Source organism: Lynx rufus, unplaced genomic scaffold (assembly GCF_022079265.1).
Source record: "Lynx rufus isolate CCGP_SWC_20201006 ecotype Redwood Valley unplaced genomic scaffold, mLynRuf1.p SCAF_20, whole genome shotgun sequence".
Taxonomy (NCBI): domain Eukaryota; kingdom Metazoa; phylum Chordata; class Mammalia; order Carnivora; family Felidae; genus Lynx; species Lynx rufus.
Genome location: NW_025814835.1, coordinates 12,680,246 through 12,752,334, shown reverse-complemented (window position 1 = coordinate 12,752,334; position 72,089 = coordinate 12,680,246). Strand labels below are relative to the sequence as shown.

Sequence of the window (72,089 nt, the reverse complement as noted above, 5' to 3'; positions counted from 1 at the left end):
TGGTAGAAAAATAGCACGCACAAGCTTCCACTTTTTTATTTTGTACAGAACAAGTCCTGCTTCTGCACTTACTCGAAGTCCTATCTTCTTAAGTGATACATCACATTATAGAGCCAGAAGTCTTAGTCTGCAGGCATTGCTGCAAGAAATTACCATAGACTAACAGAAATCTATTTCTACAATTCTGGAGGCTAGGAAGTCCAAGATCAGGGTGCCATCATACTCAGGTTCTGGTGAAGTCCCTCTCCCTGGTTTGCACATGTCTGACTTCTTGTTTCCTCACCTAGCAACACGGCGGAGTGGGGAGAAGAGAGATAGGGAAAGACAGCAGTTTCTTTTCTTGTAAGTAAGACAATAATTCCAATATTCAGGTTTCGCCCACATGTCTTAGTTACCTCCCCAAAGGCCCTATGCCCAAATCCTTTCACACTGGGGATCAGAATTTCACTATATGAATTTGGGGGGGGGGACATAAACATTCAGTTAAGAGCGGAGTTATTTTAAAAGAAAAAACTATGCAACTTGATTTTCTCCCTCGTATGGCCTTTAAGACCAGAGTTCTTCTTTAAGAAAAAAACTATGCAACTCGATTTTCTCCTAGTATGGCCTGGCAAGTTCCATCATACACTGGGGTCTGTTAAAAATCTCTTTGTACACAGCCATTCTGAGAGGGGCTACCAGTAAATTAGTTTTCACTTTCAAACACTAATAAACATCATTGTATCTAACTGCAGAGTAGGAGAAACATCCAGTAATTTTCTTCAGCAGTATTGTGTTAGATAGCCAACCTGGAACCAATCAATTGTATTATTCTAAGTTGTATTTATATGAATTGACATCCACTGCAAGCCTACAAGTGTTATATTTTTCCATCTGTCTTTGCTTGTTAAACTACATAGCTGAAGTCTGAATTTTGATAACCTAAGTACATATATTTAAAATGACAGTAATTTCATTTGGGAGGTTAAATCTTAATATTCCAGGAATCTTAATATTTTTATGATTTAAACATGTCTTTACAAAATGGTAATTGGGAATGAATATATTGGCTCTTATTTTTGCTGATGAGCTGAATTCTGTGCTACCTAGATACAAAGATCTGATTTGCTTTACATTACAGATGAGGTGGGTTGCACAATTAAGTTAAAATAAAAGGGTGTTGGGGCGCCTGGGTGGCTCAGTCGGTTAAGTGTCCGACTTCGGCTCAGGTCATGATCTCGCGGTCTATGAGTTCAAGCCCTGCATCAGGCTCTGTGCTGACATCTCAGAGCCTGGAGGCTGTTTCAGATTCTGTGTCTCTCTCTCTCTCTCTCTCTGACCCTCCCCCATTCATACTCTGTCTCTCTCCATCTCAAAAATAAACGTTAAAAAAAAGTTTTAAAAAATGTCTTAAAATAAAAGGATGTACAATCAGTGTTTTGGTAGATGTATAAAAAAAATCAACTCACTGGCTAATATAAGTACAGTGATTATGGAATTAGTATTTATCTTTAAGAAAGATTCTTTCATAATGCTATGGTTTGACTGTGTTCTTCAATTCATGTGGAAATCCCAATCCCCAGAGAGGATGGTTTTAGGAGGTGGTTAAGTCACAAATGGGATTAGTGCCTTATGAAAACAGGTCCACTGATCACTAGCCCCTTTCACCATGTGAACATGCTGTGAGAAGGCCCGAGGTGCTGGTAATGAGCCAAGGAGAGGCCTTTACTAGAGCCTTTACCACAGGGCGCCTCGGTCTTGGAATTTCCAGTTTCCAGAACTGTGAGAAATAAATTACTACTGTATACAATATCTGTGGTTGCCCAGTCTGTGATATTTGGTTATAGTAACCCAAATGGATTGAGACATATGCAAAATTAGCTCAACTTCTATCCATTAATTTTCAACAGTAAGACAATTAATGTGATGAATGTTCAATGTGTGGCTGCTTTGATTCCTATTTTCTTCTATCTGTTCCTTACCTGCCTTGGAAACAAAGAATCAGGCTGACGTAACTGTAAAATGTCAGCTTTCCTTTCTACTTTGTAACTAATTACCACAAATTTAGCTTTATTAAGATATTATTTAAGTTTACTGTTTTACTTAATAAAAGACACTATTTTAATTTAAACATCTCATGACCTCCAATTTACCATAGTGGAAAGAACATAAAACTAATCTTTTTTTTTTTTTTTTAATTCTCATCTTTCCAAATTACCAATATCTGTAGTTTCTAACTGCAGCATCTTATTGAGCTACCCTTTATGGTCTATGTGTGTATATCTGTGTACACACAGAAAGAGATAATCTTACCCTGTTTTTTGTATTTCTAATTGACAACAGGGTGAGTCTGTGAAGTTTTCTCCATTCTTCCGAAACCCTCATGAGAGCAAAAAGAATAGTGTAGTGGTACGGAAGATACCAGTGCAGAAGAGATTTTGACTTACCTTTAAAGTATAGAAAGTGGACACGTGCCAAAGGATAAGAGAAAATAGAGGCTACAACTCAGAATAAATAGAGTGAGAAGAACCTCTCAGAGACTCTAAGACCAGAGTCAATTGATTCCCAAGGGCAGAAGAACCAGAAATCAAAGAGGAGGGACAATTGAAATAGTCTTTATAGAACAACTGTGTTGGTTGGCTTTCCACACCTTGTTACCTCTAGATTACCCCCCCACCTTGATCCCTATATACATTAACTCATAGCATTGTAAAAAAAAAAAAAAATTACTACTGGGGGGACTGATTTCTAAATACTATTCCGCTCCAAACACAAGTAGGGCTCTTTGGTGATATGATTGATTCCAGTGACAGGAAGGAGAATAACAACAAGCTGTTCTGGAAAGAAAGTGCTCAAAAGAAACCAAATAGACATGAAGGTATTTCCAAAGACATAGACACCAGCCAACATGAAGAACTTCTTACTGGCCAAATTTGTGGAAAAAAACCAATAATAACGTATCATAACTCCCTTAATGAAAGAAAATCCCATAATTCCAGACTGATAACAGAACAAAGAATCAAGTAAGCAAGCAAACAAACCAATAAATGGATGCAAGAGACATGACGGATTTATTATTTTTTTATTTTTATTTTTTTTAAATTTTTTTTTCAACGTTTATTTATTTTTGGGACAGAGAGAGACAGAGCATGAACGGGGGAGGGGCAGAGAGAGAGGGAGACACAGAATCGGAAACAGGCTCCAGGCTCCGAGCCATCAGCCCAGAGCCTGACGCAGGGCTCGAACTCACGGACTGCGAGATCGTGACCTGGCTGAAGTCGGAGGCCTAACTGACTGCGCGACCCAGACGCCCCGAGACATGACAGATTTAGACACTTGCCATTTTATAACCAGTATGGAAAGAATTACTTCAGGCAAAAGTCATCAATGGATGCTAAAATTATTGAATATAATTTTATGAGGAACAAAATATTTCTATATTCCACAGTGTCTCTCAAATACTATTTAATACTTGCAAGTCAAAGACAATTTCTGGACAAAATTTCGTCCAAAGGATTGAAGGTAACGTCCTCAATAATGGAACTAAGTCCTGCCTTCTGATGTGATGCACTAAGAACGAAATGATGCCACCTATATGTATTTCTACGGATTATGCATGAACTGAATGTCCTCATGAGGGTACACCAGACAAATTCAACGTGAGAGACATTCTAAAGAACATCTGCCATGTAGTCTTCAAAACTGGTAACAAAAGGCAAAGAAAGGTAAAGGGACTCATCCAAATTAAAAGAGAGTTAGATCTTGAAATAGGCAGACGGCAGGATATCTTCTTAGACATTATTGGAAAAATTGTCAAAAATATTAAAAAAATAGTATGTCAATGTTAAATTTCCTAAATTTAACTATTTTATAGCAAGAATGTTTCTTTCTAGAAAATAAAATGGGATAGTGAATTATTTAGGAGGTAAAAGGGCAAAATATCTGCCACCTACTCTTAATGGTATTAAATATGTATATATTTATGATTTATTATATATATTTATCATATATAGAAAACATATTAAGATTTCTTATTTATAATTTAGTATATATACTCATATATATGTGAAAGAGCATGAGAGCAAGAAAGAGAAAGCAATTGTGTCAAATTTGCTTAACTGATGAACTGGGGTAAAAGATATCTGGTGATTTTTAAAAATATTTTTGAAAATATGTATTTCTTTTGACAGAAAGAGAAAAAGAGAGAGAGAGTAAGGAAGGGGCAGAGAGAGAGGAGGGGGACAGAGAATACCAAGCAGGCTCCACCCTATCAGCACAAAGCCCTACTCTGGGCTGGACCCCATGAACCAGGAGAGCATGACCTGAGCCAAAATCAAGAGTTGCAGGCTGAAATGACTGAGCCATCCAGGTTCCCCTGGTGATTTCTTCTGTAGTATTCTTGCAACTCTTCCATACATTTCCTTAAAAGTCTGAAAACATCAGATGAAGGAATTACATTAAACATAACCAAAAAAAGGGGGGGGGGAAGGGAAGGTGGCATTGGATCAGATGTACTGAATTATCTTCTGTGGCATCAGCATTTCCGATTGATAACCTGCACAGAGAGGTATAATCGGTAACTAGTGGAATAACTCCACACAGAAGCCTCTGAGAAATGATACTATAAGCGAGGAAGTTTGGAGCAGGAATTGTGGCTTTTCTTTTTAAGTTCCTTTGTACTTGTACTGTATTTTGTTCAGTAGTATTTTTAAAAACTTGTTTTAATATCATGTACTCATAAAATATTTTATGACTAATAGCTATGTTTTGCAAAACAAAAGAATTTAGTGAAGAGTGGCATTATTCTACATTTTGCAAATGGCTCCTTGTGTTTTGTTTTTGTTTCAAGTTTTTATTTAAATTCTAGTTAGTTAACATATAGTATACTATTAGTTTGGTTAGTAGTATTAAAATACGTGCATGTAGTATTTGAATAAAAACAAAAGAGCCCTAAATTCCTCCTACTGGCACTGGTGGCACTGGTAATATAAGGTGACATCTTATCCACATATTTGGATTTTGAATATTTTGATATATACTTTAAGGATCATTTTCTTTTCTCTTCATTCAGTTTCCATATGTTGAGAAGTGAATAATTTAGTTCTAAGGTCCGTAATTATTGAGAAGAGTTATAGAATAATCTCTGATATTCAAATCAGTAATTTGGATGTCTTGATATTTCCTTAAGTTATATAATGGACGTTATATAACTTATTTTAAGTTATATATTATATACTTATATATTATATATTTATATACGCTATATATTTTTATATACTAACTATATATTATATTATAATATTAAGTTGTATTACATAACTAAAGTTATATAATGGAAAATTTGGAAATCTTTGGGGATTTGTAATGAGTAGGTAATATCTTGGTATCAGAAGAGTACCATTGAGGCATTTCTTATTTTTCCACATAAAGTTACTGTAGCAATAATAAAGAATTACATTTCTTCATCCCTGCCTATAAAATGTTCTGCTTTCATGCAGACAAGAGCGACCTGAGTGCTCTTCTATTTTACAATAATGTAGTGGATGGAACAGGGATCTCTCCGCAATCTCCTCAGCCTCCCATCACTGAGAAGGGGGTGATAAATTTTAATGCCAAGACAAGTTGGTCCCATCAGAAAATTGGCCGGGGGGGGGGGCGCGGAATTCAAATGGTCCATTTGATGTCGTTGGGTCTTAGTGCTTTGGAGATCTTGTTGATCAGTCAGAGATAATCCTGGGCAGAACTGTGAAGTCAGCAAGATTCATTCTTCTACCTTGTCATTATTCTTTTCCCTCCTTTTTAAAACGTCTTCCCCAAGCAAAGCTTCTCGCTCTCTGTCTCTCTGTCTCCCTCTTCGTTCGTCTGAGTCACCTGCCATTGCTCAACCCTCTTATTCTTTTTGTGTGTTTGTTCAATACAACCACCATTTATTTGCTCGCAATTCTGCAATTTGGGCTGCAGTCAGTTGGGTGGTACTTCTGTTGGATTTGTCTGGAGTCACTCCTGTGACTACAGGCATCAGGGGCCTTGCTAGCAGGATGGTAGAAGGTGGTCTCACTCATTTGTTGGTTAGCTGGGGCTCTTGGCTGGGGAACTCAGTTTTCCTCCATGTGGCCCCACAGACAGCACAGATTGAATTGTTACCATGGTGGTAGGAATCCCCCAGCGGGTAAGCTATAATAACAAAGCATTTATCAACCCTCGTATTTCCTAACTTCCCACTGGCCAAAGAAAGTCACATACTCAGCCCAGAGTTAGTATGCAAGGGACTGCACAATGTGGAAGGCATGGTCACCCAGGGACATCAATTTCACAATCTCCCATGCTGCCCAGTACAAATAGAACAGCAGCCTGCATTTCACATTTGTGCTGTGGTTTCCATATACTTTTGACATCTCATGTAAGTTCCTGACTATTAAAACAGACAGACAAACAAGTCCTTGAAAGTCAAATGTTGAGAAGATGTATGTATCCATGCCCGCCCCTCCTGCAGTACAAATGCGTCACCAGTTATTCTCAATAGCTTTATCTTACAAAAACATCTCCCTCCCTGCTTATTCCTACCTCTGTCGCCTCATGCTTTGATTTACATAACAAATGTTTTACAAGTGAGGCCCTGGAGATCTGTCTCTAAACAAGAAAGGCGGAGTTCTGCCTTCAGGAAGAGAGTGCCTGGGGTAAAGATCTTGCACCCAACAATGAATCCGAAGGTGATGTTTCCTAGGAAAGGGTAAATGCAAGGAAGAGAGCCAGCGCAGGGGTATCTGCTTGGAGCACGAGCGGGAGTCGGCCCAGCCCTAGAAGAGTTAGGGTGGCCGGTACAAGGAAAACTATGTAGTAAGGGAAAAAGGAGGGCCCAGGTGTGCCTGTGATACACACGGGAAGCATAGTTGAAGATGCTGCAGAGAGGGAAGCAGGAGCAAAGCTGTGGACAGCCTTGAGGACCCTGTGAAGGGACTGACGTTTATTCTGACAGAAGAGCCCTCTGCCTCTGAGCTCTCCTGCCCTTCTTCCAGCCAGAGCTCTTTGTCTCAGCTTCGTTTCTTCTCCGACCCCCCTCCAAATGTTTCAAGACTGTGCTTACATCTCATACGCTTCCTTCCAATGCAGTTCTGCAGGTTTTTTTTAATATAAATTATATATTCTTCACTGTCCCCTCCACTGCCCCCCGCCATCCCTGCTGCCAGGAGACAAAAAAAACAAAAAAACTGAAAAGCAAGAAAACAGGAAGCAGTTGCATTTGTTACTCATGGATGCGAAGGGAGAGAGACAGATGGAATGCCAGAGGACAGGAAGCCCAAGAAAAGTCTTGATTCAAGGTTATGTACTTGTTCACAGCACAGACCTACAGCCTGGAGGGGTCCTGGTTTTGGGTTATTTTAACTGTGTGTGCACAGTGTGAGGAACATGTGGGAGGAGCACGGGCTCAACTCTAGACAGTGCTAAGGAAAATGATCCATCATGAACTTTGATTAGAGGTAATAAGGACATACTTAGCAAATGTGTACAAATTTCCTCAAACTGTATAAAAATGATCATTAGCAGGCATGCATGCAAATGCTTCTACAATCTTAATTTTTGGTATGATAAAAGTATAAAACATGGAAACAGGTCATCTTTTTGGACGTAAATTAGTAAAATCTACACCCAAGTGAAGAGTTGAGTTGATGACAGAAATAAATAATGATATTGTGAACATGTGATTGAACTAAAATATCAACCAAGTACTACAGACAATTTGGGTTTCATCCCAAGGATTTATGATTGAAGTCTGTTATAACAAAAAATATGTCAGGGGCACCTGGGTGCCTCAGTCAGTTAAGCATATGACTCTTGGCTTCAGCTCAGGTCATGATATCGCGGTTCGTGAGTTCGAGCCCCACATTAGGCTCTGTGCTGACAGTGTGAGCTTGGTTGGGATTCTCTCTCTCTCCCTCTCTCTCTGCCCCTCCCCCCCTCGCACTATGTCTCTGTCTCTGTCAAAATAAATGAATAAACTTAAAAAAAAGAACTCAGACATTGTATATCTGACAGAAAGACTATTGAAAGAGGAAGCTGCCTAGGATAGCAAAGGGGCCAAGAGAGAGAATGTGTCAATATACATACATAATACCTAACAAAAAAAAACCACCTAATTTGGTAAATATGAGTATTTTGGTTCCCAAAGAGGGGTTGGTTATTGTTTAAAATGGAGGTGGCTCAGTCGATTAAGCATGCAATTCTTGATTTAGGCTCAGGTCATGATCTCACAGTTTGTGGGTTCAAGCCCTGCATTGGGCTCTACGTTGACAGAACGGAGCCTGGTTCTCTCTCTCCCCCCTCTCTTCCCCTCCCCTGGTTCTCTCTCACTCTCTAAATAAATAGAAATATTAAAGAAAATTAAAACGGGTGAAATACTGCTTGTTCTTTCTCTTTCTCTCAGCTATTGAAAGACTATTTGTATTGAAAGTCTGATTTGTGGGGCACCTGGGTGGCTCAGTCGGTTAAGTGTCCGACTTCGGCTCAGGTCACGATCTCGCGGTTTGTGAGTTCGAGCCCCGCATCAGGCTCTGTGCTGACAGCTTGGAGCCTGCTTCTGATTCTGCGTCTCCCTCTCTCTGACCCTCCCCTGTTCATGCTCTGTCTCTCCCTGTCTCAAAAATAAATAAAACATTAAAAAAAAAAAAAAAGAAAGTCTGATTTGCTGAAGTTATTATGAGTGTTTATATATTGCTTCTTAATGTTTATTTTCTGGTCTGAATTTCAAAAATTAAGAGGACCCATTAGTTCTGAAGTAATCTTCAGATATTTAAAGTGTCCTCTTTGGCGATAATAAACCAAAATCCATTTTAACATAAAAGCACTGAATAAATAGTTTAAAACTAGTTCAGCAATGGTTACTTGGATGCTACTATTCTTTAGCTTGGAATTAATTTTTAACATAAACACTGTTGGCCTCAACAGCGTTCCCCTCCCTGCTATTTTAGGTGGGTTCATAAGACAACATTTTAATGTTTCAAAAGCATAAAATAAGTGGTAAGATGCTATCTTGTAATAGTTTAAGGAGTCACAAATTTTTTTTCTTAATGGTACACAGTCGTATAAGAATGTGCCTTAAGGCTGATGACATCATAGATTCGATGAAATCTGACATAATAAAATATACTTCTGCCTAAAATAACTCCTAAGGAGATATGCATACAAAGGGAAAATATGACAAAATTTGATATATACGTATATGCATGTGCTCATATAAGGAAACAGTAACTTCTTATTTTGAAAAATTACAGCGTCACATTCATTTATCACTAAGTAAATAGTTTATTATTAAAAAAAATAAGAACCACATGAAAAATCTTGGATTGGTCTTATTTTAGACATCAAGTATTCGGATATGCTACATTCAAAAAAATCCTTTTGTTGTCAAATTGTTTTTGATACATATTAGAAGAGAATCTTATCTGGAGAAAAATAAATCTTGTAACTGCCATTTTATGTAAACTGTTAAATATTTTATTCTGTTTTGTATCTGCTGGCAACAGATATGAATTATATTAACACAAGGAGATTTTAATAAATCTTTCTATCATTAGGTTAAGCCCCACAAAACTCTGAAAGAAAACATCTCCACGTTTTTCATGTTTTTTATGACCTCTGTGGTGCGATCAGACGCCTGTTTCTAAGCAGCAGTGTTAAACAGAATAAGAGAAATTATTATTGACACATAATGTAATTACCAATAATGTATTGGGTTCAAATGAAGAGGAGAGTTTTAATCTTCACATGAAGCGATTGATGTGTTTAGCTCCCATTTGTGTTAATGGCAAGTATTGCCATGAATCTCAGTGTCAGCAGAAGACAAATACACGCTCAAGAATCCTCATCAGAAATTCAAGCTGTTTGATTCAGCAGAAAGAAGAACAGAGCTCCCCGAGAAAAATCTATTTGTTAAACGAAAAGAGATTTCTACTCCATAGAGCATAACCAAAGACTTCCTGCCCTTCTAAACGTGCCCAGTGTACTGCTTTCTCCTAAAGAGGATCCTTTCAGGCTTCCTGTTATATGAAGTAAAACTCCCCTCTGAAAAAATAAATCATTTGAGCAGCACTGTTGCCAAATATGTGCTTTTTGAAGGGTTCCACAAAAATGGAATCTTCTGTGTATAAAACTGGAGATAGGAATGGAGAATTAGCTCTAGATCCAAGAAAACAGTCTTTTTCCCTCTATGTTTGTTTTCTGCTGGAAATGAAAGAATAATTATTTTTCTAATATTGATATAAGGACATGAGGGCATGGGCACTAGAATAAAAGTATAGCTTTCCAGATGTCCTCCTTGGTGTAATTTTTATGAAATCAAAATTTCACTCAAACCATCTTCTATCCTAAGAGCAATAAAACCTCAATAAGTTTATTTATTTTTTATTATTTATTTATTTATTTTTATTTATTTATTTATTTATTATTTTTTTTTTTTAATTTTTTTTCAATGTTTTTTATTTATTTTTGGGACAGAGAGAGACAGAGCATGAACGGGGGAGGGGCAGAGAGAGAGGGAGACACAGAACCGGAAACAGGCTCCAGGCTCTGAGCCATCAGCCCAGAGCCCGACGCGGGGCTCGAACTCACGGACCGCGAGATCGTGACCTGGCTGAAGTCGGACGCTTAACCGACTGCGCCACCCAGGTGCCCCTATTTTTATTTATTTTTGAGACAGAGAGAGACAGAGCATGAACGGGGGAGGGTCACAGAGAGAGGGAGACACAGAATCTGAAACAGGCTCCAGGCTCTGAGCTGTCAGCACAGAGCCCGACGCGGGGCTCAAACTCACGGACTGTGAGATCATGACCTGAGCTGAAGTCGGACACTCAACCGACCGAGCCACCCAGGCGCCCCTCAATAAGTTTATTTTTAAAAAAAAATTTGTTTATTTTTGAGAGAGAGACAGAGAGAGAGAGAGAGAGAGAGAGAGAGAGAGAGAGAACAAGCAGGGGAGGGGCAGAGAGAGAGGAAGACAGAATCCAAAACAGTCTCTAGGCTCTGAGCTGTTGGCACAGAACCCAACGTGGGGCTCAAACTCACAAACTGAGAGATCAAGACCTGAGCTGAAGTCAGATGCTCAACTGACTGAGCCACCCAGGCGCCCCAATAAGTTTCTTAAGTGACACCCAAACTGCCTTAATGACTAATTCAAGCAAATATTTAAAATAAAAGAGCTTGGGGCGCCTGGGTGGCTCAGTTGGTTGGGCGTCCGACTTTGGCTCAGGTCATGATCTCACAGTCCCTGGGTTCGAGCCCCGTGTCGGGCTCTGTGCTGACAGCTCAGAGCCTGGAGCCTGTTTCAGATTCTGTGTCTCCCTCTTTCTCTGACCCTCCCCTGTTCATGCTCTCTCTCTCTCTCTCTGTCTCAAAAACAAATAAACGTTAAAAAAATTTTAAATAAAAGAGCTTGATTCATTTTAATTATTTATTACAGTTTAAATGATCTTCAAAATAAAAACAACACCAAAAAAATAAAAAAATAAAAAAGTCCACAAAAACAACCCTTCCTGCTTTGAGATCCTTCAGGGAAACATTTATGAATACATTAAAATTATGTGTAATGAGCAGGCTATTTCCTGCTATTTCCCTGTGAGTAAAACAATGCTTCTAAAGTATCCCCAAAGATTGGCGAAATAAATTGTGGCATATTTAAACAACAAAATACTGAAGAGCGTGTTATAAAAGAATATGTAAATATCTTGGGAAAACATTTATGCCCTTTATTAAAGACAAGAGGAGTACAAATTAACATGTAAAATGGGGTTTTAAATGTGTAGCATCAAGGAGACTAGTTTAGATAATTATCTCTAACTTTGGAAAAATAGGGGAGGAATTTGAAATACATGAAACTATTAAAAGAGCCTATGGTGGATGGTGGATGGATTATTGGTGACTTCTGTTTTTGTCTGTGTGGCTTTCCATGTAGTACAAACCTCATACACTCAATATGGGCTGCTACTGCAATAACCAAGAGAATGCCTTAAAACAATCTAATGCAGGTGAAATATGTCTTTACGGTACATATTTACATATGTAATACAGTTTATTAGTATAATTTTGTCAGATAAAGTACAAAAATGAATTTTATACATAGTCATCCCCATCTAAATGATCACATTTCTTATTTTATTTTTTTCATTTTTTAATGATTATTTTTGAGAGAGAGAGAGAGAGAGAGAGAGAGAGAGCGAGCATGCCCATGAATGAATGGGGGAAGGACAGAGAGAAGGAGACAGAGGATCTGAAACAAGCTCTACGTTGAAGCAGAGAGCCTGATGTGGGGCTTGAACTCACAGAACTGAGAGATCACGACCAGAGCCAAAGTCAGACACTTAACCACCTGAGCCCCCCAGGCACCCCTAAATGATCACATTCCAACTAACCAACCTCAATGTTGCAGTATTTTTGCTTCCCTTTTTAATGAAAAATTTCCCAGGAAATGTCAGATAATGTAATTATCTTATATAACACTAGATACACGAATCCCTAAATATTTTGAGAGAAGTAGAAATATAACACTTCAAACTATAGCAAACAGGCAGTATGGCTCACTTGTTTATTAAGCAGTGTGAATGGAAGGACAGAGAATTAACTGATTTCCTCCAAGATTAGATAGTGAATTTTATTTGCAAGCATATCTTGTTTTCCTTCCATTTGAGAGATGTTTCAAGCTGATTAGTGAAAGTATAATATCGATATAACAGCTTCTGTTGCAAAGTTTCCTGAATCCTATTTCTAAAGACTTAAGCTATACATCTTTATTAACTTGACCGGTCTGTTCTGAGAGCATGATATTAGAGTCTACATAAAGATATAATAATTAGAAAATACTTTCTGACCTTGAGCTGGCCAGAAAATTTCCTTATTTAAAATAGTGGATGTTCTATGTCCGCAATAATTTGTTAAACATTTCTTTGGAAGACATGGGGAAGCAAAGCTGTCAAAGTACACTTGCCGTGCCCACCAGTCAGGGGCACATCTTCTCACCTAAGGAAAAAGAAAGATTGAGACTTGAGAGGGTAAAATTATATCTCAATGTAATTACAAGGGTATCAAGAAGAAACGTGGGAGCATAAACTTTTTACTCTAATGGCTCTAATAATGCTATCTGAACAACATGTAACTGAAATCAGTAATTTTTCCAAAGAAACAACTGTGATTCTGGGTCATGTGAAGGTGTGATGGGAAGAAAAACTTTATACAAAGCCGAGTTCATTAATCACGATGCCAGGACAAGGGCAGAGTTGTGCAGGAAACTTCATAACACTGGGGAGCAACTTATCTAAAAGACCTTCAGATGAATTTTGGTATAATGTGAAAAACACTGGACCAAAATTGGGAGATGGAATCTTTCAGCTACTAATTAGCTAGGTAGATCTGCAATGTCTTTGGATCTCATTGTTTTCTTACCTGTGAAACAGGGTTTAGAAATACTATTTTCTGGGGGCCTGGGTGGCTCAGTTGGGTAAGTGTCCAACTCTTCTGTTCCACTCAGGTCATGATCCTAGGACACTGAGATTGAGCCCCACATTGGGCTCCGAGCTGACAGCACCAGGAGCATGCTTGGGATTCTCTCTCTCCCTCTCTCTCTGCCCCTCCCCTGTACAGGCCCATGTTCTCTCTCTCTCTCTCTCTCTCTCTCTCTCTCTCTCTCTCTCTCTCAATAAAAATTAAAAAATAATAAGAATATAAAAAAGAAATACTATTTGCCACTCAAAAATAATGTCACTGTGTGAAATAATTATTGCCCTTTGTTTTCCTCCATATAACTGGGATGCATTTATGCTCGTATTGATAACTCTATTAGGGATATATTTTAGATTTTTCTTCTCTTAAAGACCCATTGTGACATGTAATGTAAGGTAAAACTGATTTTCAGTTCAATACAAAAGTATAATATAAAACTGTTTTCTATTCTTAGTGCTGAGGGATAGGGGGAGACCATGCAGTGAAACAGGGAATTGCCCGTAAGATAGATACGGTGTCATATCACTTCCTGAAAACAATTATTCTTTAGTGTCACAAAAGGCCAGGAAATTATTGAACAATTAAAATAGGAGGAGGGCACAGTTATAATATTCATGGAAATGGGGGGTAATATTTTTAATAAAAGAAATTATTAAAAAAAAAGAAAATACCCATTAATTTTATCAAAACCACCATGAGTTCTATTCATTTCAGGTCAGGTACTGGTTGCCTTTTATAAACCACATGCCATGCTAGGCTTTGGAAACACAATGGTGATTTTAAAGTCAAATAAAGAGGAAGACATCAAGTTACACAAAGTGCATTGAGTTTGTGTATTTATCCTTTCTCTCCATCAAAGCACCTCTAAAATGGGCAAAGAAAATGTGACTGAAGGCAAGGACGGATGACACATTTGACACGTTTTACAAGCAGACGTCAGATCAAGGAGATGTAACTGACTACATACAGAAAACACACCAGAAGTACCTGCACAGGGCACACTAGTGAGAAAGTTCCAGATTGAGGACCCTGGGCATAGTGGAAGTCAGGGATGAACTCCAAGGATAAAAACAGGAAGATTCAGATAAAGTCCACCCAATAGCAAGCCAAACTTCTATAAGCCCTGAACCTGCTGAAATCCAGGGATAAATACTATGCACATGTACACTTATACCACAGGGAGTGAAAGTATTACCCTTGACTCCCCAAAAGAAGGCTTCCTGTCCTGTGAACACACTTCTGATTACCTACTGGTGAAGTGAACAGCCTATAAGGCTGATCCCCATTCTGAGTTTCAATCAGCTTTCTAGGAGTCTTGTTGTTATATATGCAATACACAGTCAAAAATCATCAGGCTTTTGAAGAACCTTCTATAATAAAGGAGAGAAGGGAGACCAAAGAAACAAAAAACCAAGCAAGGTTTGTGGGGGGAAAAAAAGATAGTTCAGGAAACAGACCAAAATCTTTAAAAATATTTAATTAGTAACTTCAGATACATAAAGATATTATATCCCTGAGATCAGAGTAAAAAGGAATAATGAGAGAACAAAGAGGAATATTAGAAATTTTAAAGGATGAAACATTAAAAAAAGAATTCAAGAAGCTCAAAATATTGGAAAGACAGAACTCAGGGAAGTGTTTGGGAGTAATATTTAACAGAGATAAATCCTCAACTACAAGAAAAGAAATTCAGGAGATACTATCTCAAATTTGGAAACAAAGAAATGTCAGCATATGCACATTATTTAGAACAAGCAAAAGAGTTGAACACCTGACTCTTGGTGTCAGACGTGAGGATTAGGAAGGATGGAGAAGGAAACTACTATTTTTTTTATATGAAACATTTATTATTTAAAAAATATACTTGCAATATTTAACAAAAGTGAACTTCCAAGAAAATAAGCAAACTTTTAAAACATGGGTTAGTATGTTCAGCATAAATTGATGATTCAAGAATTGCAGAAGTTACATTGGGAAAAAAAAAAAAAGAACAGAAGAGCATTCTAAGAAGGTAGAAATTTCTGTAGTGGTAGAAGAGAAATTTTGAAAAAGAGTGACAGTACAATTTATGTTTTAGTTCCTATACTCCTGTTACGATAGAAGCAGACATTCCTTTGACCTGTGCCAACATTTCACTCTGATGGCATTCTCCACCCAAATTTTAACATTGAAGTCTCCAACAAATAAAATGGCATACCCGTTCAGATGTCTTCTAGCTTCTGCACTTTTACAGCCAACTGTCCACTGGACATCTTTGCTCGGATGTCGCCAAGGTACTTCAGAATCATCATGTCCCAAACTGAACTCAGGATATTCACCCCTGACCACACCTTCCTCAAACATCTCTCAAGCAGCTCCAACCACACAGCAGAGCCAGCTGGAAACTTGGGGACCCTTTTTGTCAACTCATTCTCCCTTTCTCCCCATAACCTGTCACCACTGCAAGTTGATTTTCTCTTTACATATCTCCTTAATGGATTTATCTTCTCTATGAATGTTAACCTGACCTTATTCCAAGCATGGCCAAATACAAAAACTAAGTATTTTATTTAATGTAAAAACACTGAATAGAACAAGGGTAACGGAGAAGGAGGCTGATTAGTTCATCTAGAAGACAGAGGAAAGTGTACAGGCCTTGGACTCACCATTGAGAAGACACCAAATGTTCTACTAAGTCTGAAGCAATTATGTGTTTTGGAAGCATTTCTTACATATATAGTCTTCAAATTGTTTGCAGGACCTTCTCCAATGTGTTTCCTCAACTATCATTTCCCGTTATTGAAATGTTTATAATTTACTGAAAATTACTGTAACAAAACAAGGGGTCATATAATCAGATATGTAGTGATGATGATAGTGATGACAGAAAATAGAATACCAATTTCTGAAACATTAAAATATATGTATTTAGCTCATGACTCTAGAAAGAAATTAGCTCTCAGAAGTAAATCTTGGCATTCCCCAAATTCTTTAAGGGGGGAGACTCTGCAATAGAGAAACTCAATAGAGAAAGGTTTCCAACATAGTCCAATCAGTATACTCTCAACGAGTTCTACTTGCCTGAAATTAAAATATGGCAGCACAGAAGAACAAAAGTTCTTGGGAAGCTTGTCACTTTCACCATCTTCTCTTGAGTGCAAACTACTCAAGAACCGAAAAGCAGAATTCATACTAGTAGCAGGATGAAGACAGCTCAAAGGAGGGGGGAAAAATCAATGGGAAAAAAATCAATGTGAAAGTTGTAAAAGCTATACCAATTAGCTCTCTAATATATGGCCTTTTGAAGTGCCAAAGAGCATTTTTAAGTGCTACTTTTTATTTTTATTTGAATAGACTCACTGCTAATGGTACGGAAGCAATCATGTGAAACCGAAAAGACTAAACCCTAAAAAGAGCCTTCAGGAGCTGAAGGAGTATTTATAGACTGTACCATGGGTCCTTTATATTCACACCCAGTTTTTCCTGCTTCCTGTGAACTACCTTTCAATATAGGTTGACATATGATTCTCAGAATGTGTTTTAATCTCTTGAATAGGGCAAAAGAACAAAATAGATGCCATAATTTGTAACTTTTCCTGATATGTTGGAATATATTCATATTCTCTTAGTCAAACATCACCATTAAGGTGTTTAAATTCTCAAAAAGAGTACTTTGGGTACATAGAAATAATAAGAATGGATACTAAATGATTATTATTTAATACTATTGTGTTCTCTGATTTCTGAGGAAGACTATAATGAAAATATCGACGGAGACAGCCTTCCTTATTCAGTGTAAGCCATTTATTTCCTCAATTAAACCCTTACAAAGATGAGAAAGATGAAAAAATAAAAAAAATTATCCTTGGGATAATAAATCATGCTCAGTTTTTAAGTAATAATAGCATTTATTTATATGGCTCTTATCATAACCCAGCACTGTTCTAAATGTTTGTTACCTTATCAGTTCTGCTAATTCTCACAACTACCCTACGACACAAGAGTATCGTTACTATTCCCACTTATAGATGAGAAAACAGAGTCACAGGGAGAGCCAATAATTTGCCCAGAGTCACATGGTAAGTGATAGAGCGGTGTTTCCTCTCAGGCTGTTTGGTGCTGTGCTTTTAAACACTCAGTTGCTTTTCAGCAAAACATCCTTTGGTTGCTAAAAGTTGTAGGACTTATTTAGGGTAAGCATTAAAGCGGTATGCTAACAGCAACTTGGTTCAAAAGTCTTTGGATTCTAGATCACTAAACTGGAAATAATAGAAATGATCAAAATCCAGAAACCCTCTCTGCACTATTTATACCTGAATCACAAAAGGGACAGGCAGAGAGCAGGCATTAAGTAACCATCTGTTGAAGAATTAATTACATAGAAAAGCCCTGCTAGTCTCTTGCAAATACAACAAGGATTTCTTATTCCTCCCCAACTCTCTTCCACTGTGTCTGAAACCGAGTAGTACAGCTTCCCTAGAAAGAATATACTTATAGATACAGATTTTATAAAGACCTAGAGAAGACTGTTAGCTAACAGCCATGGTTACAGATGGTAGTCTTGTCTTTTATGTTCCTTAAAAGGGAATATTTGCTCTTTGTTTTAATCAACTCTTTTTAGTGTTAAGAAGGAAGATATCTTTTTCTTATTTATCAAAGACTTTTTTAATTAAAGGATGATTAATTGTATCAAATGCTCTCTTGGTATCTATTGAAATAAATAATTTGACTCTAAATTCATCCTTGTTACAATCATCACCATCATCACGTATTTCTGAATGTTAAATAATCTTTGCATTCTTAATAAACTCTCCTGTGTAAGGCTATCTTAGTCTGATGGATTCCATTTGCTAATATTTTATTTAGGATATCTGCATCTATGGTAATATCTTTCTTTGCTCGATAACAATATGAATGGCACCAGAATAATTTTTCTTTGAGGACAGAATTTTATCTAAGACAACCCTTGATTAGTGTGTTTTGGGAGTAGTTGTTTGATCGTCAGTCACAGTTATGGCTCTATTTCATTTTCTTAATGTCTTTGAAAAATAGTAGTAATTCATATTTTCATAGAAATTTTTCTATTTTTTCCTGCATTTTGAAATAAATTGGTGTTTTACAGCAGTGTTCCTTTCATTAAAAAAAGGAATCCTCCTATTCCTTGAATATAATGGGTTTTTTTTTTGTTTTTTTACTTTACTTTGGCATTTCCTCTCATGTATTTCCGTTTTTTAGACTTGCTAGGGTTTTGGATATCTTAATGACAATTTGAGAGCACCAGCTCCTGCTTCATTTATTAATGAAATTTCTTTTTCCTTTCTAATTTCTGCCCATCATTATCCATATCTTCTGCTCTTCTTTTTATTTAATTTTCTTAATTCTTACATTAAATCAATTATTTAGCTTCATAAAAAGTTTCAATAATAGAAGCTTTTAAAGATTTAAATTTTCCTTTGAGGACTTCTGACATATTATATTACATTTCACATTTTCTTAGCCTATGGTTTATTTAGACGTACTAATTTTTAAAAGAGTATATTAATTTTGGGGTTCCTGGGTTGCTCAGTCAGTTAGCTGAGTGTCAGAGTTTTAATCTTGGCCCAGGTCATGATCTCATGTTTCTTGAGTTTGAGCCCCCCATTTGGCTCCATGCTGACAGTGCACAGCCTGCTTGCCACTTTCTCTCATTCCGTCTCTCTCTGCCCCTCTCTCTCTCTCTCAAAATAAAAATAAATTAACTTTAAAAATTTTTTTAAAAAGAACATATTAATTTTCTTAAGTGTTTAGATTTTAGAAATTATTCTTTTGTTTTTAAGTTCTATTGTTGAGTCATGGTTAGAGAATGTGGCCTTTTAAATGTGTTAGAGAAGGAGTTCAAGTCATACTCTGCATATGTATCTATATGTGCAGATGTATATAGTGCATCGTCATAGATTTTTATAGATATCCCACAATTTCTTTTTATGGTAAAGTGGTTGAATGTGTGTGTGTATGCACATACACATGAAATACCTTGATGAAATTATCTAGACACTTTATACCAATTAACACTTTTTGCATCTCAGAGTACCTTAGGTGGGGAGTACTCTTCTGTAGAAGATACATAAAATGTATTCATAAAATATTACCTATCAATTCAAGGAGTTCCTGGCCCCCCTAAAAGAAAATCACGGATTCCTTTACATCCACTGGCCATTATTGGTAACCTCTGCTTTGTAACTTATTTATACTATATCTGCTTAAGCAGTAAAATCCAGAAAAAATATATTAAAGTTTCCTATTATAATACTGAGTTATCAGACTCTTTTTGTACTTCCAGCGACTTGGGCTTATATGCACAGATACCACATTTGGCACTGCATAAAAATGTAAGACTAGTTTATTGTGCCTTCTGTAGCACTAGCATCTGATATCAATACACGTTCCCCCTTTCGTTCCATTTAGAATTATATTCATTTATTTGTGCTAATTTTATGTTGCTCATTTTCTCTAATTTAATGAATCTGAACAGTGTTTTACTTGATTTTGTTGCAAATTTTATGTATAATCATAGAGCATGCAAATTTACCTTCTCATTTCTAACATGTAAGTCTTTGATTTCCATATTTTTATCTCATTGCGTTGAACTATATTTATATAATATTAAATAGTGATGATAAAACTAGGTATCCCTTTAATTGTTGTGATTTTAATGGATTTACCTTATACTAGAAGTTTAATGGTAACTGTCACTTTGAAATAGGTATTCTTTATTCTGCTAAAGTTATTATTATACACTTGGAGTAGTTAATTAGCTTCTCCTATCAATTTTTATTTATCTTATTCTCTCTCTCTCTTTTTAATTCTTAACTCTGATTGAGTGTATTACTGTAGTTTGACTTTTTGATTTATAGACACAGGAGCTCTTATCTTTCTCTTCCTTGGCCTCCTCTCCTCAAATATCCAACCACCACTGCTACCAAATAGAAATAAAGCAAATTCAATGCACTTCCATTATCAGCAGTTTCTGCTTCCCTTAATTCTCCATGAATCATGGTACATCGATATATTACTCAGAAACAACACTGCAGTTGACATTATTGATATCACATATGAATGAGGGAGTGATTCGACTGAGAGCATGGGGTTATGTTTGATAACCCACAAAATTCTTCCTGATGCAGCACATGAGGAAACAATAGTCTCTGGATATTTCCCAAAGATGTTGAACAGTTTTCCCTGGCTAGCAAAACAGCCTTTTGTTTACTATGCTCTTAATAAACTCTTCTGTATGAAAGGCACATCTAGTTGGGGGAATGCGCAAGCAGATAATGAAATCTCCAGGTGTTTGAGTTTGAAGGCTGTTCTTCATGTTATTGCTTGTTTAGAATGTAGTAGTCTTATGTTTTAAATTTTCATGATAAAATTATCATCTAGAAGACCTAATTTTAAGAAAAACTAATTTCTTCAAGCAGTGAGGTTGTCCTTACATTATTTTAGCAATCTGGAACGTGACCAGTGTCACTTTTAAGATTACCGTTTACATCCTTTCCAGATAAAGGAATAACACCCACTATGGCATTTGCCGTAAAAGGGTAATTACTAGATTATAAGCTTTTTGATGGTAAAGACTCAAGGAGTATAATTGTTTTTCATGATAATGCTTTTCATTTGGTAGAAAATCCATTTATGATTATTGACTTATTTCTCCTCCTTTTGCTTAATACCAGTGTATTAGAGGCAATAAACTTTTTAACTACTGTTTGGATTATCTGTTGGTGTCCTAGAATATTTTGGTGCCCTTACACAGGTCAGAAATAAAATATGAAGGAGTAGTGCCTTGCAAACTGAAACGTTTACAGAGTTAATGTTGAGTTCATTGTTATTTAGTTACTTGAAAGTATATGGTATATAATAACACTTTTTTTTAATGACTAGTGATTTTGTCTTAGAGAACAAAATATCCTGAAAAGAGTCCTGCCCCCACCACCCCCCCACTCCATTGATTCCTTCTGAGATGGAAAGCCAAGGTTGCTTACAGAATAGGCAACAGAGCAGCCAACCGACTGAGCAGTGAGGGTTTTAAAAGCAGGATGCAAACAGGAATTTGAGCTGTATTACTCCAAAATGTATAAGCTATGGGAAAGAATCAATGAGAATTTGGGGTTTTATTTAAAACATTTTCCAGCTTAGATTGTAATGGACTCTGAACATGTGCTGTAATAACTTGTCCTGCTGTTCTACAAAGTGTTTGAGCATTGATATTATGGGTAAAAGTAATTTTTATAGGGATATCACAACATGTGAAGACACTCTATCCAACTATGTATAACTAGGTTCAAGTTCTAAGATTTAACATTTGACGACAATATTTCCAAATATTTTTCAATTGTCTGTCATCCTCATAAACTCTGTCCCCTTTCATATTTTTCAGGTTTCTCATAATATGTAAAGGAGGAAAGCAGGAAGTTCATTTATTTTTAATTTTTTTTAAGTTAGCTCCACGTCCAATATGGGGCTCGAACTCAGGACCCTGAGATGAAGAGTAACATGTTCTACCAAATGAGCCAGCCAGGTGCCCCCAGAGATAAAGTTTAAATTCAGACCTGTTTCATACTAGGCCTGTGATTCTCAAAAGCTTCATGCTATACAGAGAAGCAACCACTGTATTCCATTTATTAATCTGAACTTTTTTTTCCTCCAGAAATTTCTGTTTTTACTAGAGTGTTTTTTTTTAAACTGGGATTGATAAAAAAATTTTTTCCTCTCATTTCTTTTGCCACTGTCTGGACTCTGATGAACACAGGAGTTATACACCAGTGTCAGAAAGGAGTGTAAATAACACAGAGTTCTGAGTGCCTGCCAGTCAACTCGCAAGAAGCAAATCTCCATTTGGCCATATTCCAGGTTATCTCTGGTGATTGTTTCCTCCATCCAACAGCAGTAGTTGGTGAAGAATGAACCAGTTGGGCCCATTCTCTCTTGGTGAGAGAATGATCAAAATTAAACTCTTTATCAATACCATTTTTGCAGAAAAGTTAATCCTTATCATTATTATAACTATAATGCATTGAGGCCTACTGGATGCCAACACTTTATAACACTCATAAAGATACATTCAGAAGTGGGTATTTTAATTTTTTTTTTCAACGTTTATTTATTTTGGGGACAGAGAGAGACAGAGCATGAACGGGGGAGGGGCAGAGAGAGAAAGGGAGACACAGAAGTGGAAACAGGCTCCAGGCTCTGAGCCATCAGCCCAGAGCCCGACGCGGGGCTCGAACTCACGGACCGCGAGATCGTGACCTGGCTGAAGTCAGACGCTTAACCGACTGCGCCACCCAGGCGCCTCCAGAAGTGGGTATTTTAACCCCCCAGTTTACAGATGAGGGACCTGAAGCTCAGACAGGCCAAATCGCTCTGCCATCATTCATCACTAGTTCCTGTTTTGACGTGAACTCAAATCCAGATCTATTGTCACAAGGCACACACTTCTCACTTTACCCTGTTGCCTATCAACCAAATAAAGAAAATGAAGGCATCAGGCATCAGCAGAGGAAGCTAAGACTTCAGGTGGCCATCAAGTCATACAAATACTTTCAATCACACTCACTCTGTCTCATCTGTATAATCTCATTTAATTCACTGATTCTACAAAAGCTGAGGCCAAGACTATACGGAGGGAGAATGCAGAAAGACAAAGAGGAAAGGGCCTGCTTTGTACAGAATCGCTAAGGGAGAGAAAGGTCACATTGCCAGCTGGTGCTATGCTGTCTGTCATCAGGTTTTATAATATGGTGTAAACACTGGGGTCTGTGACACTGAACACGGAGGGAATAGCTTATTACCTCCCAAAATAGCACAAATGCCAAGCAACTTTAACTGGCTTAGCCTCAGGAAATCTCTCCATTCTCCAAGAAGGTAAGGTCACATTAAATGATTTAGAAACGTAAGGCTTGAGCATATCAAGACGCTAAACCTCGGTGCATTATTTTGATGATGGCTGAGTGAGGACCTGCCTTGTTCTTGAGTTCAGATTTTCTAAAGAGGCCTAATACTAAATCAGTTGCTGAATTATGAAAAAATAAACATAACATCTTACTAAAGGAACACTGAGCTATATGTGTATTAGTGAGAAACCTACTTGGCATATTCCTCTTGAATTTAAAATAAAGAAGCTGTCTCCTGGGCAAAGGTTGTCATTCTGCAGGGAAGACTTGAAATGAAATTATAAATCCACAAACAGAGATTTTATTAGAGTGGAAAACCTGATGGAATCATAACCACAGAAGCAGAATGTGGCAAAGGCGAAGACGAACACCAGCTCTAGGAGATTCTTAAACAATTAGGACAACGGAGGGAAGAAAACAGAAATTAAGGATAATTTAATATTTATTCATATTGATTTCTCACATTAAAATGATATTTTCCTCTTGTAAAATTAATTTTGATAATTCTCGAGAACTTGTTTATTTAAAAAAATCAAAAGAAAAAAAAACTCTGAAGAAAGTTTCTGACTTGGGAAAACTTTTCTATCTAAAATAATGGCTGTTTTTTAGGAAAGAGGAAAATAGCTCCCAAACTCGGACTTCAAAAATCTGTGACATTTTCTTTATAAAAAGGAAGGAGAGGTTGGGTTGTTTACGCTGTATCCATTTCCTCACTTCTTTAAAAAAATAATAATGTTTTATTACTTATTTTTGAGAGAGAGAGAGAGAGAGGGAGGGAGGGAGGGAGGGAGGGAGGGAGAGAATGGGGGAGGGGCAGAGAGAGAGGGAAACACAGAATCCAAAGCAGGCTCCAGGCTCTGAGCTGTCAGCATAGAGTCCGGTGTGGGGCTTGAACTCACAACTTGTGAGATCACGACCTAAGCTTAAGTCAGTTGCCGAACCTACTAAGTCACCCAGGCGCCCCTCCATTTCCTCACTTCTATTACCCATATGCCTCCGATCTAACCTGATTGTGATTTATTTGGCAAGGCAATGATTTTCAATCTGCAGCAGTGGGATCCTATGTTTGAATAAAGCTGTATATAGAGACCTGATATATAAATCAAGTGTGAAGTCAGCCAGTATAGGTGAAGACTAGAATTTGACAGCAAGGGAACAATGCTCCCTTCTGATGGCTGCCCCTCCCCACCCAGTAGTCCCTGAGTTTTCTCCAAAAAAACCCATGAGAATAATGCCCCCAAACATTTTTTTTGTTTGTTTGTTTAAAAACCTTTATTCATTTTTGATCAGGGAAAGGACAATCAATCTCAACGTCAACTTGTCACCTAATCATAAATTTGAACTTAACAGGATTCACTGCCCTAGACACTGCACCGACAGACTTTGACAACATAACTTAAAATGAAAATCTCCCTTGTTCCCTAAGGTTGCCTGTTGAAAGAATAAGCAGTCCCTTGCAATAACCAACATTGGTACTTGGCCTAGGTTTAAGGTCAAACAGCAAAACAAGAGCAAAACAAGGCCAAGTGCATTATGACTTGATAGCTAGCAAGTACAAACATCATTAAACAAAGAAAGTTGCAGGCACCAAATAAAACAAAAGGCAGGTTCAGCAGCATAAAAAAATTTACATTTCCTGGAAGGTGAGGTCAACTACTCTGCACAAGAACCCGTATGCCAATCCTAAAGGCTAATGTAGAACCACAGAAACAGAACAAAAAAACCTTAAATCCAAGGACACTGAATATAAAATTTAAAGCTTAAATTTACCCAGGAAATTCTTCAAAATCTACAGTTAAAACTGCTTTTTGATTCACCAGGAAAATCTGTTGTAATAACTCGGGTCACCTTAGATTTGCATCGACATACATAAAATTTAAAGTATACTTTTCCTCACTACTCCTTCCTATGTCTGAATATGGGATGTTTAACTACGCAGCTCAAGCACTAATGCATTAAAAATGATGAAACCTACTAGCATGACTTTTTCTAAGAGCTCACACCACATTAACAGTTAACACCCAATATAGCTTCCTAAAAAACGCCCCACAAGAAAACATTTTGTTCAGTTTGGTGCTTGCTGTGACAATACCAGTAGAATACAACCGACTTCCTCAAGTCCCTACTTCAAGTATCTGCATCTCACTTTTGCTCAAATTTTAACCACCTCATACCTCTCTGCCAAAATCCTTGTAACAATTTCTGATACTCTTAAACTGTAGCTCCAACACACTGTTTAACACTGCCTTTTCCCTGGGTATATCTGGATGTTTTAATCAAGAAAACAAGTAATGTCATGGTATTACGATTAGCCAAAGCTCTTTCTAACAGACCAGATTCTGATTGAGTGTATCATAACCAATGGCTTTCCAGAGACAGGAACAAAGCACAATTGCTTCTATTTATGAAAAGGAACTACCAACATGCTTTGTGCTAAAAAGGCACACTTCTTCACAATATAATCCAGAAGATTCATGGTCGGCTAGAAAGCTTCCACTAATGACAACACTATGACAAGGTCTCCAAATGCACAGAGAAACATTAAAGGTGTGGTGGAAACCTCAGTTAGTGGGGAAATGAAGCCTCAGAATATAGAATACATCTAAGAAAAACGGGAACAGGGGGACACTGTAGCTGGCTATTCAAAAAAGGACCACTGTTTCTCCCTATGGACCAATATTCCCTACAAAATAAACTGTGCCTTAATTATTGTTTATTTTCAGTTACACTTTTACAGAGCGTTTTAGTACCTGATGCAGAAAAACAATCACATAAGGAAGCATTTATTTGAGGTTTAACATGAAATCACACAAATAAAATTTGTATAAACACAACTCCACACTGAGTCATAATACAGAGAGCAAAAGACAGAGTAAAAACAAAGAAAACTAACTGGCGGCTATATACAGTTGGACACAGTTGTGTCTTGTACGCTAGGAAGTCTTTTACAAAATAATCACCTTAGATCAACAGAAGGCTGATCTTCAATGCCGTCCGTCCTGCAAGATGGGTTTAGCAATCTCCTCCTGTTTTCTCCAAAGTCCTCCTTTAGTATGGCTTGCCACCCCCTCGAGAAGCCTTGCCTTAAGTGCTCTGTTGGCCACTGTAGTCTGCATAACTGTGTCCATATCCATAGTCTCCCTAGTTATACCCGGTATAATCACAGCCACAGCCACCATAGTTTTGATCACCACCAAAGGCACTATCGTAATTTCCATATCCTTGATCATAACAGTTATTTTTTTTTTAAGTTTTTTTTTTCAACGTTTATTCATTTTTGGGACAGAGAGAGACAGAGCATGAACGGGGGAGGGGCAGAGAGAGAGGGAGACACAGAATCGGAAACAGGCTCCAGGCTCCGAGCCATCAGCCCAGAGCCCGACGCGGGGCTCGAACTCACGGACCGCGAGATCGTGACCTGGCTGAAGTCGGACGCTTAACCGACTGCGCCACCCAGGCGCCCCGATCATAACAGTTATTAAATCCCTGGTTCCAGTTTTGGCCCTGACCTTGCCCATGACCCCTAGTACCACCTTGTCCACCAGCCACTGCACCTCTTCCTCCTTTTTGTTGTTGCTGTTGCTGCCTATAGACCTCGTTGGGTTGTGCAACTTGGATTTCACACTTCCCAGAACCAATTTGATGATATCTGCTTTCTAACAATTTCTTTCCTGGCTCTTCATCGGTATATGTGATAAAGCAAAGTCCTTTTTCATTTGGTTTTGTCTCCACGGGAAGTGCAATATTTTCAATATCTACAAAGGCTCCAAAATATTCTTCAGTTTGTTCTTCAGAAGTACCTTGGCTCAATCCACCCACAAACACCTTTTTGGGAGGTTCTTCCCCTTTTAAAGCTCTGGCCCTTTTGGGGGTCTATCAATTTGCCATCCAGTTTGTGTTCTTTCAGTTCCCAAACCGTATCAACACTAGCAGCGTCTCTGAAAAGCACAAATCCAAATCCTCTCGAGCTTCCAGTCACTGGATCTGTTTTTATTGTACAGTCTACAATTTCCCCAAATCGAGACAAATATTGTCAGGTCTTTCTTGCTTGTATCCCAGCTCAAGCCTCCAATAAACATTTTGCCGTCATCCTGCGGATTCTTGCTCGCGGTTGATCTCGGATCCCTCTGCGAATCCCTCTATGCTGCTGTACTCGTTCATGTCCTCCATGGTGGTGGAGCTGCGGGCTGCGGGGGGCAGGGTGGGGGGTTCCTGGCGCGCAGTCTAGGTCACGGCAACAGCTGTGGCAGAGCATTGTATGGAGCTGGATTTCAAATGGTGGCGGAAGAGCCCCCCCCCCCAAATATATTCTTAACAGGATTTGACTAGTTCAGATTCTATTCCACTCTATTCTCTGTGGATAAATGCTTATTCATGTTTCTAAACTCCTGACACACGTTACTCTTGGGAAATGATAACAAATAATCACAATGATAGGCAAGAAGTCATTTTTTTTTTCTAGTACAGGATTAACTGACAGTTTTAAAGTTTTTTTGGTAAAAATACAAGCATAACAGGTAGGTGTTAGTATTATGTACAAATACTGTATTAAGATGTTATATTTCAGTACTATATCAGTGGGGGTTCTCCAGAGAAACAAAAATCAATGTGTGTGTGTGTGTGTGTGTGTGTGTGTGTGTGTGTGTGTTAAGAGATTAATTTTAAGGAATCGACTTGTGATTGTTGGGGCTGGCAAGTCTGAAATCTGTAGGGCAGGTCTGCAGGCTGGAGGGCTTGAGGTTTTAGTCTTGGGGCAGAATTTCTTCTTCTTCTTTGGTAAATTTCAGGTTTTGCCCTTAAAGCATTCTACTGATTGGATGAAGTCTACCTGTATCATTGAAGGCAAACCTCTTTACTTGAAGTCAAATTATTGTAGGTTTTAACAACATCTACAAAATATCTTTATAGCAACACCTAGATTAGCTTTGATTAAATAATTGGGTACCGTAGCCAACACATAAAACTAATCATCAAAAATAAAATGGAAAATAATTTTTACTTGATATATATACACAAAATAACTGCTAAATAAAATAACCTAGTAATTAAAAAATACAATATGTTTATTAAAAAACTTTCTTCAAGTTTTTTTAAGTTTAAGAGAGAGACAAAGCATGAGTGGGGTAGGGGCAGAGAGGGAGATGCAGAATCCAAAGCAGGCTCCAGACTCTGAGCTGTCAGCACAGAGCCCCATGCGGGACAGGAACTCACAAGCTGTGAGATCATGACCTGAGCCGCGAAGTCTGATGCTTAACCAACTGAGCCACCCAGGCACCCCCCAAATACAACACATTTAATATTTAAAAGTTACCATGCTTAATTTGAAGTTTTAAAATAATATGTGTGTGTGTGTGTGTGTGTGTGTGTATACACATACATATAGGTGCCCTTCTCTGATAGTTGATTTTTGTTCCATGACAAATATTACAGATGAAGAAAATTTTCTTTCATTTTAGGATTTTGTTGGTTGAACTGTTAAGGTGAGCCCAAAAGAATCTTCTAATTGGTGTTAGGGTACTTTTGGCACCATATAAGCTCATCCCACTTTTTAAGAGTGAGAATGTTTGTGTGCTTGTTCTCATTTGGTTTTACCATTAAAATCAATATTACTTCTGCTTAGATTTCATATCAATTTCTGTGTTCGGATCAGAGTATTATACAACATTCACATCTTCTATGTGAGATTCCGCTGTTAAAGTATTTACAAAAGACTTTAGCTTTTAGTGAATAGTCCAATGCTTACAAACTCTGGAAAACATTATTGGATTAATTTTCAAATGATGTGATATTTGGATATTTTAGAAAGGCTAAGAACATATATTGAATTTATAAGTTTAAAGACTTCTGTTGCTTCCAATATGGATTATTTTCTTAGAATGCATCTCATAGAACTTGTATACATATGTACTTATTAATATTTATTTGCAAAAATGTCTCGCGGTTTGCAACAAGGCCATAGAACACACTTATAACATGGCAACAGCCACCGATAATACTAATTGAGAAGCTTGTGACCACTTCTCTGTGTTCCTATTCTGGTTCCCAGTTATGTCAGTATTAACCTTCAGCTTCCTACATCTGTAGGTCCGTCCATCTCTTACTTTGACATAGGTGGATTCTTCTGAAACTAGGAACCTGTTGATTGCTAAGCTTTCATTCCGACAAGAAAATTAAAATATATTTTCTCTTTTACCTGATTTGTCAACTTTAAAAAATACACAATTTTTTCCTTTCACTTTTGTTTTGACACCTCTTATAAAAAAAATCTTGAGCCAATTTTGAAATTCCCCCACCCCTTTCTCTGGGATAAGGAGATTAGCATTTGCTAAAATAAATAATAGACATATTTCTTATAATAACAAAATAATACTGATTGCTCCCTCCTGTCCCTGTATTGTTGTCATTCATTTCACTTCTACTTCTACTAAGGAAATCTACATCTACATCTGTATACACATAACACATATATATAAGCATACATAATCAAATACTTTGCCATTATCATTTTGAACAATCCATTATGTTAGATCAGTTAAGAATAAGAAAAATAGAAGAAAACAAGGTGATCAAAGCGCACAAACTTCCAGTTGTGAGAGATACAAGTTCTGAGAATGTAGCGTATAGCATGGTGACTATTCAAAAAGAGTAAGAAAAACAAAAGCTTTCATTTCACCTTCACCTATTTCCTCTTTGATGCTTTTCCTTTCATTATACAGCTCCGAGTTCCCAACCTCTTTTATTTTCCTTCTCACTAAAGAACTTCTTTTAACATTTCATGCAAGCAGGTCTACTGGCAACAGATGTTGGTTCACAAATTCCGTAGTTGCTTGGGTGAAACTTAAAATTGGCCTTGTACACGGAGGGCAGGGGGAAACCAAGGAAAGAGGCAGCCATCCAGATCCATGGGCAGAAGGTTTAATGCACAAGGGAACTTACTTATGAGGCTTGTCTAGGTGGCCACAAGACCACTAGATCTCTGCACCTACTCGCCATAATCTCAAACATTTATAGAGAGACCTTAACAGGGTTCCATCATGTATACAGCTCAGATGGCCTCAACAACACTTGCTCACTCAAGGCGGCATCTTGGGAGGTGGCCGGCTCTGGGAACAGGAGGCAGGGTGCATGTTTCAAAGATGGAGAGGGTGGAGGAGCCTCCCATGGCCCGGGGCCAACTTGCCGGTCAACCTGTGACCATGTCTTCTTGATGACCTCCCAGACACTCCAACCCTCAAGACCGACTGGATGTTAAAATTTTTCATGCCTCCCTCTTCTGCGATGGGCCTGGCGTGGTCAGCAAGGGGCTTCACTAGTATGGAGGTGGCTCATTTGGCAGCTATCTGGCTACATTTGAAAGCAGATACCATGGAAATAATTCAGGTTCGTTAAAAAAAAAAAAAAGGCACAGATTAAGATAATGATTCCCAAAACAAGTAACTTTTTTCCCACCAAGAGCCCACTGATTTACTGAGTCCTCCAGGCTGAGGATTATTCAGAGTTCATTTGCATCCTCCTGCGATTTAGTAAAGAGGATACATTAGCAGACTCATCAGGTATGAACACACAACAGTCTGTTTCTATAATGACACAGGTACCTCCTTGCGAGGCAATAATAATGTCTAGGGCGGTTCTATTTTGGAGAACAGCTTTTCCAATTAGAGACCTTTCAGTGTTCACTAAAGACAGCCATTGGCAGCTATCATTTAGGGCTTGTTAGTGAAGGTAGTAAGGGCTTCTACATGTGCTATCACATGCCCTCAGGCTGATGGAGGGGACAAAAACTGTAGCCAAATGATCATACCAGTAGAAACAGAATGTGCCCTCTTTCTTGAGGAGAGTGAGGTTACAAATTTTTGTTACCGTGGGAGGATTCTCCTCTGTGCCCAGGGAGAACAAGGGTGCAAGTGCCCCAACCACCCAAGTGGAAGCCATGGCCACGGACTGGGCCACACAACCACTGGGTCCCATTCAGGGCTACCCAGGGAATACCTGAAGGGGAGTAATGGGTCAGTGCCAAACCACTGGCTCTCCTTTAATGTGACAGAATGACTGGATGGTTCCATTCATATCCATCCCGTATTCCTGGCACAACTGGGTTGGTTCTGTTTAGAGTGATATTTCTCTTTCCAGCATAGGGGTACCCTGACGCTCAAATGTCCTTTACCTGGTGTGAGCTACATGAACTTATTTCAATCTGAGTGCTCTGATGGTGGTATTTTAAGCACCTTCCTGGTCATCAGTTTGATGGGCTGCCCATGTAGTTTGACAGAAAAAGAATACCCTTGTCGGGTGTTATCAACAGTGTGAGCCACAAGCCAGTTTTCTGGATCAGTACTGGTGATATCAGATGAATGAAGAGTACTAGTCCTAGCTTGTTTTCCTCAATGTACTGTTCTAGGCTTTCCAGTCCCCTCCCTGGTGATACCCCCCATGGCAACCTGATAAGCTAGAGAGGGGCAGCTGCCAACATACCCAACTGTTGGTCAAGCCCACTTGGTCACTGTCCTTCTATAAGAGTTATAGCTGTGGCTGGGGTGCCTGGATGGTTCAGTTGATTAAGTATCCAACTTCTGATTTTGGCTCAGGTCATGATCTCACAGTTCATGAGTTCGATCCCCACACTGGGCTCTGCACTGACAGTGCGGAGACTGCTTGGGATTCTCTGTCTCCCTCTGTCTCTGCCTCTCTTTCTCAAAAATAAACATTAAAAAAAAATAATTATAGCTATGGCCTGATCCTTAGATGTTAATGTGGCTGCAGCTTTAGAAACTTCCCCTGGCTGTGCATCTATACATGTTGGCTGGGGAGGCAGCACCACCAGGCATGAGGAGCTATGGTGGGGGCGGGATATGCCAGATCAGGACACCTGCATTCTCCCATCATGCAATGGTGTGCGTTCCACCCCAGGTACCATGTACTTCCACACGTCCAGCCTGCAGCAGGACAATGGGATCCCAGGGGAAACTGAGTAGCTCCCCCTCACCCAGGAGTACGAAGTAACTCACCCATCCCGATGGGAACATCCCACCGCAAATTCCAGTAGATGACATCTTTCCCAGGCGCGATTATGCCTGGTGTTCTCAGCAGCACAGCACATTGATCTGTGGTCAGAGTCCGGCCAACTTCTATCTTCTGTGACTTTTGTACCTTTAACGTGTTGGGTGTCTCTGCAGGGCTCCCAGTCTGGCATAAGGGGCAACAGGATCTACCAGCTGATCATTCAAATGTATCAAAGGCTGGGCAGTACTTTAGTCCACTTGACCAAGGTGGTTTTACCTGTTAGTAATTTAACCTGCTGCTTTAATACTTCATTTTTCCTTTCTAAAAGCCCTGCTGGTTGTGGTTTATAGGGGAGACAGAATGTCCATTCAATGTCAGGTTTTTTTCCCAGTCTTGTACATCATGACCTTTGAAATGTGACCCCCCCCCCATCACTATCTTTTCGACAAAGGTATCTGTTCATGGTACTCAGTTTCTCTAATCCCCTGATGGTGGCAGACTGGTTTGCACAGTGACAGGGGAAAGCTTGGGTTAGACCAGACACAATGTCCACATCAACCAAGGCATACTTAGAACCCTCATTTGAAGGGAGGGGGGCAATATAATCAATTTGCCAATCTATCACCAAATAGAAACACCAGTGGATGGCCCCAGACACCTTTGGCAGATGCTTTGCATATTGTTTAGAACACAGAATACATGCTGTTCCTGCATTAACCAAGCACCGTATTTCAAGGGTAATCTGGTGTCCTGGGCAACACCCACCTGGGCACTAAAATGGCCACTTTTCCTAGGCACCCAATCTGCTGTATCTCCTGAAGGGTGCGGGCTCATACCTGAGCTTGGGCATTAACTTCTTGATGGCCAGGGGAGTTTGGTCTGTTTCACTGTCCATCACCACAATATCCTTCTCTGCACTCTACCGCACTTTCTCAGGAATTCCAACCCTTGGCATCATAATTAGGCTTTGTCATAGCACTTGGACCTTACTCCCTTTAGCTTGCACCCTCCTAGCTTTGCCAAAGAGTATGCTAGGGTCTCCAGCTGCTTCTCCTGCTCTCCCTGCTTGTCTGCTAGCCCTGAAGGCATCAGAGTAGTGGACACCACACTTCCTCTCTAACCTCAGCTCTTCTTCCAACTTTCTAACTCAAGCTTCAGCCTATCTGATTCTGGGGCAACAGCTGGCCCTGTGTTCGCCCCTGTCTTACGCACTAAGAAGAGTTGCCAGTTTTTCAGTCTGTTCATGTTTTACTCGCTGTTAGGATGGAGTGACAACTTTCAAGCTTTTCACTTGTGGCTTCTTCCCTCTTTTTTGTTAGTGTACTAGTTATCTGTTTGTATGTAACAAAAGTGGCCAAAGTGCCACATAACAAAATGCCACTTTGCCCCAAACAACAAATTAGGAATTTGGGAGTAGCTTAATCCATTGGTTCTGTCTCAAGGTCTTTCACAAGGGTTGCAGTTTAAATGTGAGTCAAGGGGGCGCCTGGGTGGCTCAGTCGGTTAAGCGTCCAACTTCGGCTCAGGTCTCCATCTCATGGTTTGTGGGTTCGAGCTCCGTGTCAGGCTCTGTGCTGACAGCTCGGAGCCTGCAGCCTGCTTCAGATTCTGTGTCTCCGTCTCTCTTTGCCCCTCCCCCGCTTGTGCTCAGTCTCTCTCTCTCTCAAAAATAAACGTTAAAACAATAATAATAATAAATAAATCAAATGTGAGTCAAGACTGGAATCATTCTAATCTTGCTTGGCAAAAAGTCCACTTCAAGCTTGCTCATGTGATTCTTGTCACCAGATTCTTGTAACCAGAGAGTTATGGCAGCAGGATGCCATGATAGGTAATGATTCTGGGAAAGGTGGATGCAAGGCAGACCAGGCTAGAGAAGTGTCGTAGGCCTTGCTGAGAAGCTTGGAGTCCTCCAGCGGAGAACACTTGGAGGTTGTTAAGCCATGGAGGGTTGGGATGCACTTAGTAAAAACTGTCATAGAAATGGAATGTTAATATCTTCAGAGCTTGATAGTGTGAGATCGAAACATGTTAAAGAGCAGGTATAGCAAAAAGACCCTTTGGTCAGGATTTACGTCAGGAGATACAGGAGGCTCAGTGGAATTCACCCGTCCATCTCTCTGCAGATCTCAGGAAGCTCTGAGCCTTGGCCGGTTTTGTGACATTCTCTGGTCAGAATCACCTTCTGAGCTAGCTTCAGAAATGAGAGAATGTGTCCCTGGACTGGGCTCTGCCATATACCAAGCGTACCAGCCATTGCGCCCTTTACTTTGGATGTTTTCTGGAGCTCAGGCAATAGGAAAGCTAATATGTATCAGACACTTATCAGTGCCTATGCCTGCTAGAACTGCTTTACGTGAAATAATGCCTTCAATCCTCCTAAGAGCCCTTTAATAAGTCGTTATTATTACTCAAATTTTACAGATAAAATAACTGACATGCACAGTGGTTAAGTGATTCATGGTTACACAGATAATAAAGGCCGGTGTTGAAATTCAAGCCAAAGTAGTTAAAACTACAGACTTGATCCTAACGGTTTCATTGATGCCACTTGCATAAGTTGCATAAATACTCAAGCCTGGAATTGTGCTTACAAACTTAAATCTCTACTATAGACAGCTCAAGGAAAGTAAGCATAAACAATCTAATCTAGAAGTTAAGATAAACCATGGTGTATTTTTTGCTGCTTCTAAAGAACATTTTTCCTTGGATTCCACTGAGGCCAATAGGTTAAGACGTGGACTGTCAAAGTCACGTGTAAAGGCGGAGCATCATTGGTAAACATTTTAGTGTAATTCTTTTCAACATGTTAAGCATCCTGCTTTCTTTCCACCTTCAGAATCACTGAACCCCTGAATGTCTGCCATTTCCGACTTTCAGGAAGATTATTTGCCTCCTTCTCTTCAACGTGAAACCATATAAAACATCTGATTAGTCCATTACTTATTGAGACATAATGTGTATGTCAAAGAAAATTGATTTTACTGCTACATGGGTATGGCTTAAAAGCAGAATTGACCAATATAACTGACACAGACAATCAGGTTTCTTTTCTGTTATGCATATTTTCTAGGTAAACTGCCTGTGAAAATATTAATCCAAATGTAAGCTTGTGTTTATTCTTTTCAAAATTGGAAATTACATTATTCATTTTATATACATATCTTCAATTTGTTAGTTTCTAAATCTGTAGTTATAATCATGGCTATTTCTGACCTACATCCATTTCTACTTAACAAGGGCCTTTGGTGTTAATTTTGATAATTCTCAGCTTGTTGTATGAAGAACAAAGTTTGTCTCTAATTAGATTTGTGTACCTTATACATCATAAAAAAAGAAAAACTAAATTCTGTTCTTTGCGTTCACTAAATTAGGTGTAAGAACTCCTTTAAGCATATTATCTTGCGTCTAAACCAGTTTTAATAAGTTTGGAAGATTAAGGGCATAACTTCTCGAACGAAGTTGGAAAAAATCAGATCCTTTTTTAGAATGTGATACAGTGTTCTTCATCGATGACAGGTATGTCACAAGTTACAGTTTTCCACACTGTTTATTTTTAAATCAGAGGATTATACACTTTGCCAATCTGCTCTAATTTCACTAAATTGCCTTTTAACCAGACTCTACAGACTACAATGAAGAAAGGCCTCTAAGATCACCTAAGCACACACGATGAGCCGCCATGTTTTCCAATTCCTGCCTGTACTCACCGTGAAAGCGTCTCAGTAAATGATGCTTTCGGTGGCACTAATGGACCTTACTGTTAACGGTGACTTCTGCAGCTACAACACAGAGGCTCTGGGAATACCTTACGTACTATAGGAATGACCCCTGCACCATCCCTGACAAGCGCTCATCCAGTCTTGCTTCCCTACTCAGAGCCTCTGTTCCTGTGTTTCTCTCTGTTTAGAGTAACTGTGACCTTAGACCTCTGCATGGGTAGAGCCTCAACTTTAATTGTGCTCGTAAAGTACTTCCTCAGAAACTTTCTCTGATAAATGAAAGAATGAAGGGAAATTCCAGCAGCTCCCGTGACAATGGCATATTATGCTATGGGTTGGGCATTCCTGTTGGGAGCTCTAACTGTTGAAACATCTGTATTAATTTGCTAAGGCTGTTGTGGCAAATTTCACAGACGGAGTGGCTTAAACAAAAGAAATTTATTTTCTCCTAATTTTAGAGTTTAAAACTCTGAGACCAAGGTGTTGGCAGGTCTGAGTTCTCCTAAGGCATCTCTGCTTGACTCACAGATGGCTGGCTTCCCACTGTGTCCTCACATGGTCTTTCCTCTGTGCACACACATCCCTGGTGTCTCTGTGTGTGTCCACATTTCCTCTCCTTACAAGGACACCAGTCAGACTGGATTACCGCCCACCCTAGGGGCCTCATTTTAACAATCACCTCTTTAAAGGCCCTATCTCCAAATATAATCACATCTTGATGCAGGTTAAGCCATCAACAAATGAATACAGAGGGAACACAAATTCAACTCATGATGCCATTCTTTGCCCAAAGGATTCTTTCTGCTTTCTGTATACCCTCTTCTATGTCAATACTTGTCTTTGCAGCATTATCTCATGCCCTTCATACATGGCATTTAACTAAACTTATTTGAAGATGCCTGCTAATTTACTGTAGCAGATGCGAAAATGTGCCTCTCAGATTTCCTACTGCAGTAACCACTATTGACAAAAGGCCTCGCTAGGATGCCCTGGATCCTTTGCTGCACCTGCACCAAGGTGACACTCCAGTTGGCTGCTCAGACAATGACTCAGTGCAGCAAGGACACTAAGGCAGGTTCTTTCCTCTGAGACACAGTGCTCCTCTGGCTGGAGACTTCAGCTTGAGGACCCCCATCAGTCTCAGGAAACTGTCTTCAAACTGCACTGTAACCTAAGGCCTTTCTTTCTAGTGTTCCCCATCACAGGGGTGAGAGGTGCACCAGGCTGATGGCTTCCCATCTTCCTCTGCGCCCCTCCTCATTTTCTCTCGCAGGTATTTCTCCCAATAATCTCTTGCACATCTAATCTTCTAGACATCTTCTTGGAGGGCCTGGATAAATTGCTTCCACATGTGCAGATGATAGAGGTCGTCTCTTTTCTGAGAATTGACTTAAATCGAGAAAATGAATTTAAGAGTGGACATTCTAGCACGCAAGGGAGAATAGATATATTTTAGAGAGCTGAAATGTCATTGAAATAATTCCAGATTTATAACAAGTACAATGTGAATTTAGTTATAGTGTTTTTCAGACTTATAAATAAATCAGTAAGTATTTAAAACTTTTTTAAATGTTTATTTTTTAGAGACAGAGGTGGGGGAGGGGCAGAGAGAGAGGGAGACACAGAATCTGAAGCAGGTTCCAGGCTCTGAGCTGTCAGCACAGAGCCTGACACAGGGTTCGAACCCGTGAACTGCAAGATCATGACGTGAGCCAAAGTCAGTAGCCTACCCGACTGAGCCACCCAGTCACCCCAGAATCAGTAGGTATTTTGAAATAAAAATTTATGTTACACAAATTTTTATTCTGAACACAAAGATATTTTATTCCTCTTTATACTTACACAAAATATATTCTTTTCTGCCCAAAATATCAACAACAAATCAACAGGGGTCTGGAGGGATAAGACTACACATTCAGAATAAAACCTTCCCATTTGAGCCTCCATAACTCTATCCCCAAACCCATCCCCTGTCACACAGCCTCCCTACCACTGCTTCCTCTGAGGCCAGCTAGAACTAATCTCATTAAGCCCATTACCTGTTTGTGTCAATCACCAAAGGGAGTCCCAGACTTCCGGATTTCCCCTCACTGCACACATTTTAATTACTATATATCTTTGCATATCTGTAATATGTCTCCTTCTTCCATCTTCCCTAACTCCTAAAACCTCTCCAGTGAGCCCTCTGGAGTTTATGGTCCATCATAAATAAAACTCCCTGCTCTCTTCTCTACAAATTACCTTCCACTCACCCTCAATTAAACTTCAATCTCCCTGAAGGACGTGGCTTCCTCTACAGGTATTCAGGGGGCAGCTGTTTTGTCTCCCTGAGCCTTCACCCCACTGGGCCTGAATCTGGGTAAGTGTTCTCTTTCTCCTCACTGCCAACTGCAGGCTCCAGTACCTCTATGGCACTAAAACTCTGTAACATTGATTATGAGGCCATTTGCTTTGACCACATGTCTCCCGTCCCTAAGTCGGCTCCAACCACAATGGCCTCCTTATTTTTCCTCAGAATCACTGGAAAACTCCATTCTCAGGATCATAATACTTCTTATTCCCTTCCTTATAACATGCTCTCAAATATTTGTCTAAGTTGGCCTGTTTCCTCTTCTTAAGATTTTTTGATCCAATGTCAAAGAAAGATACCTCGTCTACAATATTTACAATAGCAAACCACCTTCTATGGCATTACTTCTCATCCAATTGCTTGTATTTTCTCCATGGTGCTTGCTTTTGTTTATAAAACAAGTTAAGTTCTCCATCAAGTACTTAAACTTCAAAATCACTTGGGGTGCTGGGGTGGCTCAGTTGGTTGGGTGTGTGACTTCAGCTCAGGTAATGATCCTGCGGTTTGTGAGTTCGGGACCTTGCGTGGGGCTCTGTGCTGACAGCTGGGAGCCTGGAGCCTGCTTCAGATTCTGTGTCTCCCTCTCTCCCTCTGCCCTTCCCTGCTCACACTCTGTCTCTCTCTCTCTCTCTCACTCTCTCTCAAAAATAAACATTAAAAACATATTTTTAAAAAAGTTTATAAACTTCAAAATCACAGATTATGTTCTTTACTGTTGTATAACCAGAGTCTGCTATATAATAGGTACTCAGTAGACATTTATTGAATGAATATGATGAACTGATTTTACTGAAATTATAGTATTTTTCCCATCCAAAGAAGGATAAATTAAATATTCTTTTAAGAAAAATAGCATTGCTTTCTTAGTCAACATCCTCCTCCTGTTTTTTCTTTCTGTTACATGTCTGATGTTCTGCTAAGAATTCACATGTGAATAAACCCCAAATCCTTACTCTGAAGAATTCTCTTTCCAGCTATAAGACAGAAATATAGACAGATTATGATGATAGCAAGGATAAATATTTATGTATACTTAGGTTTTAATTTTCTGTGGCAACTATGTACAGGATAGGCTTGAGGGGGACAAAAGCAGAGACTGGGAAAGCAATTAGAAATGTATACAATTAGCCAAATGAGAGACAACAGTATCCTCCGTTAAACTTCTTATTTGGAATGGGAAGGAGCAAACACATAGAAAATATTTAATAGACAAAATTAGGGAAAAAATAATTTTAATTATATTTAAAAAGCGAGAAAATACAAAAGACTACATGATAAAGAGATATTAGAGAAGTCAGTTGAGAAAGACGAGAAATTAACATTTCATCTGATGAATGTTGATGTCTATGTGAGACACTTAGAAGAATATATCCTGGACTGGGTTTCAATATAAAGTTTCTTAGAAAGTCTGGGATGAGAAAATAAATTTGGGAGCTCTCAATATGTCTGCAGTAGTTTAAGACTTAAAAATAAATGAGATGACCCAGGATAATATATGAAATCAAAATACAAGGAACAAAGAATAACACAGAGAACAAAAACTTGAACACTTGTAGAATCGAGAGAATAAAATGTCAGAGAGACCACTCCCCCAAAGAGTATAGTGCATCGTATTGTATAAGGCAAACCAAGAGATTAGACAGTGTCAAGAATGAAAAAATGAAAGTCGGCAGAATTCCCAAAAGCAGAAGAGCAGTTCAGTGAAGTCACAAATGACAATTTCATTGTATTCAAAATCAGGAGACCACCAATGACTACCAAAGCAGTTTCAGCTTGTTGGACGTAGAAGCAGACAGCATGTTGGGCCCTGGAGCACTGAATGTGCCCTAAAGCTGTAGAGGGCATGGCCACAAAGCTTTCATTAACTGCAGATGAGAGTGAGCCACAGATGGAGAAGTAGCTGGCTGGGAGATGCTAAGTGGGGGGGGGAGGGGGGGCTTAGGTATATTTAGAAGCTAAGGGGGAGAAGTAGACAGAAGAATGTTGAAGATGCAACGGAGAGAGGAATTGATAGCAAGTGAAATGCTCTGGATGCAATATTCAGAGGTGAGATAAAAAGCTGAATTAAAGGGGCCAAGAGAGACCAGGTCTTAGATGTGGATGTAGACTGGCTTCTAGGACAGGGACTGCGTAGTTGATGTAAATTGACATTGGTAGTCTCTCTCTCTCTCTCTCTTTTAATTTAATAAAGGAAGTGCGTTTTCTGCTGATAATTGTAGGCAAAGGGTTTGAGTATTAAGTGAGACATTTGTGGAAGCTCGGAACATTGCTAGAAGGGAATGGAAGAGAATGATAGTCTAAACAAGTCATCAGAATGAAGACACAAACCTCTTGGGGAAACCACCTGCATGGTTGTGTAATATCCACCAATAATCCTTAGTCATGCGCAACTGAAGATGATATGGCAGGCACTGACATTGCTCCTAACTTAGATTTTTACTAGGAAAGTGCAGTAAAATGAACTAATTGAGAGGCTGCAGGGCAAAGAGGTAGAACTGATGTTCTACCCCATGTTCTAGGTGGGACTGGGAGGGAAGAGAGGCCAGCAGGAGTTGACAGGAAAGGAACAAAGGGATCAAGAATCTTTAAATTTCTTGCAACCAAAGTGTTGAAATGGTGTATATGAAATCATGGGAGATTTGGGAGGATGGGAATATAAGATTAGAGAGAGGATTCTTGGAATAGAATCTCTCAGGTACATTTTTCCCAGATGATTTTACATTCAAGAAATTGAGAAGAAAAAGGGAAAATTTTATGAGTCTTAAGAACGTCCATGAGTTTGAGAATAGGTAGGGTTTTGAAATCAAAAGAAAATATAGAAATATCATAGTTTAATGTCTAGATAAGGGATCTGAGAGAGAATTTGTTTGAGGGCACACAGCTACTCAGTGGAAGAATCTGGATCAGAGCAAGATCCTTCTGATGGATAGAATAGATTTTTTTATTTGTTTATCTTAATATTGTCTATTGTGATCTAATGCTGGGGAGTATGTCAATATCTTCTGGTTCTTCCCTGGAATTCAAGAATCAAGTGCTTGAGGTAAGTAGTGGGTTCTTTGTGAATAACATGCCTTAAGGAAAAATAGGAAATGATAAGAAACAAAAATTTGCTTTTCTTTTGCTCGTAACTTCATTCTACATTTTTCATTAATAAAAATTCTCTCTCTCCCTGTTTGCAGAAAACTTTATAGAGGAGAAAAGTTGTAGGTTGATTAGAGATTTAGATGGAATATATTATTGTCTTTTATTGCTTTCAAATACAAGTCCAAAAGGAAATCTAATAAGTGTATTATTAAAAAAGGAAAATAACTTACATTTGCATACTGAATCGTGTGTACTTTTGGATTATCGCTGCAAATATTTCCCCCATATTTCCTATGTTGACTTAAAGCTATTCCAGACATTCAGAGTTGGGGTGCTGATATGCTGATTACTTATCTCCTATAAAAAAGAAAAGTCTACTTTGGAGGCAGTGTTTACAAGTGGTGCTGTGCACCAATTTGCACACATTATTAGCACTTTGGCAACAGGTGCCTTGTCTCTGTGAAGAACGTAGAACAGGTGCCACAACTCGCTGAGCTGACTCCCACAGTGGATTTTTAGTTAGCTTTCAAAAGACAAATAGAATTGCCTTCTCATCTCTTAAAGAAGGTAATTCATAAGCACACGCCAAATGACTGTGACTAATTCTATAAAATCAATTGTCATAAGGAGAAGTTCAGCACACTTTGACTCCTTGGTAGGGAGGGAGGTACTCTTTTATAGTAATCCTATGAATAATGTAATGTAATCTACTGCATCACTAATGCATTTTGGCTGATACGGTTAAACTCTAATCCCATTAGACAACTATTATATATCAATTAGCTAAGTAGCTTTAAGCCCTAGTGTTTGAAAATACAATAGATGATAAACTTAAATCATGAAATTAATGGTAATACTTGCATTAAAAATTTTAAAGAAATATATTTATTTATTAGGTATTCAAGGCATATGAATTAAAAAAGTATTTGAGGTGGGTGATGCTCAGCTTGACATAAGACTTGGAATTTGGGAAGTCGAGGTCGAGGGAGCATGGGGATATGAATGAGAGAAGTATGTCTGGGGAATAATAGCTAATTTTAAATTAATGGAATACAAGATGTGTGTGAAGTGGTGATGGAGGCAAAGCTAAGGCAATACAGGAGGTAGGCAAGGGCATGGTCCTGAAGCACGGGTTGTGGTTGATTCGGTACAGAGTCTGGGTAGAAGTCAGAGTCTGGATACAGAGTCTGTACCTTCTGGATAGAAGGCACAGAGGCATGGAAATGAGAAATATCATTATGCATAAAGGTTGAAGTAAAACTTGTAATTCACCAATAATATTCTCTATAAATATCATGGAAACCATAGTGGAAGTATTACCTTGTATAATCTGGTTCAGTTAGTGTCATTCTCCAACAAATGAAAATTCACAGATTTATCTCAAGGGCTATGCTTCTTGAAATGAAATCGTATGGCTTACTCTCAGTTCTTGACCTATTTGATTCTTTTTTCCAGTGTTTTAGACTATTAAATATTCTCATCACAGAAGACCTTTCCGATTGGCCTATGTAACAATATATTATCTAATCATTTCTTCAATGCCTTCTTCAAGCCTGGGCTTCTAGATGAATCTAATATTCCTCCTGCCCCTCCAGTAAATAAATCTGTTGACTCTCTGATAACCTCATTCTGGGCTACCATGACTTCCCCTGTCATAGCACATACTTCTCTTCACAGGGACAGCCACTTCCTTTTCTCTGTACTTGTCAAAATCTACTCACTCGGGTCAAGCTGAAGGAACATGCTACTCTTTACTCGATCTAATTAGCCAGGAAGAATCAGTCCTTCCCCTTGCTTCTACAGATATGTAGAACTCTTCATACCAGGACTAGTATGGTTACTTTCTTTCTTAAATTACCTATCTGCCACTCAAACCTCCTACACAAGACGTTAGGTTATTGGGAGGTCAGGCGCTGGCAACTGCCGTGTCCCCAAAGACATCTTTCTCGTGCAAGCGCCAGTCTCTGCATCCCTTCTTCCCACACACCTAGGATCGTGAATCTCCACTAGATATGCAGTCTAACCCCAGTGCTCAGGACTAGTTCTGAACAAGCCAACTTTCAGGCGTAATGCACGTAAGTCATACTGCAGCACCGATACATTCTGTTTTATACTAAAACGTGAAACTCTCTACCAGCTACTCTTCACTTGGCTACTCAGCTGATGCTTCCTCTATTCCTTTACCCTTGACTATCCTGTTAGTGTTCATGGCAAGAGGATAATACCTTCAGGTCCTTTAGTCTCCAGCCAGGTCACCGACTGTTCAAGTTAGTAGAGAGTAGGTGTTCAATAAATGTCTTTTGGATGAATAAATGAACGCAGTATGTGAAGGAATCAGTGAATGAATGATAAAGACTAGGTAGACACATGCACTGATTGTCATCGTCCTGCTAATAAGTATGCTCAAAGCATAGGCTCTTCAGGTATAAAATTTTTCCCACCATGGAGTTTTCTTCCTGATCACAGAGATGTATTTTTTTAGGAAAGACCTGCCAGCAAGACTCCTTCTACAGATAAACTATCCGGTACTCAATAATGCCACTAATTACGAGTATAAGCATGGCAATATAAACCTTTTAAAGCGTATGGGAGCCTTGAGATTATTTACAATTTATCCTTTACACAAAAGAGGCTCCTGAGAATAAAAACGGTCAAGCTACTTGCCTAAGTTTCAAGGAAAACTACAGTAGAATTGAGACAAAAGTCATGGTTTCCTAACTTATTATCCAGTGTGCCTTTCATTATAAGTACATTTCCTTTATGGCATCAGGGATGAAGTCATTGAATATCACTTAATTTTTATATTTCCTGAATAGTGATTAAATTTTCAGTGTGTTATTACTGTGTCACAAAATTACCAAGAATCTTTATAAAGATGTATTGTCTAAACGGTGATTTTTTTTTTTTTTTTTTTACATCACTCTTTTCTGGACACTAACGGAGCTTAATATGACATTTTTGCAATAAACTTTCTGGTCCTCCCAACAGCTTCTAAAAAAAAGGCAGTAAATGTAGAGTTAAAATTTCAAAGTAAATACTCTCTCGATTCCCAAGGCAACAACTTAAAAAAGGAAAACAACAGAGGCTATCGGAGGAGCCACTAAGAGGCCTGCTTTGTGGCCCTGGCTGAACTCTGCACTTCCTCAAGTCTCTGGAGGAAGGACAGCCATTTGTGTTAGTGCTGTTGGGGTGAGACAGTCCCTGAGAGTAAGTTAGGGGACTGCTTTGGATGTTGCACTTTGCTCTTTCCAGCCCCTACGAGACTTCTTAGCACACTTGAAGAAGCAATAACAGAAGGAATCAATTCAACTTTTGTGCTTGTGGAGCAGAGCCAGAGATAATGCTTGGGTAAAAACATTTCGGCGTCACATCGCTAGGATTTATTATTGCACTCAATGCCGCTGGGTTGGCTTGGTGGAGCTGTCCTAGCAAAGTACCACAGACTAGGTGGCTTAAGCGGCAGTTTGTTTCTTCAGACAAGGGTACTGGATTGGCTCTGCTGGCGGCAGCAAAGATCCGGGGAATGTCGGACCTCAGAGTGCTCAGCCTCATGCCTACCCACAGCTATCCACTCCAAGGCTTGCACAACCATCCCTTCCCCCCAGTGCCCTGGCCTTCTCAGAGGAAGGGAGTCAGGGCAATGGTGGCCAAGCAGACTGCAGGGCTGTTAAAACGTAACAGACTTGATTCGATGGGTTTGTGGTGTTGGCCAAAGACTGGACCTAAAAATGGCCCCTCTTCTTAATCTCTGCATCCCAACAATCCCAGGACCCGGAGAATTCCCTTGTCTTTTCCCCAGAAGTCATCCGTTTTCCCACTTCAGGATGAGTGGCAGTTCTTTTTCAGGAGAGAACTTTGTTACACCCTCCATCTGGGAAAATCCATTTTCCTTTAAAAAGCTGACACAATCCTATGAGAATCCTTTACTGGGAATCAAAGTCAAGCGCAGTTGGCGGAGCTATGTGACCTGAGCACTCCTGGACAAAATCACAGAGGAAGGCGACAACTGTAGAACAATGCCTGTGTGTGGAGAGGTCACCTCAGAAACCACAGAACTTGGGTGAAAAACTGTGTACACAGAAAAATCCATCTTGCTGTTAACATCTGAGAGTAAAATCATACATACAATGTTCATGCAATGGGACAAAATCACTCTGATTTTCAATCAGAACACCCCCAATCTGGGTAAAACGGATGAGTCGACCTACCAGTCACTCTGGGAACGCAGGGCAATGGCAGGATTTGTGCTTGGATTGTTCTTTCAGTACATTTGACCAAATGGCATTAATGTGATTTGAACTCTGGAATTCCAGCCAGAGCCTAAAAAAAGTCTTTTGCTCGGTTCCCCTGCTACCTGAAATCACCCAGTTGAAAATGCCTCCAGTTCTAATCCATTAAAGTTAACAACTTTCAGAGCCATTAGAGATAACAACTTCTTCTGTCACAGTTTCTCCTAGTAACCCCCCTGTGAAGAATTTATGCAAAAAGTGGATCCGAGGAAAATAAGCAAATTCAAATCTTGTGACACACGACAGGAGAGATGAGGGCAAAGTGCAAGGTCCAGGCTTGTGTGCACGTGCTGCTCCAACAGGAGTCTGACCGTGTCTTCTTTACTTCAGGACGAAATCCGCGCCTGGGAGTGGCAAGCCAGGCTTTAAGATGGGCACCCTTCTTCCTCTGGTGCCCACAATCAACCGGAAGATGGACAGAGAGCCCAACATGGGGGAGTCTGCAGTCCTTTGCTGGAAACTCATTCCTTCAGAGGGGTAAAGTCCCCTGGCCCCCCAACCTGGCCCTCCTCTCGGGGGCTCTTCAGAGGCTCTCCAGGGTGGGGCTGTCTCTCCCTGGAATTTGCTTGCTCCAGGGCTTGATCTTACTATTTTTTATTCCTTTCCATTCTTCAGTGGTCAGAGGATACAGCTTCTGCCTCAGAGAACATACCCTCTCTCATCTACCACATCCCCTGCTTTCTGGTCCTTGACCCAATTTTACATCTTTCAACAAGACACCAAAACCCACAGTATCGTGAAAAAGATGGCCTTCCTTAGGCTCTCCTTTAAATCTGCAAACATTCAGCATGTTTTCCTTTATATTGTCATCGAATTTTTTTTAGCAATTCAATAGGAAAATGGCATTTTTAGAGTAAAGGAGCACCTGTTTTTATTTCGAGTTCAGAAACAGTAGAAACTATTGGACTACAGAAGCAGAATAGTTCATAGACACTGAAGCCAGGCTGCCTGAGAATCTATGATTAATGGCCCTGTGCTTTGGACACATCGCTGATAGGTCTGTGCCCAAGCGTCGCTGTCCCTAGGAAGAGGATGGGGACATTACCTACCTCACAGGTAGCAGGTGTGAAGCTCTGAGGCTGACACAAAGTTAAGAATTTCCTATTTCTATTCTGATGCTTTACATTTTAATTAATCCAGCGACTCCAAGCAAAACTGTGTTCATGTTGGCGAGACTCAAGAAAGAATCCTTGCGTCTAAGTTGGCTCGTCGAGTAGCTACCGATTTGTTAGTTCCAGAAGCAGATCACCTAACAATTATATTCACAGCCTATCTGAGAGAATCTTAGAGTCACTCTGGAATGGTGAAAAACAGACTAAGGGAATAACAGTGGCAAACGGAAGAGAACTGAATGTTTGAGAATTACGAGGGCCAGTCAGAAAAAAGGCACTGGTATTTTTGAGTATCCGAACAGGAACCGAAGCAGAAGCCAACAAGGGAACAAAGCCATGCCTCTCTGAGTTCTAACATGGGAGCTTTTGGTGCTGGATCATGGAACAGCGCCTAGGTCACTGGAGATGTCACTCTCACCTTTTTCCCTCCGGACACACACGCAGACTACACTTCTAATATGAGTACCTGCATGAGTAATTTTGCGTAACATTCATTTTAAAATTTTAGTGTGGAATAATTTTGGCTTACTGGAGGGTTGCAATTTTTATAATATTCTCTTAATCTGAGAATCTTCTGGTACCACAGTGCAATGAATGAAACCAGGAAATCAGTAATGCAGTGCCATTCGCTAATCAACAGAGCTGAGTTAATTTTGCCAGTCTTCCCACATTCAGTATAGCAACCTCCAGAAAACCAGCTTATTTTTGTTTACAAATTTTGGCTCTAGGGAGAGGAATCCCGAGTCCTCTGACTTGGCGGTTCCATTTTGTCTTTTGGAACTCTAATGCTGTGCTATCCAACCTGAAAAAGGGGGCTTCCTCCATCCAGCCCACTTTTGTCTCTCTTAGAACCAAGTGTTTTGAAGACAGGCCCTTCAAAACATGCACATTTTTCAGTGCCCTCCCTTTGTCTATATTTGATATCACTTGGTTTTGTGTTTTCAGACTTGAAGTGGATTTCATATTTCTGGCAGTGATTTTAGATCATCCCTTGACCCCATCATTATTTTCCTTCTTCTCTCTTCCCATAATTTTTTTTTTCTCCATTTGTCTTTGTTCATGGCACAGCCTGGCAGTGAAGTAGGGATGGGGTGTGAGCAAGAGACAGCATGCGTCAGAATTAGGGATTTTTCTTTCTTTATGTACAGTTATTTAAAACATGGGTATTTTCTACCTTAAGTTAGGTTAAGGGCCCGGTTTTGTGTCGATGAACTCTTCCTTTCTTATTGTCCTGTAGTATTTCTCAGTTACCCAGGAAATCTCAGTATCTTTTTAAATAGATCATAAAGACACAGGTGGTAATATAGGCCCTGTGATCTAGTCTCCTATCATCTGGCAATATTTGCCTCCCGGAGGTGCTACGTGATGTGGACTTACGGAAAGAAGATTCTGCTAAAAATAAGGCTTACAAAAAATCCTATCACATTCTCAAAAATCTCATATCCCTCATACCACACAGAACCTTATTAAATTGTTTCATCATGTAGATTCAGTAATTTCAGGACGATATTAACAACATGTGGGCAAACATAGCGTCATGGTTGAAAGTTAATTGCTAATGAAACAAAGTTTAACTTTGTTTTTGTGAAATTATGGGGAAAGGAAAAGAATCTTATTCATTGTCAGAACTGCAAAGATGTGATCATTTTAACTAGCAAAATCTTCTTTAAAATTTTTCACTACTTACTAGCTAAACAAACTTCCATTGGAGCATTCCTTAAAACAGAGGATGCCTAGTTTTACACACTGAATGTTCGTGTTCCCCCAAAATGCCTATGTTGAAATCTTAATCTGCAGTGTGATGGTATTAGCAGGTGGGGCCTTTGGAAAGTGGTCAGTCCTGAAGGGGGAGCCCTCATGAGTGAGATCAGTGTCCTTATAAAGGAGACCCCAGAGAGCTCTCTTTCCTCTTCCTCCATGAGAGGATACAGGAGAAGTCAGCAGCCTGCAGTGCAGAGGAAGGCCTCACAAACCCCTATTCTCAGACTTCCAGCCTCCGGAAGAATGAGGAACAAATTTCTGTTGTTCATAAGCCACCCAGTCTATGGTAATTTGTTATAGTGTTCTGCGCTAAGACACCTGGCTTGCTACAAATAGTAAACTAGAGTTAAAAGTCAAAGTTCCAAGGTCTTTGTTCATATATACCACGTATCTATAATTTTCTGTCAGATAATTTTTAATGTTAGCCTCAGAGACCAACAAGATTTATGACCTCACGTTTTTTTGTGAATAGTTCCAGCAGTGGGTTAGGGGAACTCACTCGTAAGTGGACCGTATACATCCTTTAACTGTGGTTGATTTTAATCATCAGCTCAATTGGTGGTATGGCTTATCTGTACTTTAGCACCATTAATTTTCAAATCATGTCTATTGCACCATAAGGATGATAAAAGCTTAAAGAACTTGAAGTCATACTGAACATGACTTCAGGGTCATAAACATGTCATGTTGACAACTCTACAGTCTGTCAAGCATTCTGATGCCAGCAAAGATCTTAAATCCTTCATCACCAACTATTTAAGTTGACACAGGATGGAAAGGATCCCAAGATCTTAAGTGAAGCCCACTATTAAACATCTTGATCTTAACCACTTTATAGATCCAGTTTTTGTTCCCAGCATTAACAATTTTGTCTTTTCAAATAAAAGCTTCTCCCATTTATGTGCTCCATGTGACGTTAACTCTCTCCTTTTAAACCCCTGGAAAGAGGTTCTCAATAAGTCATCGTGCCTCTTTCAAGTTATATCAATATTTGAAGAAGCAAATTTCTTTTAGCTCTTTAGGCTGGAAATGGCATTATATCAATTGTTGGCCTATGAGCCATCCCCTTATATATTTAGGGAGTTTTGATGTAAGAAGGAAATGAAGGTTCAGAATTTCAAAAGTTCTCTTTATGATTTAGCGTATATCCTCCAGATCCTTGATTCTCAGTGTTTCACACAATAACATTTTCGGTGGTTTGTTTTAGTCTACTCATCATCGTGGGTTCCTTCTTAATCTTGGATTCACATCCTCAGTTTTATTTTTCTGATCTTCTGCCCTATTGATTCTTTCTCTTGTTTCTTGTTACTGCTTTGCCAGAATCCATATCCTTGTTTTAAGATGAAGTTTTAACCAAGAGTTCCATATGGCCTAGAAAACAGGACTGACTCTTTTAATTTATTCATTTATTGTGACCTTATTAATCAAACATGATGTGACATCCACTGTGATAGAAACTGAGGGTGCAGTCATAATCTCTGTTCTGAAGAGATTCAGTCTAGAGGAGTAGATAAAAGAACTAGAATACACTATGGAGAGTGGTAAGATTGAGGTGTGGACAAGGTGGGGTGCCACTACAGAGAAGCACAGCAAAAAAAGAAGACCCTACTTTAGCTGAGGGTGGAGTTGGGGGGATTCAGAAAACTTTACAAAGGAGGTGGCATTTCATCCGAGTCATGCAAAATTAATAGGAGTTTACAAAGCTCTTTCTCCCTATCTATCAACTCTTATTTTCAACAACAAACATCCTTGATTTTAAAACATCATTTTTTATCCTTTATGTCTTTCCCCTATTACCACCCTATTTCACTTTTTTTCTCATCAAGACTCACCTTCTTGAAAGAATAGTTTATATCTGCTCTATTTTCTTAACAACTGAGCACTCATCCATCACAGCTCTCCAGATTGTGCTCCAGCCCCTGCGCAAAAACTATCCGTCAATTCTCACAGATGACATCCTAATTGCCAAATTCAATACCGACACTTCTTCCCTATCTTATTTGACCTTTCTGTATCATTTGGCACAAGCTACCACTTCCTTCGTGAAACTCTGTCATCTATTCACTTTCTTGCTATCACTTTTCCCTCATTTTCTTCATTTCTGGATGGTCACGTAAAAGTTTTCCTTAGGTAATTTCTCTTCCACCTTGTACTATGGAAAGAATCCTAGAGGATACAGAGCTGTAGGGTTCCCTTCATTAATTTGATACTTTATTTAATAACAGCTAAGTATTTGGTCCATAACTATCTAGAGCTGAGGGCCAGACCTGCATTTCTCTAGTGTACATGGCCCATCTGCAAAGACACCCTTATTTCGACATCAGGTGATCCATTTGCCAGTGTCTGTGAGGGGTGTCCTCTATGGATTCTAAGGATAAAGAGGTCTATGTATGTGACTAGTTAACAAATTATATACCATTATCAAATGGGGTTATATTTGCTTTGCTTCTTCTGTTAATATTCCTGGCTGCCTTATGTGTTTGGCAGAGATAATTTTGGCTTATATTTATACTCGCTTTTATTAAATCCATTGGCTTTATAGCTCTTTCCTATTTGCAATATTTCCAGCAGCAACAGACTCAATTCCTATACAATCTTCGGTCATGTATTATTCACTCCCTCTTTGTCATTAAGAATAATGCTGAATTGGAAAAGGATGATGATCCATCCTAATAGTACCTCATTAAACACTCCTCCCCAACTGTATGGTGAGCTATTTATTCAGTTCCCGTGACCAGCATCCTCTTACCTACATTTCATCAATACTAACTTTAACCAGGCTGTCATTATTTACCAATTGCCCAAATTTCTTTCCTTCATTTTTCTCTTTAAAAAATAGAGCCATATAAAACCCATTATCAGTGGCTCATTGATTTTTATGTCCCTCCCTATTTGTTAGCAGGCCTTTATTTTCTCTGCCCCCCTTTTTTTTTTTTTTTTCTTTCAACATTTAAAAACTCTAGTTGCCAGCTCGGTCTGTGTTTCCCTCTGTCAGTCCTCCTCACTGGAAGTTTCCTTGTTTCAGATTCTGTTAATTTCTTAACAGATTTTTGTTTGTTCATTTATCTTCTATCGTAAGTTCCACAGTAGACATTAAACTGTTGGAACGTAAGGGAAATACAATGTGCATGCTTTTTAAGTGAGTGTTTATAAATTATGTCTTTTTGAGGTGATAATCACAAACGTTTTTCATGAGATTATCCCCCCCATGTAACAACATGACAATTCTTATTTTCGGAAATATTAGTGAACTCCTGTGACGTAAAAGGGGTTGGAGGAGCTGAGAATCTTCAGCTCGAGGAGCCACATTTTAAGAACTTAGCTTTTGCTTTTCATCTTGTTGCTGCAGCAAAGACTGGTAGCCATTGATAATTACGTACCTGAGTGGTGGAGAAAAGGTTCTCTGCAAACCGACTCCACCTGCTGAGTTCCAAATCGTGTGCCACTTTCATACTGTGTATTTAAAGATTTTAACTCTAGTATCTTTCAGTTTTCATGCGCTTAGGAATTTATAATACAAGGGGCACTACTACATGCATTAAATAAAACAATAATTACAGGGAATTACATGGAAGGATGTTCTAGAAGTTATCTGAATTCTCCAAAAAAATATTGCTTGCCTCTAACTTTGTACAGAAAAGAATTAATTAAGCCTTTCTTATAACAAACACATCGATATGAAAGGGCGGGGAACCAAATCTTATAGCTCTATAAAAATTATATTCAGAAATTTTGATTTTCAGTTAAATGACAGTGTTCTTACATTTGATTTGTATCTCCTAAATCAGAGATACTTTTGATTTCTTTTTCTCTCTATACTCTTAATTGTTATATAGGCCTTATTTATTGTAATACTACCTGCTTTTTCTGTATTAACAAGCTGAAAATAATTGTGGGCTAATGTTATTAACTGCTCCCCCCTCCCCCATCTTTGAGCATTCTCTTTATGGTTCACAATATTTGCTGATTCCATTTATTTTGTTACTCTTCCATGGCATGTGAGAACTTCTCATCTTATAGACAGCCACATTAAGGAAGGTTTCCCTAAGAAGAAAATGTGATATATACAGGAAAATTTAGAAAATTAAGTCATATCCGGCCTTAATAAAATTACTCCCACACACTTCATCCCCACAACCTCCAATTTTGACTTTTCATTTTTTTTTTCCATTTTGGGAATAGATTTCTTCTGCAACTACCTTTCAACATTTTTGATTCTTATCACCTTCAAAACTGAATGAGGAATAACCAATGCTGAAATCTTTATCCCACAGCAATAACTAGAAAACAGAATGAAATACACTAAATAATTGTTTTCAGATACTGAAGGACAGAACTAAACTGTGACTCTGGGTGGAAGGAAACAAAAGGAGTCCCTGTGGCCCTGGCTTTCACTGTGAATCTGCTTTCTGGACTCTAGCACAGGGAGAACAAACTCAAGTAGATCACAGAAATATTGCTGCCTTGAAGAGGCAGAGATCAGACACCGGGGAGGCTAAAGTGTCAGGTAAGTATAGGGCACAGTGGCACAGAGAATGGAATTCTGCATGTAGAAAAGGAGATTAAATATTTATTGGGATCATCTAGAATATTTGATGAATACTAAGCTGTGCAAACACTGGTTCTAGAAGAAGCTATTCGACTTGGCCCTATTCTAGAAGCAAGCTTGTTCTAGGAGAACTGGCATGGAGCAATTATCGGGAAGCCTTAAGATAAATCATTCCCAGATCTGGAAAGGGCTTAGAGACATTCAAGTGCCAAGAAAGCAAGAGTGGAGAGACTTAGTAAAACACTGGTATTAAGTAGAGAGACCAGAGTGGTCACGCTTTGCTGGAAAGGATAAAGCAGCCCTGAAATAAAAGAATACTGCATATAAGTTCTGGAAAGGTCTAAAATGAGTAAGTCTATCAACAAATACACTCAACTGCCTGAAAAAAAGATGACACTATTCTACCTTTTTAAATAAGAATGCAAAACTTAGAGTTTTGATAATGTAATTACCATGATGTCCAACATCCTATAAAAACTGCTGGATATATGATGAAACAGTTAAATCTTGGCACAATTTAGAGAAAAATTATAAATAGAAATAGATTCAAGACTGACATAGTGGAATTGAAGACAGACACAACTTTAAAACAGTATAAAAGACCACTGAACACCAAGATATTGACATAGAAACCATCCAAACTGACAGGGAGCAAAAAGGCTGAAATACATAAACAGCAGTTCTGGGACACGTGTGATCGTATCAAAGGAGACAGAATTTGAATCTCAGCAAGTACGCAGGTACGCGGAAATAAAATTGAATAAATAAGGGTAATATGTTTTGAAATTTGATGAAAAACTAACTTTCAGATCTAAGATATTCAATAAGGCACATGCATAATGTCAATGTTACATTGCAAAAAGAGCATGGAGGGTAGAATATATATTGTACAGTCATTCTTGGAAAATCCCATCTGTAAGCACAAAGTCAACGCACAAAAATCAAGTGTACTTCTGTATACCAGCAATGAAGATTTGGAAAACGGATGATTTAAAAAAAACACCTATAATAACTTAAAAATAACACGAAATGATTTGATGGAAGATAAAACTATATACGTGGAAGACCTGTACAGTAAAAACTACACACAGGCACCTACCTGGGTGGCTGAGCTGGTTGAGTGTCTGACTTTGGCTCAAGTCATGATCTCACCGTTTAGTATGAGCCCCACACTGGGCTCACTGCTGTTGGCCTGTCAGCAGAGCCTGCTTCGGATCCTTTGTCCTCCTCTCTCTGGCCCTCCCCCCAAAATAAATAAATATTAAAAAAAAAAAACACAAAAAAACTACACAATACTGTTGAGATAAATAAGAGGACCTATCTAAATGGAGAGACATACACCTTACTCTTGGATTGAAAGTGTCAATGTTCTTAAAATGACAGTTTTCTCCAAATAGATTAACTGACTCAAGGGCATTGCATTCAAAATGCTAGCAGGGTGGGGCACCTGGGTGGCTCAGACAGTCAAGCGCAGCTTTGGCTTAGGTCATGATCTCGCAGGTTTGTGAGTTCGAGCCCCGCGTCGGGCTCTGTGCTGACAGCTCAGAGCCTGGAGCCTGCTTTGGATTCTGTGTCTCCCTCTCTCTCTGCTCCTTCCCCACTCGTGCTCTCTCTGTCTCTCAAAAATAAATAAACATTAAAAAAATCAAAATGCTAGCAGGCTTTTATATTTATTTATTTATTGTAGAGGAAGGGAGTAGAAAATGACAAGTTGTTTCTAAAATGTATTCAGCAATGCAAAATATCTCTAATAGTCAAAAGCAGGCTACAGAAATAAAAGTCGTCCACTACAAGAATTAATGGAGGAATGGTCAGCATTGGTCTATTAATATATTTAATTTATATTTTCGAAAGCTTGAAGAATATGTTAATAATACTTTCTACATGCTTACAGATTATTGTTTAATTTCTACTACTGGAGAATGTTTTATACATTCATAATTCCCTTTATTTTTTGAGTGTAAATATCTGTAACAAACATTTGTATGCAGATAGGCGATATGTAAGTGGGAATATAAACTCTTCATACTCCCAGTTTGCCCATTTTAGGTATTACAGATGGTGCTGTACATAAAGCTATTTACTTTATGCCTAACAAATATGAAATATTTTTGTTTTAATAAAAAACAAATTGCACGTAGGCAAATGATTCCTTTATTTCCTGTAAAAATTAAGGTCTCAGGACCAAATATTATTTACGAAGAATCATAAGCTACCACTTTACAATTGGATACTGGTTTAGGAATCTCTTCTTCTGGCTTACTTCTGATTCATAAGAGATACCTGCGTGCACAGCGTGTACAGCGTTACCTGCTTGAGGGAGACAGAAACTTAAATACTCATCTAAAATGTAACAAGGTAACGAGCAGGATGTTTTCTAAAATGTTTCTAGGAAATTATGGATACCTGATGAACAATGATACACAGACATTACTTCCTAGCCTCCAAACCAGTAGACTAGCAATATAAATCCCCTCCTACCACCTGCCCACCTACCCTTGACCAAATAAAACTGTTTTATTTCTATTTGAATTTCTAAAACCATTTTCGGTCTGTGAGTCTCTTCTGTATCTGACGTATACGATTTAACGTTTTCCCCAGCAGTAGTTTTTTCCTTGGCTTGGAAACAAAATGAATTAATCATTTGGGATGCCCTGCTGTAAAAATCTGTATTTATTCTTGATGATTAGCAGTAGTGAAAATATCCCGGCTTCAAGTCTTCTTTGAACTGATATCTAATAATTAGGTAGAGTCTCTGAATTAGCTCAGACATATCCTTTACTGTGATGATATACTATATTGTTTCATATGCTTAAACATATTTTAGAGTCTATCAACCTTTAAAACTTGTATGTATTATTTTATTGCATGTTCAAAATTGGCATTCTTAGATATTAGCTTTTGAATTTTTCATTTGTGAGTTTAACTTTAACTACAATCATTCATAATTACATATATTTCCATTGAATTTATTAAATATTTAGAATTGAAAAGATGAAACATTTGAAAAGTATCTTCTTTTAAAGTAGGGCTTTCAGAAACCATTCCATTAACGTATTATATAAACGACACTAGCAAATAAAGCCAGGATATAGGAACAGTAATTTGCCTTCCTTTGGGTATTTTATGTTGGGATGGAACAGAATCAGTGCTCTGCCAGATTTCATTAGAGGGGATCAAACAGTGTTTATTAGACAGTATTCTACATTTTGTGAGATTATTTTGCTAATGTTGTGAAGTTTATTAGCATCATGTTTAAGAACTAAGTAAAAGCAGAGTAGCTGTTTGGGGATATCAAATTGTACCCTAAGTTTTCTCTTCCCCTAATAGTGCTCAATAATCAATAAGGTTGTACCAGGTTTAATTTGATCTAATGACTCTAAGAGGACGTGGGTCAGGCAACCACCAAATAATAGTAACATAAGTAGATGGCATATCTATTATAAAACATATTTTTAAGTTAATCTAATAAATATTTGATGAACACTTATGTACCGGGAATTTATGAAATATCATACATATTTTTAACAATTTTTATTATTAATATGTAAATTATAATTTAAATTACATATAATTTTCAAAAAAGATTAAAAGTACATAAAATACTTTAGTATCCTTTCTTTTCCTGTGTGTTTTAAAGCCACTCTCCACCTGAAGGAACCTGTCGTAAAAATTTGGTATATATCCTTCCAAACTCTTTTTATGTGATTTTACTATCACACAAACAATATTTGCATTTGTTTACATTTACACTGTAAGGTTTTATATACACATGTGTATATGTGTGTATGCAGGTTTTATACACACATATGTATATAAATGAAATCATTAAAAAATTATGTTTTATTTTGTTGAGTTTTCCTGAGAGTTGTTTTTTTTTCCCCCTACTTAAAACATGCCATTAATAAATAAAGTATTTCCATGTCTGTACACAGAGTTTATCAGTATTTTTAACTTCTTATTTTTAACATCTCCATTATAACCCTCAGTGTGAGTATATCACAATGTTCCTGATTTTTCACTATCAGGTATGATGCTGAGATGTATGTACTCATGATTTGGTTACTGTAATTCTCTCTTCACTGATTCCTGGGGTTTGACCAATGTGGTTGGCTAGACGCACAAATTCTTCTGGAGGAAATCTCTCAGAGAACACTACACGTTTCCCACAAACAGAGTGTGAGTACTGCAAATCCACATGCGATCAAGCAAGCAAGTGCTAAAAACCTCATTCACCAGAATGCAGCTCACAGGGAGTACTGCTTTCTCTGGTTTTAATTTACCAGGGAATTTGACCTGGACCCTCATTTAAGTTAGTTTCTGCACTAGGTCTCCTCTATATTTTAGATGTGGCTTTAATGTTGTACTTAGTACACTATTTCCTCTTCTTTTCTGTTCTTTCACTTAAGCTATTGCACTGTTGAGGGTGAGCCCTATGTCTCATTTATCATAGTTTCTCAAACACTTAGTACAGTGCCTGTGTGCAGTGATCCTCATGGAGTGTTGCTGAATGAATATATATTACATATAACATATCAGTGGTTTAATTTACTTCTGTGAAAGGTAAAGCAATACAACTTGAACGTCATGCAAAGCCAAAATAATTGGGTTCATCAACATCTGAGCCATCTTATTACCCATTTAGAAAGTTGGTTTCAACCTGAATCTAATTCATTGCTTTACTTTTTTGCAAGAAAATAAAAGGCTACCTCTGTGTGTGTGTGTGTGTGTGTGTGTGAAACAAGTTGTCTTATAAACAGAAAGAAGGAGCCATTTTGTAGTTGTTGGATGTTAGTGGATTTAGATGCTTAGATACCACTGCTCTAGTAAGAGTCTGACATTGATTTCAAACTTCAGCTCCACTCTCTCTAAGCTATCACCTTCGCTTCTCTGAGGCTCCTCTTTAAAAGGAATATAAATGTGCTTTCCTAGTATATGAGTATCGTGTGGATTAAATGAGATATAGCCTGAGTCATATGTCAAGTACCACACTCTCTGATAACTAAAGAATGCAATATAAATACTAGTAATCCATTAATAGCAGCATATGGAGTAATGAATAACAAAGATTAGTAAAGATAAGAATAAGCATAATAACACTTATTGAGCATTTACTATGTGCCAGGAATTGTTTCCAGTTGTTTACATATATGAACTCACTCTGTCTTTATTGCAATACTTCAAGATTGGACATTGTCATATCCCTATTGTATAGATGAGAGAACTAGGGCTCAGAGGTAAATAAATGGACTGAGACTATGTGGCTGAATAGAGAAACCTGGCTTCAAATTAAAGAATCAGCTGCTGGTGATGCTGGAGATGATCAAGAAATAATGATTGCTACCTCTATGTGAGTACTTCCTACTATTGTCCTTCAAGTTTAAAGGCTAGTGACTTGGAATGATTCTAGTTTTCAATTAGCAATAATCGCGCCTCGGATAAACCTCATTGGCTACGATACTGCCACTGCGCAAAGCTTGGAATGATTCTAGTTTTAAAAATAAATGTAATGGGGCACTTGGGTGGCTCAGTCGGTTAAGCGGTCGACTTTGGCTCAGGTCATGATCTCGCGGTCCGTGAGTTCGACCCCGCGTCGGGCTCTGTGCTGACTGCTCAGAGCCTGGAGCCTGTTTCAGATTCTGTGTCTCCCTCTCTCTCTGCCCCTCCCCTGTTTATGCTCTGTCTCTCCCTGTCTCAAAAATAAATAAAACGTTAAAAAAAAATAAATGTAACAATGAGTGCATAATTCTCAGAAGGTACAAAGTTACTGATCATCTATTAGCTTCTATTAGTTATATTTTCATCTTGCTGTCAGATTAAGCTATGTGGTCATGAAACACATTTACTTGAGTAAATGTTCATAAAATGACATTTATCCTGATTATGATTTTATGTAAATGTATTAATTGAATATATAAGACCATGTCTGTAACCTACATCCCTATATTAAAGTAGTAAGACTTCCTTCCATTAAATATCCAATTTTTCCTTGTCTTGTCCCTTACGTTTGTTATCTGGATATTGATAAAAATAAAAACAGTGAATTTCTACTTATGGTATCATACATTTGGTTAATTATTCCTCAAACTGTTTAAAATTTTTTTAATGTTTATTTATTTTTGAGAGAAAGAAAGACAGAGTGCAAGCGGAGAGGGGCAGAGAGAGGAGGAGACACAGAATCTGAAACAAGCTCCAGGCTCTGAGCTGTCAGCACAGAGCCCGACACAGGGCTTGAACCCACGGACCGCAAGATCACGACCTGAGCCGAAGTCAGATGCTTAACTGACTGAGGCACCCAGGTGCCCCTCCTCACACTATTTAATATGGTGTCAGGTTAGCTCTAAACTTTCAAAAATTAAGGAGAAAAATAGGAACAGGATTATATAATTAGTATTTTTCCTTTATATGTCTTGGTCTGATAAAAAATTCATATTTCATAGATGGATATGGAAGAACATGGTAAGAAATGCATTCTTGTATTTAAGTATCAAGTTTTAATCTTGAAAGGAATATAACCACTTAATTGTCTCCTTAAAAATATTAGAAGTTAGATCAAGCTGATGATTATATTAGAGAAATTAGATAAATCCTGTTCCAACCCGACCCACAGTGTTCCTGAGGTTGTTTGTAGTTATAGCAGTGAACATAGAGTTAATACTAACATGGTTATTTTTATTCTCTGCTGGGAAATTCAACATTATTCTTGTTGCATATGGGGTATTCAGTAGATGGCTTTATGGAGGGATTACAGTATCCAGGTTTCTCTTTGTAAGTAAGCACAGGGAAAGATGATTGGCATTCTCATGGAATTAAATTCTATTTGGGAAGATACAGTTTATACCTATGATGGCTTGGAAAACATTTAAAGCAACATATAATGTATGGACATATTTGAAGAAAAAGCAGATGTTGTATGTATGAGGAACACAAATTTAAAGATGTGGTTTGAACTGCAGAGAGGGAATAAAGGGTAGATGCTTGTGGAATAGTTTCTTCCAAGCCATGCTTTGAAAGAGTTGCTGTTATAATCAGAAGTTGTTTATTATTATTCTTATTATTATTCTTATTATTATTTTATTTGGAGGGGGGAGAAGGAGAGAGGAGGAGGGAAGACGGGGTGTGTGTGTGTGTGTGTGGGAGAGAGAGAGATAGAGAGAGAGAGAGAGAGAGAGAGAGACAGAGAGAGAGAATCTCAAGCAGGATCCACACTCATGTAGGGCTCAATCTCATGACCTGGCATCATGACCTGAGCCGAAATCAAGCATCAGATGCTTAACTGACTGAGCCACTCAGGCGCCCCTATAATCAGATGTTTAAAAAAAGATCATTTAATATCCATTCTCCACAAATCTACCACGTCTTTTGATGTAAGAAAGCTGCCTTACCTACTCCCATACAGGAAAAATAAAATCAAAGCCGATAAAGAAAAAAGATTCCCCGAACTTTCTCTTAACATTCCTACAAACTTAAATGTATGCACAATGATTCCAACTCTTCAGAGTTGGTCTAAGCCGCAGAGAGCCTCACTGCCAAGATCTCCACTTTACCAGGATACCAAACCCAGGGGCTGATCATATTAGGACTGTATAGACCTTGGACGATTTGAAGGGCCATTCTGGGTCCAGAATTCCCTATAGGATCCGCCAAAGTTGTCATTAAACCTGCCATAAACCCTTCCTCCCTCCCTCCCTCCCTCCCTCCCTCCCTCCCTTCCTTCCTTCCTTCCTTCCTTCCTTCCTTCCTTCCTTCCTTCCTTCCTTTCTTTCTCTTTCTTTCCAATAATGGTTCCTTCCCCTCTTTTCCAAAGCTGCAGATCCTATAAGCTTCTTATAAGAACTCTGCACACAACATTTAACTTTGTCAGCCATGCCTTTTGAAACAGTCTATCCCCTTGTTTTTGAAGTCAATACATTCCCTTGATTTTCTTCAGTCTCATTTTCCTTCACTTATTAAATGTTGCTTTATCTTAGGATTTGTCCTAGATCCTCATCTACACATGATCTCCCTAGACATTTTCACGGTTTCAATTACCATCCACATGCTCATAAACCACAAAACCACACCTTCAAGCCAACCTTTTTTCTCCTGAAATCAACATCTACTAATGGGACTCCATATTGGCTTTATAACTGGAATGCCCACAGTGGTCTACAACTCTCATTTATACCTTCACCATTCAGTGATTCACTGGATTACTAAGTCTTATTGAATGTACCTCAAGAACACTTTTGTATTCTAACATCAGGGGTCAGCAAACTTTCCCTGTCAAGGGCCAGAAAGTAACTATGTAGGTTTTGTGAGTCATATTTTCAACAGCAACTGTTGCAACTACTCCATTCTGCCACTGGTGCATGAAAGCACTCACAGACAAAATGAAAATGAATGGTTATGCATGTATCTCAATAAAACTTTATTTTCTAAAGAAACAAGACAGACAGGGTGAAGGTCAGACTTCCTTTGTTTGCCAGTGCCTGAGCTAAATCACTATTCTTCCCAAAACTTTTTCCTAACTTCTACTTTCTTTAGATCTCAACTGAGATATTACCTCCCTCTACAATCTCTACCTCTGTTCCTTTGTATGTGTTTCCCAATACTTTGTTTTTCAGTTATGTATATAATTTTCTGTTACCCATTAGCTTACAAACTCAACAAGGGTAGCAACTACACCTATCTTAATAATCTCTGTATCCCTCGAATTTGTACAGTGCTTGGCACAAGGTGGGCACTAACAAGTATACTTGGATGAATGAAGGCAGACACACAAGTACGGATTTGGGAATAATCTATATGTAGTTAGGGGGAACCAGAATTGCTTAAAGGCAAAACAGGCTATGGATATGGGCAGTAATTTGATGTGAGATATGATTATACTTTCCTAGAATATGCATAGAATCCGTAAATTATCTTGAAAACCTTCTAAGGTTGGAAACAGCCTTAGGAATTATATATTGCAGCTACAAACTGGACTCAAGTTTTATCTTGCTTCCACATGATTCAAAGGTATAACGCACTGCTATCAATATAGCACACCTAATGAATTTTCAGGGTCTGGTGGAGGAGTTTTGGTATCAAGGACATTGGTCCCAGGTCCGGACTACCTGCCTAATTTGGACTCCATCTAATCGTCCTTTCTCAGCATATTTTCTCAAAGCCAAATGCCTCATTTCAATTACTTTCACAGGCCTTTTTTTGTTTTTGTTTTTGGCCCTGCCTGTGAATCATTTCAGCTGCTATTATTTCTGCCTTAACCAGCCCTCCCTCTGTTCTTCATTCGGCTTCTTCCTTCTCGACCTTCAAGTTTGAGAGAGGATTCTTCTGGTTGACTGACTGTGCTATACAGAACATCCCACCCCTGTAGGCCCCTTTCGCTGTATCCGATTCCCTTCCTTTTTAGAACCAATCACCAGCTACTGGAAATTGGTAGTCCTGCTGGAAATGCATTGTGCCCTTGATTCTCTGTGGAGAGAAGATAATGATGGTACTTTCCACACAGGTTTATGTGAGAGTCAAATAAATGAAAGTCTTGAACTTTTTCTGGCAAGTAACTCAATATAAGTTGACTATGTACAATAATGATCGATTTAAACACTAATTCTATGTTATTAATGGTGATTGTATTACTTACTGATTGATAAATATTAACTATTGTTTATTACTTATCTCCCTCACTAGACTATATAGAAAAGGGCCATATATATATGATTTTGTTCTAACTTACATACATACATGGTTATTAATGGTGATTGTATTACTTACTGATTGATAAATATTAACTATTGTTTATTACTTATCTCCCTCACTAGACTATACAGAAAAGGGCCATATATATATGATTTTGTTCTAACTTACATACATACATGGTTATTAATGGTGATTGTATTACTTACTGATTGATAAATATTAACTATTGTTTATTACTTATCTTCCTCACTAGACTATATAGAAAAGGGCCATATATATATGATTTTGTTCTAACTTACATACATACATGGTTATTAATGGTGATTGTATTACTTACTGATTGATAAATATTAACTATTGTTTATTACTTATCTCCCTCACTAGACTTTATAGAAAAGGGCCATATATATATGATTTTGTTCTAACTTACGTACCCAGTGCCCACGGCTGTGACTGGCACTGAAGTGACTGTTGAATGAGACAGTGCCAGTAGCCTTCTCTCCACTGCCTGCGGTGAAAGTCCTTGAGCTGACCAGTGTCCTGGGCTAGACTGGGAAGCCGAGGCCTACACAGGGATGTATCTTGCTCAGGTCATCTGATCAGCAGGTACGAAGTAGGGAAGTGAGCTTCAGAAATTTACCTTGCCCAGGCCTGCCCGTATCAGGTTTTATTTCACCAACTGCTAAATATTTACAAGGTTTCGAATGCCATCCACGCCTTTCTATTTCTTTGCCATTTTCCACTGGCAAAGCAGTTGTGCACAGAAAATTTTCATTTCATGTCCTGGCTCGCTCCAAAATGTGGCCCTATGTCCCAGTTTAAAAGTAGAAAGTGGCATTAGATAAGCAAGTTATTTGCTTCTATCAGAGGTTGGTTGTCACTAGTTTCCTCTGGTGCACATGAAATTTCACAAATAGAAACTTGCGTACTTACGATAAAATTACAAGTAAGTAGAAACCGATGGCAGCCAGTCAGGGAAAGTGGGGGACTGTACCGTTCACATAAAGTGAATAAAGGCATTTCTAGTACTAGAGGATGAATATTCCAAACCACATAGCTTACATCTGAATGATAAATATAAACTTAAAACATCGTACTGATGCTGAAACAGGTACTTAATGCCTGAGAAAATTGTTGTAGAAAACTATTGCATAGATACCAGAGGAAAAGCGGCTTATCTATTTTGGAAAATAAGACTGTTCTATTTACTTTCAAGTATACTGGTAAACAAACATTCAAGGTTACAACTTACAATGTATTTTTACGGTAACAATATTTCCCATTAAGCACAACACAATAAATCTTTTTAAGGCTTTTTTGGATGTATTTTTCTGAGCCGTATTTAGCCTTGAACAAGGCATTCTGATGAAAAAAATTTCCTAGAAACCAATGTTGAAAAACAAGAACTTATGAAATCCCATTTTATCTACAAAGAGACAGCAATGAAATGAAAAAAAAAAAACAACTTATTACAACAAATGAAAAATTGTAACTCCTTTGCTACTAAAAATTCCTTTTATTGTATTAACACACCGTCAGAACACATAAACCTATTTTGTATAGCAATCAATTCTAAAACAATTACAAAGCTCGCAACACAGCTCTGGAAAAGATCTTCTGAGTTGTTCTGGCTGAAAAATTCTCTGAAAACAATAGAACTATAATTTTGAAGGAACGGGCCTAAAAATTGTTTTTCCTTGAGAAACATATTTAAAAAAAAATATACACACACACACACACACACACACATATATATATATATATATATATATATATATATACATGTTTTAAAGCAAACTAGACAACACTGATACACATAAAAATAGAAATCACCTTTAATGTTTGGTATCCAGGGGTCACTTTTGTGTGCGTTTGTTATTTTTTTCCTGCCTTTTTTTTTTTCCATCCCAAATTCCCTACTAACTCTAATGGTAATACTATCTTGAGCAAGTTTGGGAGTGTTTCCCCCTCTTCCCCCACACAGAGTTAGGAGAATATTATCCTCATAGAGAAACTCTTTTGACCATATGGTGCCAAGAAGTAGAGTAGCAATAACTGAAAGAAAGGAGGGACAACCCCTTCAGTTTCTCGTTCTACACATAATTTGTCATGTGTAAAAAAGTTACCATGAGCATGTCTGGAAGAGCACAGAGGTAAGTGCATGAGGTTAAATCGCATATCTAGACAAAGCAAGGGTTAGGACTAGAAGTGGGTTCCCTTTGTAGGACCAGAAGCCCTGTTGGGAGGCATCAGCAGCACTAAAGGAAAAACAGAAAAGAGCAGAAGAAATGAGCTACCTATTAGAGTGGAGGACAGCACTCAGTCCAGATGACCCTCCCTAGTGTGACCCAGGAGCTCTCCTGGGAATTCAGATTAATCCTGGGGAGAAGAGGAGGTGAAGAAACTTGAAATGACTGAATACCAGTGACAAAGGGACTGAGACTGCATTTGGAGTGGATGGAAGCGGGGCTCAGTTTCCAGGAATCAGAAACTTATCTTTTTCGGAAACAGCGAACAGAGGGGTTTTGAGGCAATTTTGGCATACTTCTGGATAGAGACCTCATCGCGTAAGCAAGATGCATATTTTAACCTGTTACACATATATTCTTTAACATAACGTAGTGGTTTTTTAAATATTTATTTATTTTGGGGAGTGGGGGAGCGGGGGAGGGGTGGGGAGAGAGAGGGAGAGGATCCTACGCAGGCTCCAAGCTGTCAGCGCAGAACCTGATGCAGGGCTTGACCCCACGAACTGTGGGGATCATGACCTGAGCCACTTAATGGACTGAGCCAGCCAGGTGCCCCATAACTTACTGTTTTCAAATGTCAACATACTTAATTTTTAAAAATTTTCAATATTTATTCATTTATTTTAGTAATCTCTACCCCCAACGTGGGGCTAGAACCCACTACCCTGAGATGGAGAGTGGAATGCTCTATCAACTAAGCCAGCCAGGCACCCCTTAAATGCCAATATATTTTAAACATTTTTCCATAGTAGTAAATATCCCTCTACCAAATAATTTAATGTCCATATAAGTTTCCATTGTATGAGTTTATTATAATATATTTAACAAATTCCTCATTCTTGGTTATGCCTTGTTTCTTACTTCTTTGTGCAGGTGTACATAAATTATTTTCACCTTTTCCCTCAGATTTAAAGTCTAACTCTGTAATTACTAGATCACATGATAGGCACCTTCTCGCTTTTTTTTTTTTTTAAATTTTTTTTTTTCAACGTTTATTTATTTTTGGGACAGAGAGAGACAGAGCATGAACAGGGGAGGGGCAGAGAGAGAGGGAGACACAGAACCGGAAACAGGCTCCAGGCTCTGAGCCATCAGCCCAGAGCCCGACGCGGGGCTCGAACTCACGGACCGCGAGATCGTGACCTGGCTGAAGTCGGACGCTTAACCGACTGCGCCACCCAGGCGCCCCTCGCTTTTATACATCACATACTCCTCTAGAAATATTGTTACCAACACACATGGCTGACCAGTATCCATAACGGATCTTTCCACTGGATCCGGAGGGCGTTAATACGAAAGTATTTGGAAATTTGACAAACATTTAATATTATCTCAGGTTTTTAAAGTCACTTTATTTCGGGGCGCCTGGGTGGCTCAGTCGGTGGAGCGTCCGACTTCGGCTCAGGTCACGATCTCGCGGTCCGTGAGTTCGAGCCCCGCGTCGGGCTCTGTGCTGACCGCTCAGAGCCTGGAGCCCGTTTCAGATTCTGTGTCTCCCTCTCTCTGACCCTCCCCTGTTCATGCTCTGTCTCTCTCTGTCTCAAAAATAAATAAACGTTTAAAAAAAAAAATAAATAAATAAAGTCACTTTATTTCAAGTAGGTTCAATGCCCAGCGTGGAGCCCAGTGCAGTCTTGAGATGAAGATCTGAGCTGAGATCAAGAGTCAGACACTTAACCAACTGAGCGGGTACCCTTAAAATCACTTTTATCACAAGTGGATTTAAATGTTTGTCTTTAGGTAATTGGCTATTTATTTTTCACGTACTTATTTTTCAAATGATATATATTTAACCTGATTGTTTCTATATAAAATATTAATACTGATTCTGCTTATAATGTGTTAAAGTATTTCCAGTTGATCTTAATTAACTTTTTGGAATAATCTTAGCTTCCCGTAACATTGTAAACAGCTTTATAAGTTTATTTATTTTCAGAGAGACAGACACAGCACTAGCGGGGAAGGGACACAGAGAGAGGGAGAGGGAGAGAGGGAGAGAGGGAGAGAGGGAGAGAGAGATAGAGAGACAGAGAGAGACAGAGAGAGAGAGAGAGAGAGAGAGAGAGAGAGAAAATCTCAAGCAGGCTCCCTGCTGTGAACACAGAGCCCTACAACACAAGGTTCAAAATCAAAAAACTGTGAGATCATGACCTAAGTGGAAACGAAGAGTCCAACACTTAACTGACTGAACCACCCAGGCACCCCTCCTATAACATCAGGTAACATAGTAAACAGTGTTCCTGTATACCCTCTACCTAATTTTCCCTGATGTTAACATCTTACATAACCATGGTACATTTGAAACAAACTACGAATTACACAGCAGTACAATATACTAACTAAGCTATAGGCTTCATTTAGACATCACCAGTTTTCCCACCAATGTCCTTTTTCTGTTTCAAAGTCTAATCCTGGACACCCCATTTCCACGTTATCCTGACTGTTTAGTCTCCTTCGGCCTGTGATAATTTCTCTGTCTTCTTGTTTTACACGACTGAAACTTTTGAAGACTCCCAGTCAGGTATTTTGTAGAATGGTCTTCAATTTGTGCCTGCCTGATGTTTTCTCATGATTACACTGCGATTATCATGGGTATGGGGGATGAATACCACAAAGGTGAGGTGTACTTCTATAATGTTTAGTTTGACATCTCAACCTGGCCGGGCTATATTTCCAAGGCTTTTAATCAAACACTAATTTAGATGTTGTTGTGAAAACATCTTATAGACATGATTAACATCTACAATCCGTTGACATTGAGAAGATTATGCTAAAAAATGTGGGTGGGTGTCATTCCAACCATTTGACAGCTTTAAGAGCAAAAACAGATTTCCTGGAAAAGAGGGAATTCTGCCTTAAGGCTGCAGAATCAAATTAGTTTCCAGCCTGAACTTCTGTTGCCCTACAAATTTTAGATTGCCAGTGCATCACCTGAGCCAATTCCTTTAAATAAAACTATATTTCTATATCACCATATCTATCTACTATCTACTATCCATCTACCTACCTTCCAACCTACCTATCTGCTACTATTACTATTTTATGGAGAATAATGAGTGATCTATCTTCTTATTGCATGATAGCACGAGATAAATATTATGAACATGACTTTTGACAGAAGAGGTTTGCCTTGGTTTAGTTGATATCTGCCAGGTTCCTTTTCCATAAAGTTTCTGTTTTTCTTTTATGACCCTTTACATTTTGCAAATGAGCTGTTAATTCCAATGGAGAGCCAAGCAGATTGGAATTAAGTTCTACCTCCTGTAATGGTGACTGGTGACTGTCTACATGTATTATTTGGAATTTTTCACTAAGGAAGACTTATTCCTTCTCCCTCATTTATTCATTTAACATTTTATTTATATCAATATGGATGAATATATTTATTTTGTATTTTGGTTTGTAATAGATTATTATCATTTATTTTATTGCTCAAAGTTTTCCAGGTGAGAATTCTTTAAATTGGATCCTGTGCCCTTTTTACATATATCCAGCTTTACTTTGCTTTCTTTGAACTTCCTTTCTGGCCCTTCAAGATCTCCCAAGTTGTCTTGTCATATTTTCTGAGCCGCGAGCTGGCATCATTTTTCCAAAGGACCTTGGTTATACTTACTAGAGAACTGTAGTTGGAAACCAAGAGCTGAGTTCTCATTGTGCACGTTGCTACTGAGGTGTCAGTGTTTGTTAGGACCTATCAGTGGACACAGCTAAGAAATATATTTGTCTACACAAAGCTATGCATATGCACACATCTGAAGGGTCTCTAGTGTTAATGCAGTGCCGTAGGACATTGTAGACCTCCTCTCTTGCTTATTTTTAACTTTTTTATTTGACAGTGAGAAAACTGGGTACCATTAACTATAATTTATTTACTTGCTTATTTAGCTGTAGAATACATGTAAAGCAGCTTCAGAATTACTACCCCATACTCCTGTGGGAAATCAATTTAATAACTAGAGTGCAATCTTTATATACAGTTCTGTTTTTGTCTGTAGTCTTAACAATACTCAGTGAAAACATTATTTCCAAAGCTACTCAGGTCAGTTCCTTTTTACCTTTACTCTCTTCAATGAAGTCATACTGTATATTTGTAATATATTTGGATTTATATGTCACCTTCTGTACTCCACATTAGGATGTCTCAACATTATGGTTGATATTTCCAATTATGCATACAGTGAAGTTTACTCTCTATGGGTTTTGACAAATGCCAACACGGTACCTAACACTACAGTTTCATACAGAACAGTTCCACAGCCCTAAAAATTCTCCTGTATAGCTCCTTTATCATTAACCAATTCCCTTTTCACCAACCCCTCTGATGGTTTAGAAAAAATTGTTAATTTGCAGTTTCTTCTACTAAGGGTCGGGACGATGCTCTTTGTAATTCGCGGATCATTAAACTGACTCTAGAAGTCTGGAACTGTTGATAATCAGGCTTTAAGGCAATTTGATGGGAAAGTATATTATTTTCAACAGATCGTACTTGGTCAAATGGATACCATATACTTTTTAAAATTGACCATTACTGGGGCGCCTGGGTGGCGCAGTCGGTTAAGCGTCCGACTTCAGCCAGGTCACGATCTTGCGGTCCGTGAGTTCGAGCCCCGCGTCGGGCTCTGGGCTGATGGCTCAGAGCCTGGAGCCTGTTTCCGATTCTGTGTCTCCCTCTCTCTCTGCCCCTCCCCCGTTCATGCTCTGTCTCTCTGTCCCAAAAATAAATAAACGTTGAAAAAAAAAATTAAAAAAAAAAAATTGACCATTACTGCATACCATACTCACATATTCACTTAAAATGTATTATAGATATAAATGTTTAATCAGAAATCATAAAATTCTCAGAATAAAATCATCAAAAACTTGGGGTAGGCAATGTTTTTTCAGAGAGAACACAAATAATGCAAGCCATAATACATATCTTTAGATCCAGGTTGATAATCACATATCTATAGATCTATAAATCGTCTGTGCAAATGAAATATTTTGCTTTCTGAAAGACACTATTATGAAAATAAGGCAAGGATTAGATTGGGAGAAAAGTCTTACAGGACATGTATCAGACAAAGAAGCTGTATATAGAATATATAAAGATCTCTTTCAATTCAATATGAAGACCACAGACCATGGTTTTAAAACACTGATAAAACCTCAAACACTTTACAAAATACGTAAATGTCCAATAAACACATGAAAAATGCACCGTATTAATACTTATGAGAGAAACTGAAAATTAAAATCTCAATGACATAGCACCAAAAACCAATTTTTAAGTTACTAAAATTAATTTGAAAAACTCTTACTATGATTTTTGTTCTCAAGGATGCGGACCTATTTGAACTCTCATCTGCTACTGGTAGAACTATACAACCATGTTGGAAAATACGTGGCAGTTTCTTACAAAGTTAAGCATACACAGATTGTGATTTTTTTCTGGCAGTTACCCAAGAGAAATTAAAAAAAAATATATACACGTATGTGTATGTCAAAGTTATACCACCTTTATTTCCAATAGTCCCGAAATGGAAACCAAGTGTCTATCATCAGGTGAACTGATAAACTGTGGTACACTTAAGACCAAATACAAAAAGGCAGGTAGGGCTCTGTGTGTGTGTGTGTGTGTGTGTGTGTGTGTGTGTGTGCGCGCGCGCGCGCGCGTCTGTGAAACCATTGATAAATAGGGATGCATTCCAAAATGATTATTCTGACTGAAAGAAGCCAGGGGGAAAAAAAAAGGATCTCCTACATGATTCCATTTCCAGATAATTCCTGGAAATGCAAACTAATCTGTAGTGACAGAAAGCCTATCAGTGACTGCCTGGGGATATATCAGTGGAAGTGATACAAAAGAATACAAAGGAATTTCTGAAGGCGACAAAAATGTTTGCTGTCTTGAATGTGGTGATGGTTTGATATAGTACGCACACACATTCTGACAAATTTTTTATGCTTCAAATGCACCGTATTAAAACTGTTTTTAAAAACACAGCAAGGCGGGCAGCAGGCTGGTACTGAGGGGTGTGGAGGGGGGGATGGGGGGCTCTAAGCTCCCAGCATTCCTTTCGTGCTGCCACCAAGATGGCGGCGCCCACATCAAAGCGCTCCTCCAGGGCAGGCCGCAGGTTGCTACGCTAGGCCTGTTAGAAGCCTTGTCCCTAAGACTGCACGACGCCACTCGGACGCTCAGGGGTTGCTGGCGGCGCATCAAAGTTCAAGGAGCTCTTACCTGCGAGGGGAATGCAGACAGAGCTCCCGGAGCTCCGACACCACGCAGGGCAGCCAGCTTTCCTCAGAGGCTGCAACACCGCGGCCGACTCACTTTGGAGGGAGCATCTGCTGGCGCTGCTCGGCCGGTACCGCTTCCAGACAGCCTGCCTCAAAACGACGGCTCTGGCGGGAGGCGCCACGATGCTCCACCGACGGGAGCTGCAGGCCAGGGAGCGCGAGATGCGATTCGCGTCAACCCTGAAAACTCTGGTGGCGGGTAATCACCAGCCGCTCTTCACCGACGGGAGGACCTGGGGCAGCTTCGTGGTGCCGGACAACCCCGCCCGAGACCGGAAGCAGAACCCGGCGGGCTTCCTGGCGGCTGTGGACGGCCGCCTTCGCGTGGGCGTGCTGCCGAGCGCGCTCTGCGTTCACCCTGGCTTAGGAGCCCCGGGTTAGCTCTTGGGCGCGGAGCCCCTGGCCCATGACTCCGACTACCCGATTTGGATGTCACGTCCCGCAAGGTGGATCCGATTAGCTGGGCGACCTCGTGTCCGCATGCAAGTTCACCCACGAGGTGGCTGGAGGGACATGGTTGAAATCTGGGTTCCACTGATCACAACGGGAGCGGATCCGGTGACGTGTGCTGGCATTGCTGTTTGGCTAACCAGACCTAAGACGTTTCCGTCTGAATTCTGTCAGTTCTTTGGCAGGCC

The 72,089-nt window shown here is 38.9% G+C and overlaps 1 non-coding gene and 1 pseudogene across 1 annotated transcript; both read right to left on the bottom strand.

Moving 5' to 3' along the window:
• Positions 1-26,420: 26,420 nt before the first annotated feature.
• On the bottom strand, positions 26,421-45,080 carry LOC124517021 (heterogeneous nuclear ribonucleoprotein D-like; annotated as a pseudogene).
• Positions 45,081-58,580: 13,500 nt separating this feature from the next.
• Positions 58,581-58,717, bottom strand: LOC124517175 (U4 spliceosomal RNA). The gene has a single exon (XR_006963330.1). It is a non-coding gene; the product is annotated as a U4 spliceosomal RNA (small nuclear RNA).
• Positions 58,718-72,089: the final 13,372 nt, after the last annotated feature.